General features: G+C 34.0%; 9 protein-coding genes and 2 long non-coding RNA genes across 18 annotated transcripts in view; 4 read left to right on the top strand and 7 right to left on the bottom strand.

Moving 5' to 3' along the window:
- The window catches only part of LOC142547148 (stachyose synthase-like), a 3,278-nt gene extending 1,790 nt beyond the window's left edge, over positions 1-1,488 (top strand). The window contains exons 2-4 of the mRNA XM_075655274.1: positions 1-136; positions 220-587; positions 672-1,488. The exon at positions 1-136 is cut by the window's left edge and continues 42 nt beyond it. Of these exons, the coding sequence (XP_075511389.1) occupies positions 1-136; positions 220-587; positions 672-1,241 (1,074 nt within the window). The 3' untranslated portion in view covers positions 1,242-1,488. The remainder of the gene's footprint in view (positions 137-219; positions 588-671) is intronic.
- On the bottom strand, positions 1,167-3,775 carry LOC142547157 (uncharacterized). Its single transcript, XR_012820601.1, has 2 exons — positions 3,457-3,775; positions 1,167-1,948 (listed from the first exon to the last, which is right to left on the bottom strand). It is a non-coding gene; the product is annotated as an uncharacterized LOC142547157 (long non-coding RNA).
- A 12,133-nt stretch (positions 3,776-15,908) lies between these two features.
- On the bottom strand, positions 15,909-21,429 carry LOC142547137 (flowering time control protein FCA-like). Of its 2 annotated transcripts, none has more exons than XM_075655254.1 (12): positions 21,169-21,429; positions 21,013-21,083; positions 20,844-20,922; positions 19,907-19,989; positions 19,746-19,803; positions 18,686-18,762; positions 18,190-18,256; positions 17,763-17,842; positions 17,623-17,684; positions 17,172-17,238; positions 16,201-16,368; positions 15,909-16,089 (listed from the first exon to the last, which is right to left on the bottom strand). In XM_075655254.1, exons 1-12 carry the CDS (start codon positions 21,362-21,364, stop codon positions 15,994-15,996), a joined length of 1,104 nt encoding a protein of 367 aa, XP_075511369.1. In that variant the 5' UTR covers positions 21,365-21,429; the 3' UTR covers positions 15,909-15,993. The 2 variants fall into 2 exon arrangements, with proteins under 2 accessions (XP_075511369.1, XP_075511378.1); XM_075655263.1 differs by having other exon boundaries at positions 19,752-19,803; positions 21,169-21,428.
- Positions 21,430-25,636: 4,207 nt separating this feature from the next.
- On the bottom strand, positions 25,637-26,277 carry LOC142547130 (ubiquitin-ribosomal protein eS31 fusion protein-like). Its single transcript, XM_075655241.1, has one exon. The coding sequence runs from the start codon at positions 26,226-26,228 to the stop codon at positions 25,758-25,760; it is 471 nt and encodes a 156-aa protein (XP_075511356.1). The 5' UTR covers positions 26,229-26,277; the 3' UTR covers positions 25,637-25,757.
- Positions 26,278-27,908: 1,631 nt separating this feature from the next.
- Positions 27,909-30,045, top strand: LOC142547123 (pectinesterase 4-like). The gene is made up of 2 exons (XM_075655229.1): positions 27,909-29,050; positions 29,155-30,045. Exons 1-2 carry the CDS (start codon positions 28,054-28,056, stop codon positions 29,856-29,858), a joined length of 1,701 nt encoding a protein of 566 aa, XP_075511344.1. The 5' UTR covers positions 27,909-28,053; the 3' UTR covers positions 29,859-30,045.
- Positions 30,046-30,970: 925 nt separating this feature from the next.
- Positions 30,971-38,338, top strand: LOC142547095 (meiosis-specific protein ASY3-like). Of its 7 annotated transcripts, none has more exons than XM_075655206.1 (11): positions 30,973-31,159; positions 31,547-31,618; positions 31,961-33,439; positions 33,612-33,690; positions 34,214-34,342; positions 34,469-34,532; positions 34,623-34,772; positions 34,847-34,905; positions 36,139-36,273; positions 37,213-37,304; positions 37,988-38,338. In XM_075655206.1, exons 3-11 carry the CDS (start codon positions 31,967-31,969, stop codon positions 38,066-38,068), a joined length of 2,262 nt encoding a protein of 753 aa, XP_075511321.1. In that variant the 5' UTR covers positions 30,973-31,159; positions 31,547-31,618; positions 31,961-31,966; the 3' UTR covers positions 38,069-38,338. The 7 variants fall into 7 exon arrangements, 4 of the variants coding, with proteins under 4 accessions (XP_075511321.1, XP_075511295.1, XP_075511304.1 ...); XM_075655180.1 differs by having other exon boundaries at positions 30,975-31,159; positions 31,961-33,451; positions 33,552-33,690; XM_075655189.1 differs by having other exon boundaries at positions 30,975-31,159; positions 31,527-31,618; positions 31,961-33,451; positions 33,552-33,690.
- A 5,036-nt stretch (positions 38,339-43,374) lies between these two features.
- On the bottom strand, positions 43,375-46,946 carry LOC142547080 (protein FRIGIDA-like). Its single transcript, XM_075655161.1, has 3 exons — positions 45,928-46,946; positions 44,385-44,560; positions 43,375-44,272 (listed from the first exon to the last, which is right to left on the bottom strand). The coding sequence occupies exons 1-3, from the start codon at positions 46,859-46,861 to the stop codon at positions 43,517-43,519; spliced, it is 1,866 nt and encodes a 621-aa protein (XP_075511276.1). The 5' UTR covers positions 46,862-46,946; the 3' UTR covers positions 43,375-43,516.
- Positions 44,949-45,920, bottom strand: LOC142547090 (uncharacterized). Its single transcript, XR_012820587.1, has 2 exons — positions 45,777-45,920; positions 44,949-45,729 (listed from the first exon to the last, which is right to left on the bottom strand). It is a non-coding gene; the product is annotated as an uncharacterized LOC142547090 (long non-coding RNA).
- A 1,271-nt stretch (positions 46,947-48,217) lies between the features above and the next one.
- LOC142547071 (uncharacterized) lies at positions 48,218-51,838 on the bottom strand. The gene is made up of 3 exons (XM_075655148.1): positions 51,687-51,838; positions 51,099-51,203; positions 48,218-48,539 (listed from the first exon to the last, which is right to left on the bottom strand). The coding sequence occupies exons 1-3, from the start codon at positions 51,753-51,755 to the stop codon at positions 48,498-48,500; spliced, it is 216 nt and encodes a 71-aa protein (XP_075511263.1). The 5' UTR covers positions 51,756-51,838; the 3' UTR covers positions 48,218-48,497.
- Positions 51,839-56,868: 5,030 nt separating this feature from the next.
- Positions 56,869-60,320, top strand: LOC142519398 (uncharacterized). The gene is made up of 2 exons (XM_075622404.1): positions 56,869-57,141; positions 59,942-60,320. Exons 1-2 carry the CDS (start codon positions 56,976-56,978, stop codon positions 60,127-60,129), a joined length of 354 nt encoding a protein of 117 aa, XP_075478519.1. The 5' UTR covers positions 56,869-56,975; the 3' UTR covers positions 60,130-60,320.
- Positions 60,321-64,765: 4,445 nt separating this feature from the next.
- Positions 64,766-67,801, bottom strand: LOC142519389 (inactive RHOMBOID-like protein 8). The gene is made up of 6 exons (XM_075622394.1): positions 67,223-67,801; positions 66,163-66,326; positions 65,885-66,048; positions 65,543-65,808; positions 65,325-65,451; positions 64,766-65,130 (listed from the first exon to the last, which is right to left on the bottom strand). The coding sequence occupies exons 1-6, from the start codon at positions 67,546-67,548 to the stop codon at positions 65,008-65,010; spliced, it is 1,170 nt and encodes a 389-aa protein (XP_075478509.1). The 5' UTR covers positions 67,549-67,801; the 3' UTR covers positions 64,766-65,007.
- Between the last annotated feature and the right edge of the window lie 2,610 nt (positions 67,802-70,411).

The raw sequence follows: 70,411 nt of genomic DNA, 5'->3' as shown, positions 1-70,411 counted from the left end.
ATTGCCAAGACTTACTATAAGGGGCTGTCCAGATCTCTTGCAAAGAACTTCAATGGGACCGGACTCATTTCAAGCATGCAGCAGTGCAATGACTTCTTTTTCCTTGGAACTGAGCAGATATCTATGGGAAGAGTTGGTAAGAAGGAAAGAAATCCGCACCTTCTTTTATATGTTACTCATTCATTAAAAGTAATTCTGCAATATAATGAATAAAAACAGGGGACGACTTCTGGTTTCAAGATCCTAATGGTGATCCAATGGGAGTTTATTGGCTACAAGGTGTCCATATGATCCACTGTGCTTATAACAGTATGTGGATGGGTCAATTCATCCAGCCAGATTGGGACATGTTTCAATCAGACCATTTGTGTGCAAAGTTCCATGCTGGGTCAAGGGCCATTTGTGGAGGCCCTGTATATGTTAGTGATTCTTTGGGTGGTCACGATTTTGATCTTCTCAATAAGTTGGTGTTCCCTGACAGCACCATTCCCAAGTGCATCTACTATGCTCTACCAACAAGAGACTGCCTCTTTAAGAACCCTCTCTTTGATGACAAAACCATTCTAAAGATCTGGAACTTTAACAAGGTGCGTTCACGCATTAGCTAATAACTACTCCATTATCCGTTATTTCAGATATTAAAACTGATACAAAAAAATTGTATCATACAGTATGGAGGTGTTATTGGTGCTTTCAACTGCCAAGGTGCTGGATGGGACCCAAAGGAACAAAGGATTAAGGGATACTCCCATTGTTACCACCCAATGTCTGGAACAGTTCACGTAAGTGATATTGAATGGGATCAAAAGACTGAAGCTGCTGACATGGGGAAAGCTGAGGAATATGCTGTCTATCTTACCGAGGCACAGAAACTATTCTTAGCAACTCCACAATCTGATGTCATTCCTATCACAATTCAGCCTTCAACATTTGAGATTTTCAGCTTCGTGCCTATCAAGAAGCTGGGAGTTGGTACTGATGCAGTCAAATTCGCACCAATTGGATTAACCAACTTGTTTAACAGCGGAGGGACGATACTTGGACTGTTGTATGATGGGATGATAGCCAAGATTGAAGTGAAGGGTGGAGGTGACTTTTTGGCATATTCCAGTGTTTCGCCTAAGAAATCATACCTGAACGGAGTTGAGGTTGGATTTGAGTGGTCAAACGGGAAGCTGGGATTGAACGTTTCTTGGAACCAAGAGTGTGGTGGCATTTCTAATGTAGCTTTTATTTTTTGAATGTGACTCTGAGATCTTGGGATGCAATAAATATATATTATCATTATTATTATGCTAATAACAAAAAAGTATCAACATCTATTTCTACACAAATGAAAGTGCTTAGTGGATTTATATGCAATAATGACCCAGCAAGGCAGACTGACGGCCGTGGGAAGGATCTTCAGTTGATTGTTATTCATGGACATCCTATCAATTTGTACTGAATCCAATTAATTAAATGCTTATTTAAGCAATGTGCTTATCATTTGTGTTTGGTTATTTATTAGTGCATTTGATTATTCCCAATGTCCTAAACTCATTATATTCCAAATAATATTTTGATTCAAGGCGCCATTACCTACTAGTTTCAACAACCCCGGATAGCGCATCAAATAAATCTTGAACTAGCGGCATACGGTCTCCTAAACAAATATGATAAATTTTGTTTCACTATCCAACTTCGGTTGTAGAATCCATTATGTTAATAAAGGTCATCAAAGCTGTACATTTTGCTTTTTGTGGACAATTACATTTTCCAATTTAGTATCAGTCTGCTTGGAGCGTGACAAGCTCCTCCGCGGAAGCTTCGTGCTGTGCGAGCTGTCCACCACCACATATGGACAAGCCTTTAATTTGTCTAGCGCTAGACAAGACACAGGAAAGATCTCGATTTTTGCGTTTCCAGCTTTCAGAATAGAATTTCATCCCTTCTCTCGTTTCCTCTCCTCCACCAAAAAAAAAAAAAAAAAGGAACAGTCATAGCTAGAGTTTTCGAGCTTTCGTTTTGCTTCATATACTCAAACCACTCAACCAATTCATGATCCGACTTTAGATTGCAGCACAGGCATCTACATCTTCGATTTGGTGCAGCACTTGTCTCTTAGGCTATTTCTTTTTGGAGAGAAAAACTCTAGCATATGCATTTTTTGTAGGAATTAGTTTTGATGAGAAGATAAAAATATTGAGATAGCATACATCATATTTTCAGGATACGGTGATGGGACACTTGATGGAGAGGGCTCATACCATTTTGTTAAAATTTAACCCGAAAAGGGTGGGGGGAGAAGAGGAGAAAAGAAAATGACAGTAACATAAGCTCGTATTGTTTATGAATCTGCACAAGGCAGTCGAACATAATGGAATTTATCATAGAATTTATCATGTACATCATCTAGGTCGATTGAGATCAAGGAATCAATGAGGAAAAAATAATACAGAATACTGTTCCCAGCGAAGTTCTTCAACAGAGTGAAAGACAAACCAACTCAAAACTAAATTGAATTTTTATTAGTGCTTCAACATGTGAGTTATTTCACTCATGAATCCTTCAATTATTGTTCTTCCGATTTTCCTAAACTACTTACCAAGCATACATGGGTTTGAGCTTATTCACTCTGTTTCTTCAATTTAAGTCAACAGAACTTGATGAAACTCCTTGAATATGATAATATTACATGTATTCCCATGTATATAATAACCAAGAGTAAATTTTTGTACATTTCATACGAATTTCTATTCTATCAGGCCAAGTTTTGGATTATGAGTTTGGATTGAGATGGGATTTAAAATTGGAATTTCAAATGCACCAACACCTGAATTAAAATGTATTGAACTTGAACGATGGATTTCAATTTTCAATTGCTTTCTTGTCACCAAACATACACAGTGGATTTGGACGAAATTTCAAATCTGTATAGCTAAATTTCATCAATCCAAATGCAAGGGTATGGATTCTGATTACATGGTTACTCTTTTTCCAATACAAATCAAGGCTAATGAAATGGAAGCAAAAGAGAAGACAGGTGTAAGGAAGGGAAATAGGAGTATGAGAAACTACGTGTTGCACAAAGGAACTCCGTGTTGCACAATATGCACTTAGAAGCCAGCAAATTCGCATCTGTACTGAAACATACCTCAGTGAGAAAGCCAGAAGGTTCCTTGGTTAAATCAGTAGTTGCTAAGCAACCAAATTTCAAAAAGCGATCAAATTATTTGAGTTAATTTGAACATTTAATGGATAAAAAACCAAACCTTTCTTCTAACTTCATCTGAAAAAAATAAATATACGTTGATAAACACGGTGAACACACCAAAGACAAACTTCGTTGACAAATTAAACGGACCAAGAAACCATATTTCTTGATACACACTACGGATATCGCTTGTCGAGAACACAATTAGATGCCACGACTAACGAGTAATCAAAGAAGCGTCTTTGATCTGCGGAACTCACCCAATTCATAAAAGCTCTAGAGCCACAAAGCCACCGCCTTGCTGCTGAGATTGACGAAAACTGACGGATCATAAGCGAGGCCGAATTCAATTGGAAAGACAGATTACGAGTTTGTGCGTGAATCTAACACCTGCACACCGAATCATCCAATCAGGGAAATTGAAAATTGAAATCCAAATCCCACATATTGGAGATATGTGTTGAATTTAATTAGATTCACGCACAAACTCGAAATATGCCTCTTCCCTGCATCTCCCATTTTTCATTCACCGCCAACGAAAACAGCCAGATTTGTCAACGTCGGCTAACAATTACCCAAACTGCAACCAACCCTAATTATATATATAGTAAATACCTTAATGCTGAAGCGAAGCGTCATCCCCAAAAACGTTGAAACGCACAAAATTTAGGTTTGACTCTTTGAATTGCATTTCAGTCCTTCAACTAGGGGTGGGTACGGTACGATATACCGTACTGAACTACGGTACCGTATACCATATCGAAAATATTGGTATGGAATTTTACCGATACCGATACCGGAAATTCGGTATACCGCACATTCGGTATACCGAATTTTCGGTATGAAAAAAATTCATACCGGTACCGTACCGACACCGAAAATTTTTTCGGTATACCGAACTTAAATTTAAAAAATAATAATAATAAAAATTATTTTCGGTATTTCGGTATATACCGAAAAAAAAATATTTCGTACCGATACCGATACCGAAAATTTCGGTACGATATCGAAATTTTCGGTATACCGATTTTTTCGGTAAGTTCGGTATTTTTTCGGTACGGTTTTTCGGTATTTCGGTATTTCGGTATTTTTTCCCACCCCTACCTTCAACTAATAATATATAGTAAATGTTATCCTCTAATTTACGAAGTCCCACCACACCACACCACACCACACCCTTGATGTGCCAGCTGACATTCTTTTATCATATGTATTTTTTTCTTTTCCTGATATTGTTATTTTTGTTAAGAGTAAAAATTTACGATAAAAAATAAAAATTTTAACTCACAAAATATATTAAATTATACACTTTATAAATTTTCTCTATTTAATTGTGTTTTTCTTCACAAATTGAGATACCTATTTATGAAATTTCTTTGGAATAATCTAAAAATAAATACATCATTACATATATTATCACACACTAATTTTTAATATTTACAACTCTTATTTTCAAAATTCATTATTTTCAACACTCTCCCTTTTCGGTTCCACATTGTAAGAAAATATCTCATCAATTTTTTTTATATTTTCGGTTCCATATTTTTCAAGTATTAATATAATTGATATAGATCTCACGATTCTCATCAGTTTGTGGTTCTTACATAACATTTTCATTATCATATATTTCTACCGGAATATCATTATCTATTTTGTGATCATCATGTTTCTCTATGTATTTTCTTTTTCGAGGATTTTTATCCTTGAAACCAATTGACATTCCACGCTTCAATCATTTTATGACATCACGGGTGTCTTCAATTTGTTTCTTTGGAATTTCAATTCGAATATGGGCATTTACAGCATGTATATGATTTAGTTATCTATTTTGTGTCTGCAAATGCATCTGGTACTTGATTTGCTATTCTTTGCACGTGCACAATTTGATGTACATATTTTTCACATTTTTTAGTTATTGGATCCAGATGTAACAATGATGATGTATAACATGTAACTTTCTTTTCGATATATTTCTTTTCTCCTCCTTCTTCATTAAAATGAAAATCAGCAAAACATGCTCTAAACATGTCGCATGTCTGAGGCTCAAGATATCGAATGATTGATGAGCTATCATAACCGATATAAATTCCAATCTTTCTTTGAGGTCTCATGTTTGTTCGTTGAGGGGGTGCAATAGACACATATATCATACATTTAAAAATTCTCAGATGAAAAATGTCTGGTTCTTTACCAAAGGCAAGCTGCAATATGGAGTATTTATGATATGCACTTGGTCTGATGCAAATTAATGCAGCAGCATGTAAAATTGCATGTCCCCATATAGAAACAGTGAGTTTTATTTTTATAATCATTAGTCTAGCAATCAGTTGTAGACGTTTAATCAATGATTCAGCCAATCCATTTTGTGTATACACAATAGCAACATGACGCTCAACAATGATTCTCATTGACATACAATAATCATTAAAAGTTCGAGAAGTACATTCACCAGCATTAAGTCTAATTTTCTTGATTGTATAATTAGGAAATTGATTCCGCAATTTTATTGTTTGAGCAAGTAATCTTGCAAATGCCACATTTCGAGTTGATAATAAACATACATGTGACCATCTATTGGAGACATCGATCAATACCATAAAATATCTAAATGGTCTACATGGTTGATGAATTGGCCCACAAATATAACCTTGAATATGTTCAAGAAACATAAGTGATTCAGTTTGGATTTTAGCTAGTGATGATCTTATAATAAGTTTTCTAAGAGAACATGCTTTACAATGAAACTTATTATTTTGAAAGATTTTTTGGTCTTTCAGCGGATGATTATGTGTATTTTCTATAATTTTTTGCATCATTTTTGAACCATGATATCCTAATCGATCATGCCAATTGATTAATATTGAAGAATTATCAACTACCATGTTTAATTCAATTGAACGTATATGTGTATAATGCAATTCAGTAATGAGCATTGATAGTTTTTCAACTACACATTTCTTTCCTAATTTATATGTGGTAAGACACATATTTATCATTTCTTTCATTTATTGTCTGAGTATCATACCCATTGGAATATATGTCATTAAAACTCAATAAATTTCTTTTCGATTGTGGTGAATACGAAACATCATTTATCAGAAATTTTGTACCTTAGGTAACAAAAAATGTGTTTTACCACAACCTTTAATCAAGTCTACATGACTTGATATTGTATTCACCATTGTTTTTGTTAGTTTTAGTTCCAAGAAATATCTTTTATTTCGGATAATAGTGTGCATTATACCACTATCAGGTAGGCAAACTTACATGGGATTAGTTCCTTGTTTAGCTATGTTCATAGCAGTTTTCATATTTGAATTTCAAAAAAAATATGCAACGAAAAAAAATTACTGACAATACATATATAATTTATTGAAAATTATAAGGCATATCATAACTATACAATAAAACATTAGCATATTAGCACATGAAAAATAAAATATTTTACATTTCAATTCCACCAATATATTGATCATTTTCAGAGAAATCATTCAAAAAATCTGCAGCATCAATATGAGTTGAATCACTCAAACTGTCACTGTGTTCAGTGAAGTTGGTCTCTTTTTCTTTTTCCTTTATTGATTCTTTATAGAGCTTACAAAGGTGCTCGGGGGCTCGACAAATACGAGACCATGTCCTGAAGTGCCGCATCTAAAACAAGAATTTTCAAATCGTTTTGAGTGATTTTCATTAACACTCATGTTCTCATGATGCCTTTTCAGTGGTTGGTTCGTGATGCCATTTTGATATGAGTTATAAAAGTAACTATCTCGATTGTTTTCAAAACCACGGTCTCGACCACGACCACTTCCACGTCCACGACCTCGATTTCGACCTCGCCCAAAACCTTGTGTTTGACTTTGATTTGATTTCCAGGTTTAAATTCATTTTTACTTACAACATTTACTTTTGAAAATGATGTTGATTCAGTGGGTCGGGACTAATAATTTCTAATTAGCAGCTCGTTGTTTTTTTTCCGCCATAAGAAGATATGCGATAGGTTCAGAATATCTCGTAAACCCACACACTCTATATTGTTGTTGTTGTTGTTGTAATTTCAATGGATTACAATTGAATGAACTCGTCACACTTTCAAGAATATCGAGTTTGGACTAAATTGAATATGCACGATATCACAACTATCTAAGATCAAATATGATTCAATATGAAATGCGATAAACACACATCGATATAACGTGGTTCCACAATTGTCTACTCCACGGACAAGCAGCACCCGATTCAATCTTTTATCAACCACAAATCATCAAGATGGTTTATTCCAGATTACAGGACGGATCACAAGCTATACCACTTGTTTCTCACAAATAGAAAACCGAGATGGAATCTCTTGTAGAGAGTTATGAAGAACAGAAGAAGCTAAACTAAAAGAAAGGAAAATTACAAGCTTTAAAATGCATCTCAATATATGAATCCATGCACGTGGGATTATCTGTTAGCAACTCCCACAAACCGCTTCTTTCTTTCTGTTGATCCGTTAATCCGTTAACCACCCTCGTGCCACTGGACCAGCTCCACCATAAACAAGATTCCATGTGCTTGAGTCAATGCTTTGAGACAATATATCCACAATTCTCCACCTTGTCTCACGATTGATCCGAGTGCTACCTGCCATTTTTGTGTCCTTACTTTAAGGACCTTCCAACTCTTCAACATTGATTAATTCTAAGCAATGCTGAAGCTTCTCTGTTGTGATTGGTTTTGTTAACATGTCTGCTGCATTGTCATCAGTCTTTACCTTTTCTAGCTCGACTTCTCCCTTTCCAACTATTTCTCTCACAAATGCAATTTCACATCCACATGTTTAGTTCTCTCATGAAACACTTGGTTCTTTGTTAAGTGAATTGCACTTTGACTATCACATAGCAGTCTTAAATGTTGCATCCTGAACTTCCAGTTCAGCAACTAGTCCACGCAACCACAGAGCCTCTTTAACTCCTTCTGTAATGGCAATATATTCGGCCTCTGTGGTTGACAGTGCCACCACTAGTTGGAGGCTTTCTTTCCAGCTGATTGCTGTCCCGAACATTGTAAAAACATATCCGGTTGTAGACTTCCTGGTGTCAATGCACCCTGCATAATCGGAATCCACAAAACCACTCAACGTTTCTGTTATTTCATTTACTCCACCATAGGCCAAACTATACTTCATTGTACCCATGAGGTATCTCATCGCCCATTTGAGGGCTTCCCAATGCATTTTCCCTGGATTGGCCATGAATATGCTCACCATACTTACAGCATATGCTAAATCAGGCCTTGTACATATCATTGCATACATTACTGATCATACAGCACTTGCATAAGGCACCTCTTTCATGTAGTTCCTTTCTTCACTTGTTTCTGGTTTCTGTGATGTTGTGAGTTTGAAGTGTTGTGCTAAGTGTGTTAGCACACATTTTGCGTCTAACATTCTGAAATTACTCAATACTTTCTCAATATATGATCGTTGGGACAAGTAAATCAATCTACTCTCCCTGTCCCTCCTTATTTTCATACCAAGCATCATCCTTGCTAGACCAAGGTCCTTCATGTCAAACTCTGTTTTAAACTGAGTTTTGAGCTTGATAATTTCTTCTCTCCTTTTGCAGGCTATCAATATATAATCCACGTATAACATTAGATATATCATCTCGCCTGTTTCACCGTGTTTGAAATACACACATTGATCATATTTGCTTCTTCTGAAATCAGCTTTCAACATGAAGTCATCAAACTTTCTATTTCATTGCCTTGGAGACTGTTTTAACCCATACAATGATTTCTTGAGTTTACACACTTTGTCCTCACTTCCTGCCACAGCAAAGCCTTCGGGTTGAAGCATGTAAATGTCTTCTTCTAGCTCTCCATGTAGGAAAGCTGTCCTAACATCCATTTGTTCCAATTCCATGTCCCATCTTGCTGTAATGGCCAATAGGATTCGAATTGATCTGTGTTTTACTACTGGAGAGAATACTTCATGAAAATCAATTCCTTCTCTATGTGTGACACCTTTGGCTACTAGTCTTGTCTTTAGCCTTGGTGGTTCAACTCCAGGTATACCATCCTTCCTTTTGAACACCCATTTTGATGCAACCAGCTTCTGTCCATGTGGTTTTTCCACTAAAATCCAGGTCTCATTGACTTGAAGTGACTTAACCTCTTCTTTCATAGCTTTTAACCATTCGTTCTTATTCTTACATCACATAGCTTCCTTGTAAGATTGTGGTTCTTCAATATCCAGACCTTGAGCTGTAATTAAAGCATATGAGATCATATCAGCATAGTCGTACCTTTCTGGTGGTTTGCTTGTTCTTTTCTCCCTATTTCTCACCAAATTATACCCTTCTTCTTCTATCTGCTAGGCTTCTTGTTCTATAACTAGTGAATTTTGATCAGCCTTACCAGTCACCCCTTCAATATCCAGCCTCATTCCCATACTTACTGGTTCAGCATCTAGAGTAGGTACATCTACTGTTTGGTTACTGATATTTGACATATCTCCTTTGTTGAACACAACATCCCTACTTATAATCATCCTTTTAAATCCGTTTTCCAAGCACCAAAGTTTATATTCTTTGACTCCATTTGGGTATCCAATGAATATGCATTTTAAAGCTCTTGGTGCAAGCTTATCTTGTCTCAAATGTGCACATGCAATACATCCAAAGATTATCAAGTGCTTGTAGGTTGCTGGTTTACCTGTCCATAGCTCCTGAGGTGTCTTAAGTCCTATGGCAGAGGAAGGGCATCTATTGATGAGATAACACGTTGTACATGCAGCTTCTGCCCAGAATGTCTTTGGTAGGTTAGCTGTTACCAGCATGCACCTTACCCTTTCGAGTATGGTTCTATTCATTCTTTCCGGAAGGCCATTCTGCTGTGGGGTACTTCTCAATGTCTTGTGTCTCATGATTCCTTCTTTTGCACAAAACATGTTGAACTCATCAGACAAGAATTCAAGTCCATTATCTGTACTAAGACATTTCACCTTCCTTCATGTCTGATTTTTTACCAGTACTTTCCATTCCTTGAATGATTTGAAGGCTTCATCTTTACCTTTCAGAATATATATCCATACTTTTCTGGAATAATCATCTATGATGCTCATGAAATACTTAGCTCCACCTAGTGAAGCTGTTCTTGAAGGTCCCTAGAGATCCGAATAGATGTATTCTAAGGTAGCTTTGGTTCTGTAACTGGATGTATTGAACTTGACTCTACAAGATTTTCCATACACACATTCCTCACAGAATCCCAGACTTTCTATTTTATCCTCACCAAAGGCTCCTTGTTTGCACAGTTCCAATAATCCATGTTCACTTACATTGCCTAATCTTTTATGCCACATCTGAGTTTTATTGTTTTCACCATTTGCTACTACAGCTGTTGAACCAATGATTGTGCTTCCAATGAATGATTATAGCCCATTGTTTCTGATTCCTTTCATCATTACTAGGGCACCTTTAGAAACCTTTAGGACTCCATTTTCTGCTTTGAACATGTATCCGATTTTGTCCAGTGTTCCAAGAGATATTAAGTTTCTCTTTAATTCTGGAACGTATCTTACCTCTTGTAGTACTCTCTCAGTTCCATCATACATCTTGATTCGTACAGATCCAATTCCAAGTACCTTGCATGCTTTATTATTTCCAAGGAGTACTGAACCTTATTCTATTTGGTTTAATATTTCAAACCAATCTCGATTGGGTGTCATATGGTATGAGCACCCTGAATCTAATATCCAATCCTTAGATGGGTCCTTATCAGTCACTGTTAGTACCTCAGATAATTCATATCCATCCTGAACAATGGCTGCATCCCCTGATTCAGTTGTTTTTCCATGGAATCTCTTCTTTCTTTCAGGGCATTCAATCTTGAAATGACCTTCTTTATGACAGAAGAAGCATCTCCTTCTTGACTTGGATCTTGTCTTGAACCTATTTTTACTGAATTCACTCCTCTCTGGTCTTCCACGGACCATCAGTCCTTCACCTGACTCTTCTTCTTTGATCTCAGATTCTTCTTTAGCTCTTTAGAGACCAGTGCCGTTTGCACTTCCTCCAGGGACAAGGATTCTCTGCCAAAGATCAGTGTATCTGCAATATTCTCATATTCTTTGGGAAGAGATCTCAACAGCAACAAACCTTGATCTTCGTCTTCAACTTTATCTCGATATTTTCGAGATCAAGAATGACTTTATTAAAGTCATCAATATGATCCTCCAAGGTCTTCCCATGCAGCATCTTGAATGTGTAGAGCCTTTGCTTCAGGTAGAGTCGATTTGCCAACGATTTTGTCATGTAGATATGTTCAAGTTTCGTCCAGATTGCAGCTGCCGATTTTTCCTTAGAGACTTCCCTTAGAACTTTGTCTCCAAGATTCAAGATCAATGCACTATGTACTTTATTCAAAATATCTTTCCTTTCTTTATCGGTTAAAGAAGAAGATAGTGCCTTCTCTCCCAAAAGAGCCTCATCAAGACCTTGATGAACCAGTAGTGCATGCATCTTGAGACGCCACAAACCAAAGTCATTTTTTCCGGTGAATTTCTCGACTTCATACCTTGCAGCCGCCATGCTCCTTCAGAACCTAGAGCTCTGATACCACTTGTTGTAATTTCAATGGATTACAATTGAATGAACTCGTCACACTTTCAAGAATATCGAGTTTGGATTAAATTGAATATGCACGATATCACAACTATCTAAGATCAAATATGATTCAATATGAAATGCGATAAACACACATCGATATAACGTGGTTCGACAATTGTCTACACCACGGACAAGCAGCACCCGATTCAATCTTTTATTAACCACAAATCATCAAGATGGTTTATTCCAGATTACAGGACAGATCACAAGCTATACCACTTGTTTCTCGCAAATAGAAAAACGAGAGGGAATCTCTTGTAGAGAGTTATGAAGAATAGAAGAAGCTAAATTAAAAGAAAGGAAAATTACAAGCTTTAAAATGCATCTCAATATATGAGTCCATGCACGTGGGATTATCTGTTAGCAACTCCCACCAACCGCTTCTTTCTTTCTATTGATCCGTTAATCCGTTAACCACCCTCGTGCCACTGGACCAGCTCCACCATAAACAAGATTCCATGTGCTTGAGTCAATGCTTTGAGACAATATATCCACAGTTGTAGAGTTATATTTGATGCGTGAATAGTGAAAAATATTTTTTCGAACATTTTCGATTTCGTAACCTCATGTCTACAAAATTTTATTTGCGAGATTATTCGATACATTGCCCAGTTGTAATCACTGATTTTCTTAAAAACTTGAAATTTAACATATTTCATTCATCACGGGCGGTCGAAAGTATAATTTCCCTTATATGTACAAAAATTTCCTTTAATCCTTTCTATAAAGCCATTGTATTTTTTTAAATGAAATATTCACATTTTAATCATTCATCAAGATACCGACGCAAAAATATAACAGCTTTTGCTTTTTCTTATGATGATGAGATATCATTTTATTTAATAATCTCATTTGGACCCAATTAACTCAATATGTCGTGATTATAATAACCAAAATAATTATGCAAAATAATCTTGAAAGAATCATCATCTTCTTCTTCGAAAATTTTGATGAAGAAAATTTTTAGGGTGGAAGAGTAAATTTGGAGTAATTGAATGTTTTTATAAAAACATATTTATAGTGTAAAAACTAGCCGTTTATGACCGTTACAAAATCTTAAAAAAATATATGTATATATAAATTTTATGGTAATAATATGATGTATATAATGTTAATCATGTTTAAATAATTATGTATATCACATCACATTATTATAACGAAGTGTCAGAGACTCCTTTTATATAATAATGTGACATTATACAAATATATTTATATATATATATATATATATATATATATAATTATTATATAACACAAGAAAAATATATAAACAGTGAAATAATCACGTCACGTTATTATAATGATGTGTCATTGACTTATTTTATTTAATAACATGATATTATTCAAATATATATATACAATAAATAAACAATAACATAATAAAAATATATAAGCAGTGTAATAATATAATCACACACGTTATTATAATGAGGTGTCATTGACTGCTTTTATATAATAACATGATATTATATATTAAATATATACACAATAAAAATAAATAAACAGCAAAATAAATAATCTTACTTTTGAATATTTTTACATTTTTCTTGTGTTTTGGAGCTTTGGAAAATATAAAGATCCTTCTAATATCGTGCTGATAATGCGTTAAAAATAAAAACTTTATGATAAAAAATAAAAATATCAAACTCACAAAATATATTAAACTACACACTTTATAAAATTTTCTCCACTCAATTGTGTTTTTCTTCACAAATTGAAAGACTTATTTATAGAAATTTTTGAAAATAATCTAAAAATAAATACATCATTACATACATCATCACACACTAATTTTCAATATTTACAAACTCTTATTTTTGTTTTAAAAAAAATAATTTCAACTCTTATTTTTAACAATTTCTTTTTTTTTTTTACCATTTAAAACCTTAATTTTCGTTAAACATATCTATCAGCTAAAATTATGATGAAATTGGGAATACTCGATAAAAAATGTAGATAGGAGCAAATAAATGTATCCATACATATAAATGTTGTGGTCCTAAAACGTATTATGAAGAATATTCCAATTTTATCACAACTTGTAACTTTTGGTTGCCACCGCCATCATTTGGATCAAAATATGCTGCCGAGAAATGGACACGAATGACGGGTTTTTTTTAAAAAATAATATATTTTTAAAACTTATTTATTAAAATATAACAGATTCTAAAACATTATGAAAATATGACAATCCGGAGTTTGAAGTTCCGGATTTATTGTCCCGGTCAGAATCCGGGACAAACTGACACGGATTCTAAGAATCCGATTTTAATTTTTTTTTAAAAAAGGAAATCGGCGACGGTTTAAAAAACCGTCGCGGATGTTTAACCAAAACCGTCGCTATCCGCGACGGTTTTTTAAACCGTCGCTATTTGCGACGGTTTAACCAAAAACCGTCGCTACGGCACGGATTTTCTACGATTCTAACCAGAACGCGTCACATATTCATTTGCATGCGTGACACAATTTCATGCCTATAAATTGCACCGAGTATTTGGCGAATTCATCCCATCCTTCAGCTCAACTTTTCGGTTTCGGCGTTCTTCTTGAGCAGTTTTTTTTTTCTTCGGTCCGTGTCTTTTTTTTTTGTTATAAAAATTCAGTGATTCTCTTTCCCTTATAAATTGTGTCGATCGTGTGCTTAACGGAATTCTTAATTTGATTTGATAGTTTTCTGTCGCATAACAGAATTTGAGGGAATTGCGCCGAGTCTCAGTAATTCGAAATTTGATTTTTGAGAATTGTGTTGAGTATGATAATTTGGGAGAATTGCGCCGAGTCTAATTCGAATCTCTGTTTTTTCTTTCTATATTGAATTGTTTTTTGTATATTATTTCTGATAATGTTTGTAATATGAATAACTACAAATATTTTGATTATACTAATACTCCAAATATTAATCTCAATATAAACGATTAGTTAAATAATTAATATCATAATATATTTATATTCTATGTTGAATTAAAAATTTGTTTAAACACGGATGCAAAAATTAGTACACAATTAATACTATTATTATCTAAATTTAATTACTATAAATAAATATATTTAAATTAATGTCATTAGTATAAATAATGTAATTGTTTAAATTTACCGTAACTTAACAATGAAATGTTTAAAAATGTTAAAAAAATTGTAAATTCTTTTCTAGCTATAAATAATTATTTTCATATTTTAAGAGGAACATGAAAATCTTAATTTGTTTAATTCCAACAATGTTAAAAAAAGTTACCGCAACTTCTAAATCCCAAAACAATTAAGATTCCCAAACAATAATAAATTCTTTGATTCAATAGTATGAAATATTGTTTGGGAAATAACGTTATTTTATTATTGTTTAGGAAAGAACATTTCTTAATTTTTTTTAAAATTTTGGGAATTAACGACGGTTTTTGGTTGAACCGTCGCAAATAGCAACGGTTAAAAAAAGTTACCGCAACTTCTAAATCCCAAAACAATTAAGATTCCCAAACAATAATAAATTTTTTGATTCAATAGTATGAAATATTGTTTGGGAAATAAAGTTATTTTATTATTGTTTAGGAAAGAACATTTCTTAAATTTTTTTTTAAATTTTGAAAATTAGCGACGTTTGCCGCGACGTTTTAATAAACCGTCGCGGATAGCGACCGTTTTGGTTAAACTGTCGCCGATTTCTTTTTTTAAAAAAAAAATTAAAAAAGATTCTGTTTGTCCCGGATTCTGATCAGGACAGTGAATCTGGAACTTAAAACTCCGGATTGTCATATTTTCATAATGTTTTAGAATTTGTTATATTTTAATAAATAAGTTTTAAAAATATATTATTTTTAAAAAAAACCCGACGAATGACATCCAAGGCTGCAAGCCACTAGTCAGATATTAAAAAAAAACATTTTTTGTGAAATAAAAACATATAACTTCTGAGCCTGTATTTTACGTTCTCTTTAAAAAAAATTACTAAAATCTCAAATATTGAAATTTCTTCTTTCTTATTAAAAAAAAAAAAACGAACATATAAAATATATTAACTGGTGTATCAAAACAGATACAAGACTTCTTCACAGGAAAGGGGGCAATACATGATTTTTGTTCGCAAGAAACAACCAGTCTCAACAATTCCATCCACATATCACAAGCTGTGTCGAGAAATTGTGTGCTCTGCTACACCAATTGAGCTTCGTGCATCTCCGGTAGTTGCTGCTGTTCCTTGTTGTCAATTTCTTGTTCATAAAGTTCATACTCCTCAGGCATCTCCCACTGTTTGTCATATTATTATCCATCCACCATAAATGTCCAACTTATAAATCTAGTCCAACTCTAATTCCAATGAATATACAAACATAGAAAGAAAAATAAAGGAATCCTTACTCTGCTTTCACATGTCACGCAATTATAGTAGTACAATTCTCCATCGGGAGAGATGTGCTCGCTCCACTCGCATTCTATAGGGTGTGGGTGTTCCACCATGGCAATCGCTGCCGATGCACTACTGGTGCTCGGCGGTGTCGTCGTCGTCTTGCATCCTCCATATGAAGACTGCGAATATATCCAACTGGTGTTACTAACCAAGGAAGAACACAACACCAGCAGAATAATGAGACAACAATTCGAGGGTACCCAACAAATATCGCTTTGTTATAAGGATGCACTACTATATATGGCTCTCAAAATTGGAATCAATTGATAATTACTGCAATCAATACCATCATTTAAATATTAAAATTAAATATATTGAAGGAAGTTGCCATATAATCAGAGGGTGACATTCAGATACTCAGGAACGTAGCAAGTTATTAAACAGTAAAAATAGGATACTGAAATAGGCCGATGGCCAACAATATGAAGATGTAACCTTGGGCATCACTGCTATTTCTCTGCATGTCTAGTAAATTTAACACGAGCTATTATAAAGTGCGATGTGTAGTCTAAAGCCTAGCATGGATTATAATAATCCAAGAATGTAACAAAACCAACGTTAACTGGAGAAAAGGGCATGTCAGCAAAAACTTTTCACCCAGCCAGAAAGTGGGCTAGAACTAAAAGGAGGGGACATCTGGAATCTGGATAAGCAGAAGCACACAAAGCCCAAGATATTCAGACAAGACATTGTTATCACACAGCAAAGGTGCCCCAGCAACTAATCGGAACTTGCAAACTATGTTGTACAACTCCAAAGCTTTATAATGTTTCAGGGAAGTCTTCTTACGGCTGCTAAAGTTCTAGGGAAAAAGTGCTAGATGAAAATTGAAGCTTATCAAACAAATGACACCACCACCAAATTTCAAGTTGTAAGATATGGTGAAACGGGCAATGAAACAAAGGTGGCCAAGGTTACTCACCTTGCTCCGTTGCGTTTCATTTGGCATCATATTCCCGCTAGAGGGGTAGTTCGGATATGAAGTGGGCCTGGAGGAAAATCAAATCAAGACATGGTGTTGATGAACAATATAGAAACTGACAAAAAGTCACCCATGCAGACCAAGACGAAGGACACAACTGATTTATGGTCAAGGACCGAACACAAATAATGGTTCCTTAAGCAAACACACAAAACACGAATATAAATGGAAAAAACTTTGAAAGAAATCATTGTTTCCACTAAAATGCTCGATTTGATCAGAAGAACCAAAGCTGTTTCAGGAATATTCCGTAAGCAACGGCATGCGCATGCGGCTAGACAATCTCTTCTAATCATGAAACTTTGCCAAAGAAACAGTTCAAACCATACAACATTTGCAGGTATCGATTAAACAAAATACAAATAGAAAATATTCTCTTATAACATGATACCTAGAATCTACCCTTGGCTTCTTGGGATCTGCAAATCGAACAACCAATGGTTGATCACACCCCTGAATCAAAACGAGCATCTTAGGTAAATTAATTTTAAGGTGAGATAGGAAAATACACAAATAAGCATAAAAGCTTACTCTCATCACATATGATCCATGTAAAGCCTCAATTGCTGCAATTGCCATATCTCGACAAGAATATTGGATGAATGCACATCCTTGAACACCATACAAAGTATTGAGGAAAAACGTGAATCATCCAATTACATACAAGGGTTTTGCAAAACATTCAAGAGGCAAGTAAGAACATGTGAAAAGGTAGGGGGACAAAATAATTTATAATCTATTGATAAAATATTTGTGGATGAAAACAATGGACTTGATGAATTGATTTTAAATAATAGATTTCAAATGACTAGTTTTTCAAGTCAATGGATTCGAAAACTATCCAAATGATTTAATGACTAAAGATTTGAAATTCAAAATCCACCAAATCTTTCCAATCCAAACACCCCCAAAATAACTTAGCTGTGGAAGAGACCAAGAGAAATCACAAAGTACACACCGCGGTTTTGCTTGAATTCATCCCGGATAATATAAATATCTTCAATAATACCAAATGGAGAAAATATCTGGCAATAGAAGCATTCATTCACTCAGAATATGAAGAGGAAAAAATCATTTGCTAAAATTCTCTCTTTATTGCAATTGGTACAAACAGCTTAGTTTTCATGAACACAGTAACGTTATAGAATTTGAAAATGCAGAATGCCAATTGCACGTCATGGTAAAAAAAGTGCCTGTCCATAGTCCGCAAAAGTGAATAAAAAAGAAATTTAAAGTTGCCACATGATATGTTCAAGTTCAAAAACAAGTGATGCAAAACGGAGTTCTTATAGAGCAACATCACAAGGAACAACATGTTTTATTGATGGTAGCAAAAGGTACAAAGTAAAAATGTAAGTGAATTCAAATGCATTACAACGGAGACAAGCTAACAGATACCATAGAAGACTGGAGAGATAACACCTATCACTGACAAACTTTAACAAGGTACATACTTCTTCAATTTCCCATTTCTGAGCCTGTTTGTTCAAGTAGTTGACATACAACTTAAGGACATGCGCAGAAAAGTTGCCTACAAATGAAAGAGACATCAGATCAGAAAGAATCTATGCAAAAAATGTAGTCTAGGGGTAAATTTCTATCTTAGTCAAAAGCAAACAATTGTAAATAATCTAGGCATGAGAAAACAAACAAAATGCACTAGAGAAATTTCGATTTATAACATGATGAGCAGGAAACTTAAACTGTTCATAAAGTACACTGTTTATAAAGGGTTTGGTGATAAAATCCTAAAATGTGAAGAAGACACATATTCTCATTCTAATTGGATATGTGACTAAAAATGACATTTAATAAATTAACTTGCTAAATTTTAATGACATTCAGTGTAATGGTAAAATAGAACATCACTAGGCCAATGTCAGACAGACGCGGGTGACCCCCACCTCTGTTACAGTAACATTCAACGTGATTTGTAAGAAAACATATTAACAAAATTTATGAATAACAAATGAACAACAATGAGGTGGATCATATAAACGGACATTAAATATACCCCATATGTGAACAAATAATCTATTAGGATTAAGTTAAAGCAGCTAAGGAAGAGTCGGTGATAAATTGAAACAAAAAAGAACTAAAATTTGTAAGGACTAAAACACTGCAGTACTCATCACACAGTTCTATAGTCCCTGAAGCCATCAGGGTTTATAGTTATTGCAGGTAAAACTAACACAGCCCACAATTTCAGCATGATTCTATGGACGACAACAATTTCGATAAGAGTTAGACTATAAGCACATGACAAAATTCGAGAAAAATATCTCCACTCTATGTTCAAACCTCTAGCATTGTACCAGATAATCGTAGCATTAAGGTGAGTGAATGGGAAACGACTTACAGATTTTCCTAATAAATAAAATTTCTAAACAAATATCTTGAGGAAGTAAGGTGTAGGGACTTGTAGTAGCTTAAATCCTTGAGTAACATAGAGAGAGAGAGAGAGAAATTGGAAGAAATCCAAAATAAACAAAATAGTGATTGAAGCTAGAATACAAGCACCAATGCGATCTCGTTCACCATCTGCATATTTAACTGTTATAGGAGTCATCCCCTGGAAGAAAATGAGATAATAATCATATCAGACGATACAAGACTGAAAATTGCATTTAAGAAAATACACTCTTCATAGATCTCAGCAATATTTGATAACTAACCCTGCCGAAAGTAAATTGACCGTGTAAAGCCCAAATAGCTTGCTCAGCCTGCTCTATTGTTGCATACTTCACAAAGCAGCATTCTAGAACGAGCAACAAAAATCAAGAATTTTTTTTATCTTCTATATTGAAATCAGAATAAGAATCGAGCTTCCAGGAATAGCAACATCTGGAAAGGTGAACATAATCAATTGAGCAAAAACAGCAATGAAAGTCGATCACATAATCTGCGTAACATGCAGTTTTATGGTCTTTTTTTATAAGAAAATTCTTAAAACAAAGGAAGACCAAATGCATGCCATTTTAAATTGAATCTTGGAGCAATGATACACGCCCCATAAGCATAGTTAATACTAAAGGTACAAGACTCACAAACAAACATAGGTGCCTTGGAGAGTGGACATTAATTACAATGTTCTAAATTCTAGATGTCCAAACATTTATGTCGCTAGCATCCAATATGAACTTCAAAAAATTATACGATGGCAATAAAACAACTGCCATTAGTATATAAGCAGGCATATGCTTCACCGAAGAACTGTGACTCAGCCTGTGCCTAGGTTTCAGTATTGCACCTCAGGTTTGCACCACACCTTAACCTAGGTACACCGAGGTTTCTAATATTTATGTCTCCAAACTTGGAGAAATCTAGCAAAACCACTACTAACTCATATTCCAACCCCTTAACATAGAGCAATAGGGCAATTAATTCATAATATCAAGAACTGAGGCTATTATTACAAGGACGATACCAATCAAAACCGACTATAATCACATCCAAAAAAAAACCACGCCAAAATTGCAGCAAAAATACGACATTTAACTAGGATTCATGATAGTTTCAACTATAAGCAATGTGAGTTTCAAATCACATATAAATCTTCAAAATAAAAGTTGGCGCAAAACAATATCATTTAAGGGTACCGTTACTTCATACCCTGCTGTAAACCGGTCACCTTATCCTTGAGAAGAACAATCTCAACGATATGTCCATGTTCACCGAAAACGGCGTCAATCTGAAGTTAAAAGACACAAAAAGTACTCTTGAATTTGGCATTCACATTCCTCGTGTAGTGCAGCGTAATTCAGTTAGTTTAGCCACGTACTTCTTGTTCAGTTGTTGTTCTCGGAATTCCCGACACATATAGCTTCACGAAACCGCCGTAATCAACACCATCTGTCGAAAATTTCGCTGTGAGAAATCGTGACCAGACTGGATAAATATTAATCAGAAAAAAAAAATTTTGAAAACACGCGATTACTGATGCGAGAAAATTGTCTCTTTTGACACGATTGAGGCGGAACGTGACTGAAACTGGTGTTAGTGTGGCAGCCAGGTAACTGATTCTGCTCGCCTTTGAAAGTTTGCTCGTGGGGGAGTTGATGCAGCTGACCAGCGTCTGAAGTAAACGGCGGCGGCGGAGTGAAGTTATCGACGCGGCGTTGGAGTTCATCCATGGCACCACTTTTTTTTCTTTTCTTTTCTTTTAATAAAAACAGATGTTAATTTACTGGGGTGTCTATATTCGTCAACCAAAAGTAATGTGTTATTTAATTTTTTTTAAAATTCTATAAAAATATAGAGTTATTCAAAATGTGATTTTAATGACTCAGTAAAAATCTATCAAGTATAATAATATCTCTGAGACGATCTCACGATAAGTAATAATATTTCATCTTCAATTCTTCGTATTGTCCGTTTCTCACACATACGTAATTTTTTTATTTTTTTAGACATAAGACCATCCACAATAGCAAATATATTTGCTCCAAATATTTGAGGACCCGTGATTCACGTCATCAATTAAATATTTAATTTCTCAAATATCTCACGTTTAATAATCAAATATCACATCAACCAATTATTTACGGTCTCACCGTCACTTTAACTAATATTTTATTTTCATTTAAACAAAATAACTTACAATTTTATTAAAAAAATATTTCAACATTTTAATTAATTTCATCTATTATTTTGTATATTTTTGAATAACTAATTTGTAAAAAAAGAAATTAATAAGTTTATAACGATAGAGACATCCTGCAGCTAAAGAGACATATACATGTCAAAACGGGCTGACGGGGCGGGCCAGCCCGCAACCCACCGCAACCCACCATTAGACGGGGCGGGGCGGGCCTCTAAATGGCCAACCCAGCCCAACCCACATTGGGCCGCGGGCTAGGCGGGCCAACCCGCTTATTATTTTTTTTAAAAAAAAATACTAAACAGTATTAAAATAAACATAGAAGAAAAATATATCTCAGTTAAATATTTTCATAAAAAACTTAAAAACATTGAAATAAGACATTGAAAGCATACAACAATCAACATAATACATAAAAAAAATAAAGTGTTTATTCTAATTCACACAAGATTTCATCGTACACATGTACTAAAAATTAACTCATGTAATATTATGTTTTCAATGATACAGATAATTGCTTTATTTACTATATTATTTTGATAATTCTGGATTAGTTCGAGTTAAACATTAAAAAAAGGGAGGGGACTGAAGAGTATAACATCTTCAAAAAAAAATAGAAGCATATAGATTTTACCAGAGTGATTGAAGTTAGGCACATGAGAAAAAATAAGGAAGAAATAGGAATTTTTATATAAAAGGCCCGCCAAATTAGGTAGAATTTTATATTTTTAAGTTTTATATATAAAACTTAAAAATATAAAATTCTACCTAATTTGGCGGGCCAGCCCGCAACCCAAACGGGCTCAACCCATTTGGTCCGCAACCCAAACGTGCTCAACCCGTTTGGCCCACCTCCAAACGGGCTCAACCCGTTTGGCCCACCTCCAAACGGGCTGCTATTTTATCAACCCAACCCGCTCAGTTTTATGGCGGGGCGGGTCGACCCGAAGGACCTGACCCAATTTGACAAGCCTAAAGAGACATTCCATGTACATTTCATTTTAATAATTTAATGTAATTTAAAAATATGAAAAAAAGGGAAGGAGAAAAAAAACAAAAAACGAAACAACCTGATCTCGCGGCAGGCCTTCTCACATGTGCACCTCAAGCCAGCATGAGGAAACAAAAATAAATAAATAAATAATCGGATACAAATTTGTAATCGATTATTCATTTGGCACACAAATCAAGAAGCTTCACGGTGAATATTAGGAATTGGAAGATATTTAGATGACATAATAATTATAATACCCACCACCGTGCGTGCCCTAAATGAGAGTATCGAGAATGAAGTTGGGGTCATGGGCGTAGCTTCAATAGGTGCTAGAGTGATTTTAGTCCAGCCTAGGCTCGTGCTTGATGTGCATGTATAGCTGTTTATTTTAGGAATTTTAATTATTGAGCTTAATTTTTATACATGGATTTATATGAATTTTAAATAATCTAGCATTTGGACTTTTATATATATGTTGTTATCTTAATTTATATAAATACTCAATCTATTCTATGCTTTGTATGTGTTTGTGTTGATCTAATTATAAGTATGATTAGGTAAATATCTTGAACAAACTAAAATATATAAATATTAAATAATAGAAAATTAAGTGATAGTTATTGAAGTAAAAAATCCAATAGCTAAATTATTTAAATGAACAATGTCGTATATACTTTCAATTTTTTTACTTACTCTACAAATTTATTTAAAAAGTTCATTGTTACATATGATATTTATCATGTATCTATTAAATTCTTTAAAATATTTTTTTTGAATAAAAAAGTTACTGAGTTTTCCATACCAAAAGATATGTGAATATCCTCAGGGAACTACCACACATGGGACACGATGTGTTACCTTTAGCCTTCGTTTAATTATTAATATTAGTACACCGATGCACACATTGCGTGCTTGTATAATATTTTTTACAATTCATTTGATTTATATTTAAATGAGGGTCAAAATATAATTATAAGAAATAATGAGGGACTACACTATAATTTTGATATATAAATTAAAAAATAAATTGAAAATTAAAAGAATGACCTCACCAAGAATTGAACCTTTAACCTAAATCCCAAAAAACAATGACTCTATCCGCTGAACTACATATAACTTACAATAAAATTTTAACATTTTATTAATATATATAATTATTAAAACAGATCATGACACCAAAGTTAGTTACTCTAAGTGTCTCAGATTTAATAAAATAGTATAGATAGTATAGAAATTGAGATTTAATTGGATTGTGAATTGTGGCCATTTATCTTATTTTCTAAGATATAATTTGTAATGGATCAACCAATTTTATAATAGTTTAAAATTATATTTAATTTAATACGTTTTCATTATATAAAATAATACGATAAATAAATTTAAAGTACCAATAAGTTGTAACATCACAATTAATAAATAATTTGGAAAATCTTGTTTAACGGCTCGTTATTATTCACTACAATTTTGTTACAGAAAATATTTATACCAAAATTCTATTTTCCAAATGTCATGAATGCTTGGTCAAAGCTCTTTCAAATATTTTTAAAAATAATATAATTTCGTATATCACTGTACGGAATTTTGATTAAATTTGACAATAGAAACGAAAATGTACAAGTTTCTTTAATAAACAAATAGAATAAAAACTTGGTGAAATAAATGTTTTTTTTTTTTGGTCGAGGGAGAGTTAAATAATGAATTGGATTCAAGGAAAAGTTGTATTTTAGGTAATCTTGTGATGTAATTTCATTCGTATAAGTAATAAACGAAAAATCACGTGAAGAAACCATATTATAAACTTCTAGATGGCTAATTGGAAATATGCATATAAACTGATAGACAATATATTCTGAAAATTGTTTAGGTTTTTTTTTAGACGGTCTCATGAATCTTTATCTGTGAGAGGAATCAACCCTACAGATATTCACAACAGAAAGTAATACTCTTAACATAAAAAATAATATTTTTCAATAGATGATCCAAATAAGAGATATGTCTAACAAAATACGACCCGTGAAAACGTCTCCCACAAATTTTTATCCTGAGGCAAGTTTAAAAAGGTGAATGCAATGAAAAAATAAACATATAGTCTAAAATTTTCTCAGGGTGACCATTGTGCCCACCGAAATTATTAAATCAGAAATTGCCAATTTGATACATATTTTAGGAGTTTCCCTATCTCATCCTTGTTTTTTGTGCCCCAAAATTGTCTTAGTTTAGATGAAAAGGTTCGAAATAATGGATTTTATTTTCTATTCTATAAATGTCTTGAGTAATTTTAATTGTAATTATCTTGAATTTCAAATATTACAGTAGAGATGCAGGATGAGCATGCGATGATTTATATGGCCCATGATAAATAATTATAGGGATCCTCCTCAAATAGGGGAACTCCTCAGAAATCAGGACCAAATTAGATACTAACCCGATAAAAGAAGTGGGTGGTGCTCAAATATTACAAGAGCCACTGTCCCAGTACATGAACAAGGAGACAGCACAGAAAACACAGCAACACCTCACCTCCGCCGATCAGGTGGAGAGGAGCATAGGCCAACCGCTCAGGAAAAATTCCACATGAATTCACGTGGGATCCAATGGCCGATTGGTCCACAATCGATTCCATGAATGCACAACTATTCAAAGTAGACATATTCTTGTAACAAAAGAAACAAATTCAAGCAGAGCTAAAAAGAATACAAGTCTAAACTCGATAAAACTGAAATCCTTCACCTAAATATAGAGTTCTATGCGAGTCCAGATCGTTGCATGATTAAACGGAAGCCAAAAAAACCAAAAAAAATCATAAGTATATCAAACAACAACAGTAGACCTCACTTTTGGATTAAGAACAATGGAAAAGCGATATTGTGGATAGTATCATCAACAAAAATTCGAATGATATAGAAATCAAGCGCTTCCTAGCATACGATTCTCAATCGCCGCCAGCCTTATTGTACACGTAAGTGAGTCCACACTTACCACAATAGTGCCTGTCAAAATGATTCGCCATAAAAGTACCGGCACCGCACTCTGCGTTGGGGCACTCCTTCCTCAGCCTCTGCACCTTTCCCGAGTCATCCACCTTATAGAACTGGAGAACGGCGAGCTTGACCTTCTTCTTCTTGTGCTTGATCTTCTTCGGCTTGGTGTATGTCTTCTTCTTACGCTTCTTAGCACCGCCACGCAGGCGGAGGACGAGGTGGAGGGTGGACTCCTTCTGGATGTTGTAGTCGGCAAGTGTGCGGCCGTCCTCGAGCTGCTTCCCGGCGAAGATGAGGCGTTGCTGGTCCGGCGGAATGCCCTCCTTGTCCTGGATCTTCGACTTGACGTTGTCGATGGTGTCCGAGGATTCCACCTCGAGGGTTATGGTTTTCCCCGTTAGGGTTTTCACGAAGATCTGCATCTTGCCTACGGTTCTGAGGCGATGGAAATCAGAGGATTTGGGTAGGATTTGGCGGCTTTATTTCAACGGGGCTAGGGCTTCTGCTAAATGGTTGGGCTTAGTAAGAAATCAAATCTGGGCCTAATAAGGTAAGGAAAGCCCACTTAAATTTTTTTCTTTTTTTTAACCATAAAAATATTTATCTTTCACAAAAAAGGAAATATTCAAATATAGACATCCACAATTTTTTATTCATACGTAGATTTCAAGAAATGAAATTCCTATCCATCGGAGCTACAAGAATTATATATTATGATTTTTGGAAGTTAGAAAATTAATAATGAATAAATAAGTTGTTTTTATTATTCACTAGCCAACGTCGTCAAAATAAAAATTTGTATAATAATATTATATCCAGATTAATGCTTGTAACCAATAAAATATAAATAACTGAAATTCAAAATTGCAAAAATAATTTCTTTTAAAAAAATTTAATGCACTCGTTTTCGATTAATAACTATTCATACCAGAAAAAAACAATCATGAAGTCGATAATGTTTAACCAGTGGCCAGAAGTTCGATTATCCTTATCAACAAATTTCTCGGACGATCCTATTACATATGGTTTTTCCGGTATATTTTATCTGACTAGCGTGATTTTCAAACTATAAGATTAGCTCAAGAGTCTGTCAATGCCACTTAAGGATGACAATTGTGTGTTTCATAAATAAAAAAAAATCATAATAGCGAAACAACGAAGAAAAGGTAGATTCAGTTTCGGGGTTGTTGATTTTCCGATCAAGATACTCGGATATTCCATTGATGTTCTGCTTTTTATTACCGAGAACAAATCAGCGAATTATTTCAAACATATAGAAAAGGTCTAATCTTTTTTTTTTAAAAAATATATATTTTCTTCAAATTAAATTCGATCCCGAGCCATTTGATCACTATATCGTATTGAACAAACATTTCTTTATTAATTTTTCAAATCATCGCTACAAAACAAACGCATAATTATTCTCAATGTAAATATAATTATACCAGGTGCACAAGCAAGACGAAGCAAACATGCACCAAGTCTCTCATTTTTTCTTTTAAGAATATTAAAGAGAAAAAAAATTAAATTAAATTCTTAATTAAATGTTATGTGCACTATTTACGTAAGTTTTCATGAACCATGCATGCATATATACATTACAAGTTTCCATAGTATAAAGAGTAATAAACAAATTAAAAGTGATTGCTATTATTCTCTACACACAGACATATATATACACTAATCGTTTAGCTCGGATAATCAGATGATAAACGATGTATAATATATATCAAATCAGGTAGTATCGTCTACCATATATGCATAAAACAAAACAAAATCTCTACATGTTGCATGCATGGAATTTGGAAATCTGAGGATTGAAATGAATAAATGAAAACCAATGAGAATTCTAAGTCGTGTGTTGGAGCAAAAAATGTGCGTTACCTTGGATTATAGACGAGGTCCCAATTAATTCCATCAATTCTAACAACCATTTTGACCTGTTTTGAGACCGTACGTTAATACTCACACATTTGCACACACTCTAATTATCCACTCCCCATTGCTCTATAAAAACCCCAAAATTCGTCGAGAATATTTCATCAATCGTTTCATTAATTTGATTTCTGAAGAATAAGACATCGATAAAGGGATTATATACAGGTTATATATATATATATATATATATATATATCGGGCAAGCTACGCTTTGCTTGCTCGTTAGTTTCGTAAAAACATAGTTATTCGAGGAGAAAAAGAAAAAACTGATAGATAGATAGATATAGAATCGATAATAAGGAAAAAAAGATGGGGGCTGGGAAGAAAGTAGGGATCTCAGTGGTATCCCTGATCCTAGTTGTGGGGGCGGTCATCGGCGTCGTGGCGGTGGTGCGAAGCAGCCAAAACTCAGCCAACAATGAAATCGAGAAGGCGCCATCTGCCTCCATGAAGGCCGTAGAATCCATCTGCGCTCCCACGAGTTACAAGGATGCTTGCACCCGCACCCTGGAGCCCGTCGCCAGGAACGAGACCGCCACCCCGAAGGACTACATCATGGCAGCCATCCTGGCCACTCTGGATGAAGTCAAGAAATCCTTCGATGTCACTAGCAAAACCGTTGTGAACAACGAAACTGACCCGTACAACCACATGGCCGTCGAGGATTGCAAGGAGTTGCTAGATCAGGCCATTGACACTCTACAGGCGTCTTATTCCATGGTGGGGGATAATGACATGCATACCCTCCAGGATCGTGCGGACGAGCTAAGGAGCTGGATGACCTCCGTCTACGCCCTCCAGTCCACATGCAAGGACCAAATCGAGAAGCCCGAGTACAAATCAGCCATCGAGAATGGCATGATCAACGCCACTCAGCTCACCGACAATGCCATCAACATAGTTGCTGAGCTCTCCGAAGTTTTGAAGTCCTTCAATCTTCCGATCAATCTCAAGCCCAATGCTCGTCGATTGATGGGATTGAACAGTTATCCAAGCTGGTTTGGCACGGCAGACCGTAGGTTGTTGAGAGCACAACGGGGCGGCCATATCAGGCCAAACGTAGTTGTTGCCAAAGACGGCAGCGGACAATTCAGGACCATTGCTAGTGCCATCAATGCATACCCCAAGAACTTTAAGGGCAGATTCATCATCTACGTGAAGGCTGGTATCTATGACGAATTCATTATTATTGATAAGAGCAAGCCCAACATCTTCATCTATGGAGATGGCCCCGGAAAGACCATTGTCACTGGGAAAAGAAACTTCGGAATCATGAAGATAGGCACAATGAACACTGCCACATTCTGTAAGTTTAAAGCACATGCACTTTCCATCAGAGAGCATCAATGCACTCCCTGTTTGTTATCTATCAACAATTATTAATGTTCTCTTCTCTCTGTATATATTCAGCTAACAACGCACCTGGATTCATTGCCCGAAGAATGACGTTCCGAAACACCGCTGGTCCCGATGGGCACCAGGCCGTGGCTCTTCGTATAAATGGTGACATGTCAGCCATATTCGACTGCCACATCGAAGGATACCAAGATACCCTGTACTATCACACTTCCCGTCAATTCTACCGCGACTGCGTCATCTCTGGCACGATTGACTTCATCTTCGGAATGGGAGATGCTGTGATCCAAAACAGCTTGATAGTGGTGAGGAAACCAAATGCCAATCAATTCAACACCGTCACCGCCGATGGGAAAGAGGTTGCCAGAGGTAGCAACGGGTTGGTCCTCCAGAACTGCAGGATTGTTCCAGAGAAGGAACTATTCCCCATCAGGTTCCAAATCTCCACATACTTAGGCCGTCCATGGAAGGCACAAGCTTTGACCGTGGTGATGCAGAGTGAACTGGGAGACCTGATCCGTCCCGAAGGATGGATGCCTTGGAGCACAACCGACCCCAATTACTTCTTTCACAACACTTGCCAATACTACGAGTTCGCGAACCGAGGCCCTGGCTCTAACACCGCCAGAAGGAGCCATTTGTTCAAGCATTTCAAGGTCCTGAGCCCGCAGGAGGCTGCCAGGTACACCGTGGCCGCGTTTCTTCAGGGTGCACAGTGGCTAAAACAGGCTCATATCCCTCACCAACTCGGCCTGTAATGATCCAGCAACGTCAAATTGGATCTATGAAACATTGGCTTTGTATTGTTCTTAGGATAACATCTGTCATAAAATCCTCTCTCTCTCTCTCAAAATTCCATGATGTAACAACATATATAATTAATTTGATAATTTCTTAAATATATATATCTAATCTTGTAGTGGTAAAAATAACAATTAGTTCGAAGTGCATGATTTTTGATTCGAAAGACGCTCTTGTTATTGATGAGAATTAAGAATACCGTCAAGAAGACTTTCATTATGGCATTCGAACTTTTTGTGCAATTTTTCTTCATCTCTTCCTTCTCATACAAAAACATCCAAAACCAGTAATTTATTTTATTATTCTATGGTTTTATAAAATTATATTAAATTATTTCTACATTTGTGTCTGGCACGGTGGTTAGTTATTATGAATCATAATCTATAATGTTAATAAAACAACATACCCTATCAGTTAATTAACTTAAAAATCATAATTTAAAATTACCCAAATTTAAAATCATGATTTTATTTTGATATTTAAAAACTAAAAATATAAATTAGATTTATTTTCTAATAAAAGAAAAACTTGTGTGATACGGTCTCATGGGTCGTAATTTGTGATACGAATATCTTATTTGGGTCATCAATGAAAAAATATTATTTTTTATGCTAAGAGTATTACTTTTTATGTGAATATCGGTAGAGTTGACTCGTCTCATAAATAAATATTCGTGAGATCGTCTCATGAGAGACTTATTCAAAATTTTTTTATTAGAGTGTCAATGCTATGTTGAGAGTTCTCTTCTCGAATTTGTTAATTATCAAATTACAAAATAAAAAATATCGACTCGTATATTTTATTTGAAGTAAATGTAAAAACTTGTGTGAGACGGTCTCACGGATCGTATTTGTGAGACATATCTCTTATTTGGATCATCTATGAAAAAATATTACTTTTTATACTAAAAGTATTACCTTTATTGTGAATATATCAGTAGGGTTGATCCGTCACAGAGATAAAGATCCGTGAGATCGTCTCTCACAGTAAGAGTAAGTAAGATAAACATTACAATTTTTTCCAAAATGACACGTGGGGTTGTACAAAACAAAAACAGAGAGATGTGCCTCCCACCAGATTCGGTCGTATATATATAACAGCATCACGAATTCAGCTTCTTCCATTCCCGCTCAAAACCCCCCAAATTCAGATCCAGACGCGATATTTGAACGAGCTTCCGAGGGGTACTCTCCCGAATCCTGCATCAGAATAGTGGAATGTGAAGCAGATTTATGCGGCGTATTCTCATCTCCTCATTGTAAGTTTGTAAATCTATCGACGTCTCGTCATCTCTGATGGATCATAATCGTCGTTTATCATATTTTCATATTTCCACCCTGAAATCTGAGTACTGGGAGAGAATCGTGGATCCGGATGAAATTTTCAAAGCCGCCTTGTACTTGAATGTTTCGGCGATCGGTTTTTGTGTTTTTCTGTCGAAATCAACTTTGTGGAATACACGCACTTGGGTTTGAACATGCATCGAATTCACGTTTTTTAGCTGTAATATTTCTATGTAAGAGGCATCGAGTTTATCTTTTTTTTTAGGTTTTCAGCTTCTTAAATATATCGTATTTAGGATCTTATTTATGTTATTCCCATTTATACTATGAAATATTTGTCAGCTGATTCACAGATTTGCTAGATTTTACGTCGGATCCTGCTAATTTCACGAAGTGTCAAAAAGGAAAGAGACAGACTGCCTAATTTGTAAGAGGTATGAATTAGCTCATCCTGTTTATCCAACACACTAATATTTTCTTGTCCCTCATCATTCATATTTCAAGCTGGTGGTGTATAAGTTGTAGACTGGTAGAACCTTGAGTAGGCTGACGTAAATGGGCAACTCTATTTTGTTCTCTTAGAGGAAAGTGCTTTATGTTTACCTCTCAAGAATGTTGAATTCAGTTATTGTTATAATTGGTCATTTTTGCCAGAATATTATGTTTTACAAACTTGAAATACGCATGTTCTTCAGCCTTTTCACCAGTTTATGTGATTTATAGAGTTCAGGAAAATGGTATACCTGATTAAGTTTCAAAGTATCTAACTATTGTAGGACTAAATGAGCGAGTGCCGTAGTTTTGGCAGCAATTACCATTGCTGCAGTCAATCCAGGAAGATCTCAGTCGGAGTTCTGGTTGATTCTCCCAATGACATGAAAGCAAAAGGTGTCACCCAAGCAGTGAAGCAAATACCAGAAACCGCAACTTCTGGCAAAGAGAATTTAGCTGAAGATCGGGCACAGCATACTCCTTCCACAGAAAAATTTGTGAAAGATTTACAGAATAGTGCATCCCCTTGGGTTTCTACTAAATCATTCAACACAAAGTTATCCTCTTCTGTGGCAGTTCATGATGCTAAACTGACTCAGAATTTCCCAGTTGCCACGAAAACACTTTCCAGATCAAAGCGATCAAAGAAAGCATCTGTAGATCATCCTGTGCAACTTCTTGGCAGCAAGAAATCTGGCTTAGGACCATACAAAGACAGACTGAATAGTTTTGGTAAAGCTTCTTCTGCTTTGGAGGCCGGTAAGGTGAGCAATTCGGAGAATGTAGAGAATCTTTCATCAAAATCAGGATTTCTGCCTGAAAAAGATCTTGCAGAGGATAAGAACAGGAAAACAGAACCCGAGGGTAGTGAAACTTTGAGAATGAAGCTCTGGGAGGTTATGGGAAATGTTTCTTCACCGGACAAGCAGAGTCCCAGTCTCCAACCTATCAAAATTGGTGCTAAAGATTTCAATCCAGAACTTGAGGAAGATGGTAAAGAGAATCCTAATGAAAAGACAAATCCACATTCGGACACAATTGAAAGTGATTCTGAAAGGGCCGATCATATTATCAGAAAACCATTGACTCATTCTTTGACCAGAAAGAAAGCTTCCACTAGAAAGCAGCATATCAAAATTGAAGCTACTAAAATTACTAGCCATAAAAAACAATGCCAGAAAAAGAGTACAGTATCAGTTAGAGGAGATTCGTTTAGAAGACCATGTGAAACTGTCGATACTGGTTTTTTGCCTTGTAATTCTCTAAGAAACAAGGGCGAGGAAGAGAATTTTGAAAATCCAGAGGAGAGACGTCAATCAAGCAACAAGAGCAAGTCAATACTATCTCTTCATACATCTATGTTGCAGGGTAATAAAGCTGAAAATGGTCACAATTCCAATGACAGGAGGAGGGATATACTTAGGGAGATAGAAAGTGGTACCAAGATGAGGAACTCCTTTGAATCTCCAAACAATGTTATGACTGAACAGCCAAGTGCTGTTGGACCGCTGAGGGTTACACCAAAATATAAGATTCAACAAGAAGACATAATGAATTCTTTGTTGAAAAACAAGAAACACCACACACATAAACCTCAGAGTCGTACCTTTGAGATAAACTCGCCTGTTTCTCCTGGATGTTCACCATTAGGTCTTCAGGAAAAAGATCATGATCTAAGTAATGCAGAGAAAAACGTTGATGCAAAAAGAATTGCCAAGATCTTACTGAATTCTAAGTCAACTGGAAGCAAATCAAATGGGCAGGTGGAATTATTTGTATCCTTGATGCTTTGGTCATAATAATAACTAAGTTGCAATCATCTTTTTATTCTGTATCAAATTGTGCATACCTTTTGCTCTTCCTTAGTGAATTAAGAACGGCTGTGGAGAGTTGAATGACTATCCTCCTCTGAAACCAACCTTTGTGATGGAACAGGATGGAGAGCACAGTATATCTGGATCATCTAATGCTGCTACAGATTCTGAGAACTCCGAAGATGATTTTCATAGTAAAGGTTACAGACTTCTAACATAAATGTCTGCTTCTTCCTGATGTTTCAATCAGTTGCTTTACCCTCTATGGTCCAAAATAAAATAAGTGATTATGCTCGCAACACACACACACACACATATAATGTGCCCTGACATAACAGTTCAACAATTTTCACATTATTCTCCTTGATTAATTTTGATTTAAGTATTTTTAGTGTTGGGAATTTTGTTGAAGAGTTGTGGATCTGCATAAAGAATTTTATTACGCTCTGCTAAATGATAGACCTTTTCTTACCATCCTAAATTGTGGTTAACATGGTCGTGGTACTAAATTTATGAATACTCTGAGAGCAGCAGCATCCGTCACACACACAAATGAGTATTCCTTTAGTTCACAGGTTTCTGCTCTTTGCAGTTTCAACAAGCATGTCTTCTCATTTGCAGCAGTACTTATTATTTAGGTCATTTGACTTGGTGACAAGCTGCTACAGAATCATTAAATCTTCTGTTAAGTAAGTCAAGCTACATTATGCTGTGGATGTGCAGGCTGCAGGAAATTAGAGCCATTATCTTCTGAGATTGGTATTACTAAACATTGTTTACGAAGCAGAAGGCTGGGCAACAAGAAAGGTGTTGGCGTGACTGAATGTAGCCCTATTTCAGAATCATTAAAAGGTCTACCCATGCTAATGAAATTGCCTTCTCCATCTTCCTATCATAGTTTGCTTATTTATTTCTTGAAAATTTCTTTTTCGCTTATCAAATGCATAATAGTCTTTTTGCCTCTGCATAATGAAACAGGAAAAGAAGAAAGTGGAAAGCACCAAATGTGCATGGAACACGATCACGAGGACGGATTTGCCAGGTATAAGTAGTATTTGTTGAATTAGATTGAAAAAAAGTATGGGAAATGCTGCCAACATCTTATATTTATAATTGGTTGATTAAAATTCAGTGCCGTGGCTCTACTTACTATGGCTTTAGATCGTGTCCAAACCAAAATGAAGTCAATGATTGACAAAAGATCTGCTGAAATTTTGATGGAGGCTGCTGATGGAATATATTTGCAGTTAGAGCATGCTGAATCTCAGATGAAAAAAGATGTGTAAGCTCGTAGAAAATGACTGATTTTCTTATTCCAAAAATTAACTTCCCGAGCTTTAATCTTGTAAATTTCAGGGAAAAGCTGATTAACCATAGTAAATTAAAAAGGAGACGTCTAGATGCTAGATATCAAGGTATGTGTTTCTAGAATCTCAGCTTGACAACTTATTGTTCTAATCTTGTCGGACAAAACCATACAATTTCTGACATCTTACGAGCTTAGCGTAAGGCATACCCAGCAATGAACAGGGAAATCCAGACTCAATCCTCGAAGCACTTCTATGTAAAGTCATTTCTGTTGCCTATGCGTACATTCTAGCTCTTCTATCCGAGTTCACAAGCTTGGTCACAAGTTACTCCCATCATCCATAGAATTTTCTATTTCTACCCTTAATTTTCTTCTTTTTTATTATTTGATGGAAGAGCTTTGTCTCTAAAAAAAATGGGAGAATGAGATTCTTAGCATTTGTTTTTCAATAAAATTTACTGATAAATAAACGAAATGCATTGGCTTTTTTCGGAAGAAAGTTTTATGTGAACATGTTTATTTTCAAATAGTATTAGGATAGTGAAGAGAGAGTGACATAATACAAGATCTGCGTTATTTGCCTGCCTACATCTATGAGACAGATATCCAAGTGATAGTAACTATTACTAATCATGTTTACTTCATAATATAATCTACACATTTGTGTAATTGAGATAATATCTAGTGAATCAATACGATATAATTTTTTGAATTAAATCACAATCAAAACATATTACAGACTTAACTTAATATCTATAATATAAAATATAAATTCATAAACATAACAGAATTGTTAGCTAACACTGTAGATTTTAAATTCCCTGATTTCACCTACAGAACATCGAAGAGATTCTATCAGCTTTGCATGGCCTAGGTGTGTGTTTTCATCTGCGTTTTGCAGAAAACAATGAAATTTATTTGCAAGTATCAAAATATTATAATCGATTTTTGTGTGATGTAAATGTTTGTTAACATGCAATTGTGCAGATCCTCGTCAAATCAGGTTTTAGAGGAACGTGATTTACTCAATAAACTATAATGGATTTCCTCATACTTAATGAAGCCTCTTAACCTTACTGCTCACTCCTAGAAATCACTTCCTCCTGGCTAGTATTTTTTTGAAAATTTAAAATGCTTTTCAGTCTGCAGTTTAACTAAATTGCACAAGAAATCTTAAATGCAGTTTGAGGCTGTTAGCATATTTAATTTAATATTGGTTCATGCAGCAACTATGTGGCAACTGAATGACTATAGGTCATTGATAAATTTAGAAATTGATGGGTAATTTTTTTATGTTTTTCTAGTTTTGAAGCTGAATTGAGTTTCATATGTGATGCAGAGCAACATGAACAGTTGGTTGCCATACGCAAAAGATTTGAATCAGAGGTTGATCACCACCTTCAAGGCCATGGACACTTAATTGAAGATCTGGAAGAGTTTGGGACTCAACTTGAAGGAAATATGAAAAGACACAGTATGAATTCTAAATTTCAACAATCATTTTGAGTAATTATTAGTCATGTATATAAGGCACCTTAAATTTTGTAGTTCATTTTTCAGTTCGAAACGCACCGATGCTTGGTTGGTGCATTTTATTTATTCTTTGCTCCGCAGCTGTTGTCTTTCCTACGTTAAAATTTGAATTACCTTAAGCGTAACAGCTCCTAACAGAAACCAAATGGTCCGGTAATTTTATCTCGATCTTCCTATGGTTCCAATCAAATCAATAATTTCTTATACAATGAAGTGCACAATTTAATAACAACGCAAATTTGAAGCATGTTAGATGCATTTAATATAATGTGAACTCACAACATTTTGCTTCTTAGCTGCTTGATGCAAGATTGTAACATTGGGCCATTGGCATAAACTTTGATCTGTCTAAGTTTATGGTTGATCTATGTGACCTTGATCATATGCTCTTAAATTGTCTATTTGATTATTGAATCTAGATCCAATCACTTGTCTTTATCTCTTACTTGTCCCCATGGTAATGCTCAAACAGAAAATGCAAAACTATGTGACCTTGATCATATGCTCTTAAATTTTCAATTTGATTATCGAATCTCCGGTCTCCCTGTGCCTTCACTGGAGGAACATATCAAAGAGTCTAAGATGTAGAAATAGTTTTGCATTGGCTGCGATTTCTGTCTGAGCATTACCATAGGGACAAGTAAGAGATAAAGAAAAGTGATTGGACCTAACTAATTTGGTTTAGTACATAATTTGAGATGCTTCTATAGCTACAGCTTCAGCTTCTATGCAACAATCAATGAGAGATTGTTTTTATCGTTTAACAGCTTCTTCGCTTACAAAATTTGTATAGTGATTCTTTTGTGGTGGCTGACCCCAATTAGTTTGGAATAAATGCTTATATAATGATTCTGATTAATATATTTTTGGTAATCTGTAGAAGCATCAAACGAGAAGTTTCTCAACCTAACTGAGCAAGCAATTAATGGTCAGCTTGATGACGCTGAAAGAAAAATCTTGGCAGCTCATGAAGTGAGTTTATTTTTATTCAACTCTTTCTAACAAGGTTTACAAAATTTTATGTTTTTTGATTCAGAATATTACATTGGACATTGTGAAACTTCACATCTCAATTGATATGGCTTATTACAAGTCATGGGAATGAGTTCATTTGGTTGTGTTTGGATTGAGTGATTTGGTTGGAGTGATTTGATATACAGAAAGGATTAGGACCCTAAATTTTAAATGACGGCAACATTAGGAATATCTGAAATTCAATGCAAACAGTAGAGTAGTGGTTTTGATTATCTGTTCATTTGTAGCTGCCAAAAATAAAGCTAGAATTACAGGAACCTCCTCTTCATTTGTATCTGCCGAATATCAAGCTAGAATTTTGGGAACATCCTCCACGTTTAACCTCTGATTGCCACTCCGCAGAAGAAAAGGAGAAAATTGTCTATCTGGACTGTGCTGTGTTATTGTTGTTGCTCATTAATTGTCAAGTATTGTTGATTAAATTTCAGGAACAGCTTAGTACTATGTTTTGGTGCATCCTATTATAGCAATCCACTTCGGCCTAGAATGTGTAGAAGAGATTTTACAGTTCAATACTTGCTGCCCATGTTCTTAGATCATCCCAAGTCTTCCGTTTTTTTTCTTCTTCCGAGCAACTTTGAACTTGAAGTACAATACTTGAAATGGTTTTTATTTTGCAGTTGGCTAGGGAGAAGATGCTTCAATTGAAACTTGTGGTAGCCAAGTGCGTAAAACATGGGGCTTTCGGAGAAATTTTGTAGCTGATGAACAGATTTTACTAATATAGGCAGGATACTAAAAATTTGATTAGAGCTACATGTGCTAGAAGTTCACAAGGACTGAGGATGAGACCCTGTACGTATTCAATGAAGTTTTTGAAACATTACTATTGTTTTTACAATTTAAAACTATATTTCTAAGAAGTATCTATGTTATGTAAGAACCAGTTGTATGGTGATTGGAATTTGAGGATGAATGTTTCAGCAATTTGAGGAGCCTCAAGAATCGAGAGAACAAAAAAATTATTTGGGTTCTTGGAAATAGAAGTAATTATGTTGAATAAATATTTCAAAAGGAGAAAAAATTTAAAGAACTTTATTCAATCAATCAATCAATCAATCTATTTAGTAATCCAATACATTTGGCAATTTAACCACATTCTTGGACTTTAGATGTCAAATTTTGATTTGATATGGTAAACTTTCTTTAGTTAGCTATTTTGTTGGGCAATTTAATAATCAAATACAATTTGGCTACTCCCCCAGAGGTACCCGACAAAATTTGGTATCGTCCTGCTTTGCCAGAAAAATTTAAATTGAAAACAAAATGATTGCGTGGAAAGTACTATTTTGTCTCGTCGACTTGCCTTGCCTGCCTCCAAAAGTTTATTAGTCATTCCAACTAAATTCTATTTTGAAATTGGAAGGGCATGAAAATGTAAATTAATCTGATGCTTTTAAGATTTTCGAAATATTTATATGGACAACTTCATTTGTACAATTTATTTACTTATTCTATGTAGACTAAATTTAACTCTATTTTTACTTTTTAAAATAATATGGGGAATTAATAAAACTAAAATTTTAAGAAAAAATAAATATAAGTATTTAAAATTTAAAAATATAAAATTTATCCAACGGGATTGTAGATTCTTGTTGTCAATTCATGGGAGGAAAAATAAGGTTTTTTTCCCGCGGAAGGCATCCTTTTCTTTGGCGTCTATTTTCATTATTTATACATTGGGTGCTCAAAGACTGGCTTTTTTTTTTTAATATTATTATTCTAAAAATAATTCATTAAAATAGTGTGAAAGGAAAAAGTTTATAAGAATATTGCAATCCGTGACTTATTTGTCAGGATTCTAACTTTTTTTAATTTTTTTAAAAAAAGAAAGAAAAAGGAAGTGGGGCACGGATTCAAAGAATCTGTGATTGAATCTGTGACAGAACGTCACGGATTCTAAGAATTCGTGTCCAATCCATGTCTTTCCCTTTAAATAGAAATGCTTTTCTCATTGAAATAGCGTGTATTCCTTCCATTTTATCTGTCGAAAATATTTGTTCCTCATATTCATTTTTGCAACTTATTTACTTCTTCCGATTCATATGCGCAAAATTCATCTTTTCTACTTCGACCTTGTATTATTAATATTATTTGTTGATTTTATCATACATTTCATTTGAAGAGATATCAAAAGGTAATGTTTAATTTCGTTGATAATATTATAATTATATATTAAGAAGTAATATTTTCTTTTGTGTAATTTTTTGATAATACTTGTCATTTATTTCAGAAATTAGCATCGTCCGTTGATATTATTACAAGTTTCGTATAATTATGTCTGAGAAGGTAATTTAAGTAATTTTTTTAATATTTTGTTTGTATTATTTATATTATATTAATGTAATTATAATTTTGTTCACTAACATTATATGATTAAGTATAATTTAGTTAAATAGTATATTTTTAATATTAATCGCGATATTAAAAAATAGTAAAAATATTAAAATAATAATAAATACGATTTTGTGATTTTTGAAAATATTTCAAGGTTAGTATTTTTAATATAATTAATTTAATTTAATATAAAAATGAGTTAATATTATTGTAGTTAATACTAATGAAATTATAAAGTATTTTGTTATTTTTTAAAAAAAATTTATATATGAAATAGTGTTTAGTTACTCTATAGCTTTGATCATTATAATATAATATATATAATATTATAAATATGTTTATATTAATGCAAAGTAATATAAGAAATTAATAATTCTAATTAAAATATTTTTATCCAACTATATATTTTGAAATAACTTACTTAAAAGTTTAATATAAATAAATTATATTAATTTTTATTGTCAAATTAATTTGTGTAATTATATACAAAAAAAATTTGAAAAATATGCAATAAAATTGTACCGAGTATTTGGCGAATTCATCAGCCTTTCAGCTCAAGTTTTCGGCATTCTTCTTGCGCAGCTCTTTTTTTTTTCACCCCGTGGTATTTTTTGTTAGTTTTAAAGAATCCGTGATTCTCCTCCCTTGATAAATTGCGTCGATCGTGTGATTATCAGAATTCCTAATTTGATTTGATAGTTTTCTGTCGAATATCAGAATTTTAGAGAATTGCGTCGAGTCTCTGTAATTCAGAATTTGATTTGGGAGAATTGTGCTGAGTATCAGAATTTGGGAGAATTGATTTAGCAACAACTTCAAATTAAAATAAAAAAATAGAAAAACATGCAACAATACGACGTAAGTAATCGTGCATCTCGAAATAAATAGTTAATGGTGATGTTAACGATGCCCCCCAGTGCCACACAATGGTCTTCTAATTACTCTACGTCAACGACCTAACATCTCTTCAGCATCTCCATGCGTACGTGTTTGGGCTGCAGATGTACTGGTATCGACAATGTTACCACCAACCTCATACTCTTCTGTCTCATAATATTTTTGGTATGGTATGGATGACGTGTTAAATGTAGGGCGACTCTCATTCATACTCGGTCGAAAGTCAATTTGTAAGGTGAAATGTGTGTGTCTCTCGACGCCATCTCTCAACTGTGGCTGTAAGCAAATGATTATCATAGTTTTTAATAGGACCACACTGAATGACACAATAGAAACTCATGCGTGCTAGACATAGACGGACACGGAGGTGAATCCCAGCATTATAAAATCTCCAAATACATTTGTCAAACCGACGTGGAAGAATTAGTGCATCCAGGTTTCCAGCATTGATATTATTTGATATGTGTTTACCCCGCAAATACAACACATTATCAGTATTTCCAGCCATCTTGCAAACAAAAAATCATTATATGACAAATATTATAATTTTTATCAACAAAATGTAACTAATTAAATTTACTAAAGTAAAATTTAAAGTAATTTTATTTTCGTATATGTTTTAAATTTAAAATAATTTTATTTTAGTATAATAAAAATTTTTAAGTAATTTTATCTAAGTATATTTTTAAAATTTTAAAGTAATTTTATTTAAGATTTCATCTTTCATACCAACTTACTTTAGCAACATAAATGTAAAATAATGGGTGAGACGGATTCTTAGAATCCATCTTTGAATCCGTGCCCCATTTCTTTTTTTTAAAAAAAAAATTAAAAAAAGTTAAAATCTGGACAAATAAGTCACCAATTGCAATATTCTTATAAACATTTTCCTATCACACTATTTTAATGAATTGTTTTTAAAATAATAATATTTTTAAAAAAAGCCCGCTCAAAGACCATTTACAGAGAGCTTGAACTATTCATTTTTTTATATAAATAAATATATTGCATGGAAAAACTATAGTTTATGAATTACATTTAATATAAAATATTTTTTATACAATTATATTTTTTCTTAAAAAAACAAGTGAATAGTGATAATAATACAATAAAAAAACATGAAATGTAAGAAGGATGGATTTTGATGTTCATGGTATAAAGATATTTTACTATTGGTAAACATATTTTTAAAATATTTACGTTTGTTGATATCATGTTTTAAAATATTTTTAAGACAGATCATTGAAGATCTGTTGAGTGAATCCATACTTTCTGGGGATTTCATGTCCGGCGACGTTTCTGTAATTCAACTAGATGAGGGTGGAAACCCGGTTGTCAGGAACCAAAAAATCCAGTTGTCTGATACAACCCCCATATTATAGTGTACTGAAAATTGAGTTGATTTTGTACAGCTTGTATAAATTATTCATGTAATCAACAATCAGGGTTGTGCATAGAATATGCCCTGTATTCATTCTTTGAAGCATGTTCAATTATATATTTGGCTCTACACAAAAAGGAGTATTGAATGAAGGAATGATGTATTGCTGCAAGGAGTTCAAATAAGTGAGAGTTGAAATTTTTTTGTATTTATATATTAAGTCGGTTTGAAACTCGAAAAATGGCTTCAATTATAATTTTAATTTGTTGTATACCAATCCAAGATTTGAATTCCATCGAGTTAAATATCAAACTATGATTTCACTTTTGCAAACTTGTTTTTTTCTACAATATTTTCACGATGTTAAGAGCAATGATTATTGATAAATATATCAATTAAAGATGTATTTCGTTCGAAAAGACGTTAAAAGTGTGGATATATGTTGGCAAAATGTTTATTTTATAAGAGTTGAATAAAGTCACTTGCAGAACATTAAAAATGAGGTTCCATGTATCAAAATCTTTTTTTGAGGTTCCACATTTTTTTTGTTCATCTTTACGTGTGTTTTCCTTTATAGCATTCATGTTAACTTCAATTCAAATGAAGAACTAGATAGGGTAAAACGGGCTAGAGGGGCGAATTGACCCGCAACCCGTCATTAGGCTGGAGAGGGTGGAGCGACTTGCTTTTTGGTGGGTTGATAATTTTTGGTGGGTTGAGAAATTATCAACCCAACCCATTTAATAGGTGGCGAGGTGGACCAACTCGACTAACCTTGATAATTTTATGTGTAATTTGACAGTTGAGAATGTCACTCAACTCATCTATTTTATATAGTGAGAGAGGTCGATTCGACGAGCCTACGAGCCTAACCCATTCCGACATATCTATGGAGAACCTTCTTTTATTTCCATGAAAGAAAATAAAACTAATAGTTTCTAACTACCAAATTAATGTTTTAGATTTTTTATTGTTGTCCTAATATATAAAATGAACGTATCCAACTGTTATTGGAAAATAAACTAGATTTGAAAAACACTACTCCACTGCTGAATTAATTCACCATGCATTTGATTTGTTATTTAAATTGATTTTCTTGTTCTTCATGTATTGCCCCATTGATGCTGTCTTTAACATATCACTTGTAATTGAATGTTTGTAAAATATTATTTGAGTTTCTTTGAGTTGGTGCACAAAACGTAAGCCTAGCTAAGGTACCAAAACCTTAAAAAAAAAACTAAAATTAATAAAGTCAAATCCTAACAATTCATGTAGTTTTCAAACTGATGTCAATCAATATTCGATAGTGTCTGAAGTGAAAATTTAATAAGACATAAGCCATGCACAAAAAGAAGTGACAGGAGATATGTGCAGTTGTAAGCTAGAATCATAAAAAGAAGAAATAAAAGAAACATTTAAATCAGTATTAGATATATGAAATCCAGAGAACATCCTACTAAACCAAAAACAATATGGTTTTTCAGAAACATCAGCAAGCATCAAGAATGATGCAGGGTTGCCCGGAGAGATCAACTCAGTATAAATACGAGGAACTTTGGGCAGGGGTCAAGGTAGGGGCAGGCACAGTATTAATAGCAGCACCAACACTGCGAGAAATGCTTCCCAAATAAGACCCACTTTCCACAACTGAATCAGCAAACTGGTAGAGATCAGAGGCAGTACTTCGAGTTCCAGGACCAACATTTGGGTTTCCTGCAAAGCCTTGGGCAGATGTTGATGACCGGTACGAACTAGTGAGGCCGAGTGACGTAGGTTGGGAGGCATATTTTTCGATCAAGGCTGCATCCACATGCCATGAGTGTGGCTGAGTACCGTGATTTATTACTTGCCCGTGAACTCCAGCATATGAACCTGTTGAAAGGACAACACCACGGTTTGCTGATATGTCGGCAGGTGGAAGCATGTTTTCCGGTATTAAGCCAGCACCAGGTCCACCATACACCACAGATGGGGTAGCGGAATAATTATAGATGTGACTAGGAAGAGCATCAACATGATCTGGAGCATTATGTTTTGGGCCATGGCCAGTAAAACGCGCTCGTTTTGCTTCTTGAATTTTCAACTTTCTAGATGTATCAGTTTCGGATGTTTTCCTCTTATTCCCTTTTTCTACTTGCTTCCTATCAAAATTTGCAATATCTTTTTCTAAACCTGAAATCTTTTGAAGAATTTGCCATCCAGGAAGAAACTTTGAAGGGTCAATCTCGTATCTTTCCAAACACTCTACAATAGATCGGAGAGGGGCTAATTGCTTCTTGTTTGCTTCAAGCTGCGTAAGGTAAAAATAAAGATCATAAATGAAAAACATTGAAACTACACAAGTAAAAAAAGATCCCCCGGTAGGTTTCAGAGTTGATTCAACATTAAATCATATGTAATACCATTGCAGCAGCTGAGCCCATCGCTGCTTTTCTTATTCTTTTTCCGGTTTCTTTTGATTCTCTTAGAAAAGATATTAGAATTGTTTGAGGCTTAAACCTCTCAACAAGCCCAAAGGTATACACCAAATCAACGGCATTCAGTTCCTTTTTATTGTTTATGAACCATTCCACCATCTCTGCACAGATAACAAATACAAATAGGAACTAGTATTAGCCATATCAATTGAGATAAGGTTTTGCATTAACTATTGCGGAAGAATATCAATTGAGATTAGGTTTAGCATTAACTACTGCGGAAGAACAAACAAACACATAACTATAGAAGAAAGCAAAACGGTAAAAATAATAGGCAGGGCTGATGCACAATTCTCGAGGAAAGTAATTAAAGATAAGGACTCCAAAGTTGAAGCAAATAGGTAGAAATGCGTTTTCCATTATGACTGCCAAATGAGAAGGAAACATATAAGATCCCTTGTGCATAGGAACTTGAGTAGAAGCCGATTCCAAGATCAGAATACCAAACCCGAGAAGACGACAAACTAATAATCCAATTCAAATGGCAATTTTTGTTTTTTTTCCATTCCAAGTTTGAGCGACATAATGAACAGTGGAATGGACTTTGCAATGACTTTCCGTATCTCACTCACACAACTAGACATGGTTCTTAATTGTACACATATCTCTTTCAATCTAAACTTTTCGCTTCTATACTCGTCAAGTTCTGCACTTGGGCCTTTTTCCTTTTTCACTGCTGACTGCCCAGGAGGGCAAAAACTCGGGATACACACAAAGACAACATAAGGTATAATTATGAGGTGATAATATCATTTTAGAAGGTATAATTGTCCTCAACTTGTCCGAGGCAACTTTTATGAAGATCTTGGTTTAAGATATGACATGCATATTCTCCAAATATTTATGTCTTATACAGCAGACGTATCTTTCCATATCAATAAATTTCCTTCGTAGCATGACCAGATGCTTTTTTCTAATATATTGATGGAACTAATATATAATTGTTTTCAGTAATATGTCTCTAATCCTAGCTGGTAGCTCTTCCTTCAGTAAACCACTAATCCACTTCTCCACAATTTCACTCCGATACTTGATAACATGAATCCTGGTATCCTAATCCAATATGAAAAATGTCTAAATCCCTCAACATCTGCATCCTTGTTAACAGTTGAGTCAGCACATTTTTAATAAATCTGATGCTACATATGTCTCCCCACAACTCTCTATACATAATCAATCTACAAGTCTGAGAAAATAGCATGTAAACAACTTTCTCCAAGTATTTTGCACTAGAATAATCAACTTTATTTGCATGTAAAGAGAACCCAAGCTCAATCGCCTTGACATGCAATATATGGTATCAACAAGAAAAAATACGTCGACACACAAATCATACACAAAAGGATGATACAAATCGGCAATTCAAAATACAGTAATACGAAAATGTGGAACAAAGCTAAGTCGCAGAGTCTATATTTCATATACCAAATGTCAAGTGCTCTAAATTTACAAGGAAATAAAGCACCACCTGGAACTTTATTCATCAGCTCACGAGACTTCTGGAGTACACCCAATATCTCCTTGACATTCCCGGCCACCACCAAATCTCGAATATCATCCCTCTTAAATTTATTCAATATCCCAAAACAGGAAAGAAACAACAAAAGTCCACGTGCATCGATCTCACTAGCCTTAACCACGCCTCCTTCCAACAACAATCTCTTCCGCCATGCCACTGCCACATTCTCTGCCTCCTCCTTTACCCCCTTATCAATCGTCAGTGCCCCATCAACATCATCCATCCCCATCATTAACAAAAAGCACTCCAATATTAAAACTGACGCTTCGCGCGCCGGGATCATGGGAGAATTCTTGGTATACGCCTTACTCCCCTGCAAAAAGAATCTACCCAAGCACTCCAAAACTAACTTTGAAGGGTTCGGCGCCAGTTTCAGCGCCTTGGGTACTTCTTCACGGAGCTTATCAATATTAGAGAGGTTACCAATTAAATACTTCTTAACATCCCGGCTACACATCGTTTTGCATAGCTTCTCGAGTTCGGATAAAGGGGTCTTATCCTCCTCCTGCTGTTTGTTCTGCAATTCTTCTTCCTGTGTCGAATTAGGCAACTCTCCAATTGGGACGGGTAGAGTTGAAACATTATTAGTCTCCGATGACAGTTTCGACAAGATCGCAGTTCTGATGGATTCGAGGTGGTTCTGGAGGTCTTCGTAGCATTGGTTGAAAGCGTTGATGGCGGAGCATAAGCCTTTCAGTTCGGTGAGCGAATTGATGAAGTTAACTGGCGATTGCTCTTCCAGGGGAGATTGTAATTCTTGGGGTTGGAGAAGGGTGTGGCTTAGTGGGTATACAATTTCTTCCTCTGCAAGCGCGGATGATGGTAAGGTCTCCGCCATTAGCGGCGGCGCCGGCGACCCACAGGCGAACGTGTCCGTTTCCATCCGGGAATCGTTGAAGCCGTATCGAAGCAGATAGTGAATTTTATGTTCCAAGGATTGAAAAAGGCCCTAATTTTTCATTTGCACTCCGATAGAAAAATTAATTAAATATTATTTTGTACTAATTCAAAATAAATTCTTTTTCTTTCCTTTTTCAAAATCAAAATCGAATTTTCACCATTTTTTCCTCCCAAAAAATATAATCTCTTTAACTAGTCTACCACCAACCAAAAAAGAATCATCCCAAATTTCTCTCAAATTCCAAAAATCTTTTATTTTAGGGCAAAAACTTGTGTGAGACGATCTCACGTGTCGTATTTTGTGATACAGATATCTTATTTGAGTCATCCATGAAAAAATATTACTTTTTACGCCAAGAGTATTACTTTTTATTGTGAACATCGGTAGGGTTAACTCGTCTCACATATAAAGATTCGTGAGACCGTTTCACAACAAACCTAGTCTTATTTTAGACCCCAACTGTATGGTTTCTTTTATTTTTTGGATCACATAATCTATATGATTTTTTTTAGTACATACAAGAGAGATGATCGATCATGAGTTGCCAACTATTCTGCCTTCTGTGAGACCACAGGGACTAAGCCTCGGTCTCACCTAATCTATATTATTTCTACTTTTCATGTTTTATCGCAATTTTCCAAGTGACTACACATCAACATTTTGCTTTATATTCATTGTTATCCCAAAGGTATTGTACCATTGATTGATAAATAGCATAACAAATTTGCATCGGAAAGCAAACTCATGAAAAATAATAGTTTTGATATTTAATTTATTGATTTTGCATATTATTTAAATTTATTTATTATACTAAATTTACAAATTTTAATAATAATAATATATTTTTCTTTAAATATATAATTTATTTTTAATTAATTTAATGAAAATTTAAATGTATAATTCATATTTATTAAGCTTGTTTAGGCTCGATAAAAGCTTGAATAAGCTCGTGAGCCATGCATATATTCGTTAAATAAAGCTCGAGCTCGACTCGATTATAAACGAGTCAAGCTCAAACATTCAAAAGTTCGGCTCGGCTCGATTACATCCCTACTCATGAATGACCTTGCTATCGAATATCATTGCATTCTTGAATCAATTTGGTCTGGTTTAATATGAATGAATCATAATCATTTTAATCTGGTCCATTCAAATCCAATACCAAAACTAGTTCATGACCAATTATAAACTATAATATATAGCAATTACACTATATGTTAGACGCCTACGAACATCTCTCAAAAATTTAATGTTTTCCGTGAGATTTTCGCGCATACATCCCACAGGCATTGCGTCTCAAGGATATCCCACATCTTAAGAAATATTGCAAATCTCACATGGTAGAAAGATATTTCATCACCATCAAACATTACACTTCATTTCAAACCATAAATACACAAAACATATATGTAATGCAAAACAAGTGACAATTGTGCATCACAGATGACTATCCGTGAGTGTTCTTGCTGGAATATTTTTCAACTTGCCGTCACTAAATACAAAAATGAACAAATATATACGGCGAGACAAAAAAAAATATAAAATCTTTTACTATGGAGTCATAGTGGGGGTTCCGTTCGGATGCATGATTTTGCAAATGCTCAACATTACCACCAATCTAGTAACCTTTGTTTCCTCGAATTCGAGCTCTCATGTCAACCTGGAATAGAGGTATAAATATTGAGTGAAAATTTAAAACTATAAATACACTTCGGCGCGATCGAACAACAAAATTTACAGCACAAAGAACACATAAGCCGGCCTGTCAGTTTTATTAAGTTTTGCCTATTTTGAAAAAGCATGATGACTCTCAAGTACCTGGAACTGCTAAAACGAGTTGTATCCTTTCTACCAAGATATAGAATGAGTCAACTTAGGTTGAAGAATTGCAGAAAGGAGCAGATCAAGATAAGTTGACTCTGAGAGTTATACATCAACCAGTTCTAGATGAATAACATTTATCATGATAATTCATTACAATGTACCTCTAGTTTCAAAAGTCCTGATTATGTCCCTAAAGATTTACACGGACCAATTTTGTCCCTCTTTTATTAACGTTTTTCCAATTACATCCTTGCCGTCAACTCCATCGTTTGTGGCTAACAAAATCACCATGTGCGATGCACATGAGTTCAGTTCAAATTAAAAGCCCATTTGTTTGTTGTCTTAGCCCTAATTCCCAAATCTCATAATCCCTTTGACCCAATTTTCTCTCCAAGCCGCCGACTTTTCTCCTGTCGCGGGGTGTGACGGCGCAGGGAGCACGCATCGACCTCAGTCGACCACTGTAAGTGCATTATTTATTGTTATGGCTTTGTCAATAGAGCATTTTCTCTCCATGCTGATTTTAAATAAATTATAAAATTGTGTTTGTTTTCTTCTCCAAGTGCACGTCAAATGCGATATAAAGTCGAGTGAATTCTTTGATTTAACAAAGAAATATGCACAAATTTGATATCTAGTTTCCAATTAAACTTATTTTTATGATTGATGAACATTTGATTGTCAATCCTTGACCACGATAAGCGCATTGACTCTTTATTTATTATTTATTTGTGAATGAATGAAATAAGCTTCTGTTATTTAGAGTGACACTGTGCAATTTTTGGGCACAAACTAGCTTTTAACTTGGAGTACCAGACTCACGTGCAACGCACGTGGTGATTCCATTAGCCACAAACGAAGGAGTTGATGACAACGATGAAATTGGGATAAATGTTAGTAGAAGGACAAAATTGGCCCGTGTAAATCTTTAAAACATAATCGGAACTCTATTGAAACTAAAGGGACATTTTAATGAATTATTCCACACTTATCTTATATTGGATGAAAGTTATGAATATGATCCATTTTTGCCAAAATAATGATTTTAGGAAATGGGTGAAACCAAAGATTTCCACTCAAGTAGAGCGCTACCTTCAACATCTGGCAGCTACAGAAGGATTTCACCATTACTACTCCAGATTAGCATCATTTTGAGACTCTTACGATCGCTATATCATTTTCTAACATTTTCGAGGCACCAACAAATAGACACTAATTGAATAGAGGGGTCTGGTGACAATACGTTTCAAATTCTTAATACAAATCCACTAAAATTATTTGAGAAACTTATAAAGTCCATGGATTTCAAATCCCTCAACTTCAATACTAAAGTACTTTTAGAATTAGAGCTAAAACAAGGAATTTCAAATCCTCAATTATTGAAATAATTTAATATGCATCTCCCATATAAAATGCTTCAATCAAAACACAACCTCAAAAAGTAATTGAAATTTGACACTCACAATCCCATAAACGGCCCCACACTGTAGGCGAACTACTGAGAGTTTAGGAAATCAAAATTTTCATACAAAAACTTAATCCAAATATTCATTTTCTCACCATCTCCCAGAAAGTTCTCTTTTTATTGCCCTCTGTCATCCAAACTGATATTTCAGATTAGTCTTTAACTACTCATTGACATGCATCCAGTAACATGTAATGAGAAGAAAAGACACACAAAATAAACTCTATACAACAATTTATCCCAGATGATCATTCATAGCTGTAAATAACAGAGGAAATAACCCTTTCCAGAGCATTATTATAGCCAAACACACTTTCTTAAAACCAACTTCTACTTACACTAAATCAGTACAACAGAACCATACATTGGGTTTGTGTTTGCTTTTCTGATTTAATATATAAAATTATGCATATTATAAAAAAAAAAACATTTTGTTAAAATGGAAAATGGGTGAGCGACCATGTTAAAATAGGCAGCCTTAAGATTCCCTGTTAAACTTTTGAGCAAGAGAAGTAGGAAGCAGAAATTACTTGCTCTATGAGCAAGCTCCACAAAGTTTTAAATAATTAATGATTGACGTCATGCAACTTCCACGTAGAGATTAACCAAGCCGGGGTTGCAAAGAAACATGAAAAATAGACAAGCCACTCATAAACACAAACCACACTCTAAACTTTGTTACCACATAGTTCAACTGTGATGGCAAATCAAAGATAAACTAAACTACATATTCAAATTATAGAATGGTAAATTGATAGAAACCACTCTTACCAAAAGGTTGAGCTTGTGGCAGGCATTTAAACATGACTGATAATATAACAATCACACAACATAATTATTAATCAGGCACAGAACTTTAAAGCCTTCCCATTCAAACACGAGACCATGTCAATTTCATAACAAAAAATCGAAGGGGAGAAGAACACATGCCTGTCCTCTCTTGCAGTTGAAATATGTTTCCCTCAGTCCCACACACTCACTAGATATTTTCGGGCTTTTCTCTTTTGCACATTCTCTGTAATCCCGGTTCTCCACCTACAATAACTCATTCTTTCATCCATTAAAATTTTAGCTCCAAGAACTAAACCAACCAATAAAATGAAAATATTTAAAATTCGAAGAACTATTTCAATAAATAAATAATTTCCATCCCAAAAACAATATCCCTATCAGCAAAAATTCGTCCGCCACTGCCACCAAGTTTGTAGCAAAACAATCAGGACAACAACCCGGGGACAAATTAAGGGATATGATCGATTATTATTCTAAAACTCTCTGTTTTGGCTCCCTAGAATCAGTAAATCCCTTCCTTAGCTACTGTCATAGACAGTTCAGGGTCCAGCTCCGACAATAATACACAAATATGATTTAAACCTAAATCAAGTAAATATGTCAATGGAACAAACAAGTACCCGAATCTTGGAACACCACAATTGTCACTTGTAATCACATTTGAGGATCTTTTCAGCAAAAGTTCGACAAAATAAGTCAACCCAAAAATTAGTCGCGCTTGTATACCTTAACGCAGTCGGATTCACTGAGGCATTTCACGAGTTCCATGGCCAGACCTTTACAGGACTTCGCCATTTCTGTTAACCTTTTTTTCCCTGTATATCAAACCTCTCCCCTCCTCAGGGTTTATTGCCAGCTAGTTTTATGAGGTTTGGGCCATCATTTTGATTTTGGGCTGATTTGTTGGGCCTTTGAATTTGGAGGCCTGGTACTTTTGTGATCTTTGTGTGTATTTACCAAGGTTCTAAAAACGTTGTGTGACGAATTGTACGATGAACTTTCACGCTTTACAAGCTTAAGCGAACTTAGTGTAATATTAAACACAAAAAATGCTGCTTAATATGGTTAACGAAAGAGTTGACTGCTTTTTTCATGATTTTTCCGGGTTTTAACGCATAATCTTCGTTTTTTCATGCTTTTTAGAATACTGATATTTAATAACTATTTTATTTTATAAAAAAAATCCACACTTCTATAATTTAGTCGATATCTCACTCTTTCATATGTCAACCCAACTTTACGGTGGATAATAATGACACAACTAGAAAGCATTTTATATTTGTGTCTTGTTAATATATGACTTACATTTCGATTGTGTATACTTTAGCATGTAGTCATCTGGGAGTTGAGGTAGTGGTGCAAACGAGTCAAGCTACTTGTGAGTAACTTGGTCAAAACGAGCTTGAATCGAGTTCGAGTAACTCAAATTTTTAATCGAGCTTGTTTACATGTGTCTACGCGAGCTACTCAATCACACACACATGTATTATTATATATTTATTTACTTATTTTATATAAATAAATCATTTATTTAATATTAAAATAAAGTCTAAATCGAGCTTTTCGAGCAACTCGATACACTCGAGCTCCAGTAACTCGATACACTCGAGCATGAAAATAAATATTTGATCGAGTCGAACTCGAGTATACTAAATTTTTTTCAAGCCGAGCTCGAGTAATATGATACTCAAGTTCGACTCGATTCGATTGCATCCACAGTACAGTGATGACATCCAACATCACAAACTTGAACATTAGAGTGACTTCACTGTAACACTCTGGTATATATTATATTCTCTATTCTCATATCTTTGAATGATCGATCCTCGAAGGATGAGTAATTTTAATAATAATTTAGTGACATCAATTGAAAAATAAAAACAGATGTCTAATAAATATTTATTTATTTATTTATTTCGTCTTTCGTTTCAATTTTATGTTAATTGCAAAAGACAATTCTCAGCTCATTACCAGTTATTTAATGAGAGGAGATTGGCTGTCTAAGTTGTAACCTTTTTAAAATCCTAGACCAGTACTTGATTAAACTCAAGTGGACCAAAAAAATTAAACTTCTTTTCGTAAATATTATATCCAATATGAAAACTACTTGATATAAATCTGATACTCAAACAACTTAATCAAATTTAAAGTACGTAGAACACTTGAATTTTAACTAATTTTGGAGGATGCATGTGTGCCGATATTGACATCTTTATTTGAAATAATCACTTTGTCTGACTGATCTTAGGTTGCGCTTGGATTGATGGATTTGAAATCTATAGATTTCGATTATATTTGTATTGTTAACAATGAAATAATAGATAAAACCTTAAATCCATAACTTACTTATTTAGACAAAGTAAATGGATTTCAATTGCCTCTATTATTGGATGGACTTGAAATCCATAATAATTAACATGAAACATTATATAAACACGGAAGATTGAAATTGGAGTTTATGGTTTTCTTTCTCTAAAAACCACAAAAAATTTTTTGAATATATTTAAAATTCATCAGTATAAACACAACTTTATGTTGTTGAACTTGGATTGGTGAGTTTCAAATTTATTTTTTTTGTTTAGATAAGTAAGTAAGAACATAAACTTCTAATCCATCCTTACATGTTTATATAGTATTTCATGTTAGTATGGATGAATGTCAACTTGAGCCAATAATTATGTCATTTGATATTCATTATAATTTTATTGCTAATGTGTAAATAAATAAATCGTGGATTTAAGATTTAGTATATCATTTCATTGTAAATAATAAAACTGATTGAAATCAATTGATTTCAAATTCATCTCGATAAATATACTCTAATATATATTGCGAGTGATCATGAGTTTGTAATATACATATATTACAGGGAACGGAATTTATAGTTTGTGAGTTATATAGGTTTTTGTGACTACCAATTTTCTTACTAATTGTCATGCTTAGCTAGGTCATGGCCACCAACAAACTAAAATCTATTAAATGGATCTTACTCATTACCATTTCTTACTTATTTTTATATAAGAAAAAAAAAAAACTGGCAGTAGTTTTTAAATGTATTCTTCGACTCGTGAGATGAGACGATAAAATAATATATATGAATGACAAAGTGATTTATAACTCTAATTATTTGTAAAACATGAGTCAACTGTTAGATAAAACGAATGTACGTAATCAACTAATATTTCATCATTTAAATCTGACAGTGACTCGAGTAAATATGTCACATACCCTTATAATTTTATTTACATATTTTCGAACAATATAATACAGGATCGATACTAACAGCAGAGCTCTGTAGGTTGATTCAAAGTCGTTCCTATTTGGAGGCAGACGAGTCATTCGATTCGGGCCCATTTTTATTGGGGTCAATAATTTTGGAGGAAAAAAAAAATTATTGTATAGTAGTGTAAATTGTCACAATGTAAATTTATTATCGCTGGGTTTTGTCCGTCACATCACAAAAATTTATTTTTCATGTGTCCAATATTAATTTTTTTTATTATTCCCGGGCCTCTTAAATTTATTTATAAAATTATTATTCCTTGGTCTTTTGATAATTATTTTCTAATATAATTTTTTTTACCAAATATTTAAAAAAATCTTTTTTTTATTCTCTAAATTTATTATACAGTAGTATTATAGGACCAATATAAAAAACATATTTTTCTGACTCATAGGGTTTGGCTGATATTAATCATCATGAATTATTTTCGAAGTTCGTTACTAAGAAAAGCAAAATCCTCGATTGATGTAGTGAATTTTTTCAAGAAAATACATGAATATTTCTCAAATACTCACATTGCTTTAAAATCTTGTTGACTATCCTTGTTAAAGTTATAAGTGCAAAATAAAATTTATCAAAGTTAAAACTCATTAAAACTTTTCTGATCAACCATGTCACAAGAACATAATGAATGGTTTTGGCTATGATATCAATTGAGAAATAAATTACTAAGCAATTTTTACAGCGCATTTTTTAGTTTTTATATTGTCTTTTATTTATTATTTAATCTGAAAAATTTTCACGATTCTAAAAAAATATGAGCACGTACATATCATGATTTAAGATAAAAAAATACAAACACGTATTGTAATTTAAAGGTCTCTTTGTAAGTTATACTCAGACCCAAAAATTATTAACATCGACTTTGAGTTGATTATGTTCTTACAGCCCTTGATTTTGTTTAATACTTCGAAGTTTGATCTAGACGAGACGTTTACTGCTCAGGACTCTTATCATGTATTCATGTTTCCTTTCCAACAACTTTGTACAAGTGAAACTATAAATATTGGAGTATGAAATAATCATTTATTATTCATAATCCAATAATTATATATATATATATATATATATATACTATTGGCTCAATCAATGTAAAGATTTTATATTGTAAATTTGGATTCAATTTGGACCTTTATTTCTCCATGTAACTGTCCCATGGTTTAAAAAAGGCGATTAATATATAATTTTTCTAAATATAGAAGTCAAATTTCTACTACAGTCAAACCGCCCAAAAATGTGAAAACCCACCTAAATTATGACACGTAAACACCGATTTGACATCCTAATAATATAAATTAAATTAGATTAATTGTTTATATACGTAGAATAAGTGAGGAATTGATAAATAATCATCTTTATCTCATGTTTGGTGTTTTTTTAAAAAGCACATGATAATATCATGGACCCTTGATAAATAATTTTTAGAAGGATAAAATGTTCATTCTATTAGGTGTGATAATTTTAATTTAATGATAAAATACACTACAAATGACTTAATTGACCTCAATTTATAAATGATTTTTATAAATCTATGCTAGTAGATAAAATCAAATAAATATTTATATTTATTTTTATATATTATATAATATGATAATTATATAAATGAATTCGAGATAATTATATACATAATTTTTATAAATATCAATAAAATTATTAGTATCACTCGATTAACCTTAAAAATTGATATTTGACTTGACTCACAAAATCAATGGCTCAATTATCATATATTCATATTATATAATATATAAAATTAGATAAAAATAAATAAATCATGCAAGCAATATCGGCGCATGAGCAGATAAAAAATATGAACTCAAGCAACAACTTTGAAATTATAAAATTTATTATGATAATGTTAATTTTGTCATTACAATCTAATATATAAATTTAATCACTCTTATTAAAATAATACCAAACATTAAATACAATATCCTACATCTTATTTATCCTTAACTTATCTTTATATTATATATCACATGTTTATCCTATCATGTTTACCAAACTATGTCTAAATGAACAAAAAACTTTGAAGCCAATGTACATATAATCAACAAAAATGTTTTCACCTGGAAGATAATACACGAGTCAAAATTTAAATCTCGAAGTGACTCAACTTCAAGCGTTTATTTACAAATGTTTCGACGAACCGTGTTAAAAAAACTATTCTAACCCGATTTCTTCTATCTTATACGGAAAATAATCAATGGATTAGGATGGATCTTGCCAAAATAAGTTAGACTCATCCCAGACCAAAAAATGAGATTTTTGTCGAATCCGAGTTTATCGGATTAGCGATTTATGATACTATGTAACTTATACGATCAAAAAGCCCATACAATATGCATGAGGTTAGCGCAAGAGAGTCTTTCTCCAATGATTTACAATACATTAGATTAATTTTCTCGTTGTATCTTAGAATTTAACGAATACATGTGTGGGTCCTGGTGGAAAACAAGTGTGGATTAAAAATCACTCGTGTAACACGTGTCAAAATTTAAATATTTTATCATACAAATAAATAAATTGGGGAAAAAAGGCCACCGCATAATGTGACGGGTGGGTCACATTAAAAAAACCCTCGAAGTGGCGTAACGGCTAAAAGCATCACTTTAGTACAAACTCAGGAAATCCCCCCAAACATCAAATAACTGAAATACCTTTTCGTTTTTCTTCTTCTTCTCTCTCTCCCCCACACACTCCAGTGTGTGCCAGTGCGTTTGTTGATTCCCTGCATGCAGTCAGGTCTGGCGGGGTTGAAGGTGGTGCTGAGTCGTATTGGCGGCGGGAATCGGCGGAGGAAGGTGAAGATTAGGGTGATGGAGTGGTGGCGGAAAGCGGTGTTCCCGATCAAGAGGGCTTGGTCGGCGGTGTTCTCTCGTGTCAAGGAACGTGAAAAAGGTAACCTCAATGTCTTCTCGCTTCTTCTCCCCCCTTTCAACGTTTTCGTCGGAATGGAATGATTTTCAGCTTCAAGTATCGGTTTAGTAGATATAATTTTATTCGTGATCGACTTCAAATTAATACTATGATTTTAATTTTTCCGTTTTCTGGTTGATTGAGGTTTTTTTTCCGTGGTTAAAATGTGTTATATTCGTTTATTGAATTGGAGAAATTGTGTTATTTTACTCGAGTAATAATTGGTCTTATCATATTTCAAATTTGGATCCTTTTAAAAAATTAATAATTCAAAATTTTGGACCAGTTAGTACTCTTCAATTAATAAAACAAATTAATATTAATTTCAAAAAGTCATACGATAATTAATAATTTTATGACTTAAATAATTATTAAATCAAATAATTTAATACGATCTATTATATTTCAACATTTAATTAGTACTAAGAATGTGTCATATATCGTTTGCAGATTTGAGTCTAAGTTATCTATGTTGATAATATCTGGATTTGTTAGAATTTCACCTAAGATGGAATTGGAAACCCGTGAGCTTATTGCTATTTGTTCATATAAAAATGGCATAATTTTAGCATTTGGTTAATCTTGGTTAACCATTGAAAAATACATATTTGAGTCACTAAAGATGATTCTGGAATTCAGTTCCCCATCTTTTTCGCATTTTATATTCTTAATTATCCAAAGGTTCGACTTTTTTGGCACTCAACCTTCCACTAGATAAGTTCCACCCTAATACGCTAAAGTAGGAAGATGGAACTAGACTAATCTTTATTTTATATATTTTTGTTTTTAGAATTATGTTTTATTGATTATTTGTTTTGTGTAGAGATAACACAAAACATGACCGTCTAACGGATTAATTTTGTGAGACAGATCTTCGACTGAACCCTATCTGAAAAACATTACTTTTTAAGTAAATAAATATTTCTTTTTTTTCCATATATGGACGTGTTAACTCATCTCTCAGACATGAGACTCTCTTAAGATAAATGATGACGTGTGCTTAAAACAAATTAATATTGATTATGTAACGATCATGAGCCATTAGACTGAACCAACATGGGCCTCAGCCCATACCCATGCACCACTACTGATCATGGGTCGTTAGAATGGTTCAGCATGGCCACATGCACCGTCACTCATAGAATATCCCACCATTGGAAAGTGGTTTCTTTCGCCTTCCCAACACTTGAACCCAGGACTTCCAGGCATAATAAGTACCTAGATTCTTAAAGTGTTGGTATCAGTTGAGCTCTAGGTACTTATGCCTGGAGGTCCTGGGTTCAACTGTTAGGGAAGGCGAAAGAAACTTATTTCCAGGTGTGGGATATTCTATGAGTGACGGTGCATGGGCATGGGCCTGGACCATCCTAACGACCCATTATCAGTAGTGATGCATAGGTATAGGCCGAAGCCCATGTTGGTTCAGCCTAATGGCCCATGATCGTTACAGATTAGCTTGAGATAGAGGTGGAGCTACAGCCTCTTGTACCCGGGCTAAAGCTCCACCTAAATTTTTTTTAGGTGGAGCTACAGCCTCTTGTACCCGGGCTAAAGCTCCACCTAAATTTTTTTTAGGTGGAGCTACAGCCTAAGGTCCTGGGTCCATTTTTTTTAAAAAAAATTTATATGTAAATTTTTGTATAATTTTGGATAAATTTGATATTAGCCCGGTAGATCAATTTAAAATATTAAAGAAAGTTAGAGTTTAAAATTCTAGTCCGGGTAGTGCCAGATTCCTGGCTCCGCCACTGGCTTGAGAAGTGTTGTTATTCATATTATACAGGTACATTTAGAAGATACGAAGTAATTGAAGAATAACACACACACATATATGTATATGTGACTCTGAGCAGAGGTGGAGCTACAGGGGAGTGGGAAGAGAGGCTAAAATCTGGGTTCCGCAGTGAGGCTAAGGGAGTCAAAATACGAGTTTTATGTGGGGTATACACTCATGGCTCTTTATCGTGCACACGAGAGAGAGATACTTATATGTCCACTGTTGATGAGGTGTTATAGTAACTTTGTTTTGAAAAACCTGGGACATTGAAGTGGACCAGAACAACCGTATAATATTTATTTGTTCTATTTTTTATTTTATTTTATTTGTAAAAAAGCAGTGGATCTTACCAGAAAGGAATAATTTCAGTCAAGCCAAAGGAATCCAATTCCTATTAATCTTTTTTCCCATAGGAAAAGCATAATAAAGTGAGTGGAATTTGTTTCATTGTCTTTGATACTTTTTCACCAATTTCAAAGCATGAACAGATGTTCCCAAGCTTGGAATCTGATTTTTTTTAATGCTCTTATAGTTGCATTGATGCATACATCTTCTTAAAAAGAAGATTTGAGTTATGGTTTTGGCTAAATTGCATTGTCACACACAATGACAGCGAAGCTGATTTGAAAACCCTTAGGAAAAAGATAGGATAAAATTCATTGTGATGTTTAAAGATTGACGAAACTGATGTATCAGATGCATATAGGTAGAAATTTATTCATTTTTTATGATAAGAATCAGAAATATAAGTACCACATGCTTGCGTACAACAAAACTACTCCCTTGTGGGTTTTTTTGGGTTACTGGAACATTTAATCTGATGAGGTTTTTAGCCCTTTTGCGGCTGCACGTGACCTAATACATCACATTACTATCATTGCATGGAAGGACTTTAATTTTTTGGTCGTATAGTTTTAGAAATTTGGGACCCTGTTGGTGGTAGGCTTCTTGTTTTTTCTTGAATAAATGAATGACTCTTTTCTCCATTTTCTTTGATTTCTTCAGGTGTTGGGCTTCTGAAACTTCACGATGACATCCAAACTTGTGGATATGAGGATGTTCAGGTTATGTGGGAAATGTTGAGGACAGAATCAGAAGTAATGTCACTGCAAGCTAAGCGCAAGCACCGTTGGTTCTGGAAGAACTTTACCTCATCTTCTCCCCAAATCAAACTTGATAAAGAAATACCCTAATGTACCAGTTACAATACGAGTACCCTTCTCATATTTACCAGACCGATATAGTGGCTTACATTTTGGTGATCGAAGTGTGTATGTACTGTTGCAATTATACAGAACTCTGTGTATGCACTTCACAGTTGCATCAACCTTGAGCTTGTAAATATATATTTCTTAAAAATAAGCCATTTTTAACTTTGCAAAAATGTTGTACTGGTTAACAGAGTCTCGTGATTAGCTACTCTGTTCTCAAGAGTCGAATCACAGAGTTCGAGTAAAACTAGATGCGCGCGAATACAACGGAAAAAAAAAAGGCCGGTATCGTGTTTTGCCTTAATCAGAGGAGAAGTAGCTCAAATCTGAGAATAAGCTAATGACCATTTGTCGTGTTCGTGGTGGCAAGCAAGGCTGTGATAACGTCGCAATGGCCAATGGCAATCTTTGTATGTACGGATCTCGAGGAACACAAATGTGAGAAAATGTATTTTGGTATTGTATGTTAGTTTTTTTTATGATTTTGACCTTTCAAAATTTCAGTATTGTATACTCTGATTTTTGATAATTTAGTCAGTTTTATCTGGAATGTTAATGTGACATTATATACATCAGTGTCATATTTGCGTCACATTGAAAATAAACTAAAATAAAAAAGACCACCGACTAAAAATTTAAAACTGAAATTTGACAACATGAAATACTATAACAAACCCTTTGTGAAAAGCGTAAAAGACATAAAACTTCTTAAAAATATATTAATAAACTAATGCATCCTTCATATTTTTTTAAAAATCAAACACATTGCACACCTATTTTATAAAAACTCGGACACATTTATCGCATTTGATAAATAGTTTTATGCCTAATTTTTAAAATCACGGGGTCTAACATGTTATTAATTTTACATAAATGATGTTGATGCAAGTAGCTTTACTGAAATAACAAAGAAATAAATATACATGCTTCGAGGTCAACACAACAGCTTCTATGAGGAAGGTGGTGCAAAGGAGGCTCGAGGCAGGATCCTCTCTCGCCAGGCGGGCAAACAAAAGAAGGAAAGCACACTCGGCTCCTTTCTTTTATGATACTCTACGTCGGATTATTCTTATTTATAAATTAACGAAATCTCCTCTTAGGAGGATCCTCTCCGGTGGTGGACCAAGGCAGAGCCTTTGCCCTCGCAGTTTTCCTGGAAAAATCTCATATAGTATTTTGAGTTGATATAAAATTATTGGGTTGAGTTCTACTTGGGTATTTTTGAGTTGGCCTATAGTTTGTGAGTTCAATTCTTGGTTCAAATAAATGATACAATCTTTCGAGGGCTTTCGCTTCGTAATATAAAATAAAAATGTATGGAATGATCATCTATGCTTAATATAAAAGAGTGTCCTACAAACTCATTTCGATGTAAGAGATTTATCTCTCAAAGCTCATATCTTGTATCGTTGCTCTTGCATTTTTTTTGTTAGCTTGATCTCTCTTTAATTTTTTTTTTTTCTAATCTGTCCAAGGCTCCAAACCCTTTAAATTTGATAGTCTTTTTTATTTGATCCTTAAATTTTTGTATATATGATATCTAAAAATAATATGAATATTAGAAACAAGAATACGACCGTCCAGAAGGTTTTGTATAATTTTTGAAATTTAAACTGTCATATTTGAGTCGCTGACAATTGACATTGAGTTTATTTTTCTGAACTGGTTGACCCGCTGATTTGACTAGCTGGTTGACTCAGCTGGTCGCCTAGCTGGTATAAGTCTGGATGATAGTTTTACCTAATTATAGTTCTTGATTCGTCAATTTCTGGACAAAATGAAGACAATGGAATTAAGTTGTAAAACTTTGTCTTAGATTTTCATAGAATTAAGAATAACTCGATTTCAGATTCGAATGAGAGATATATGCTCGAAAAACATTGGTATATATAAGTTGAATTTTTCCTTCATCCTGCATAGAACTAGCGACTTCGATGCGATTTATTAGTTATAAAATCCGATTCAGACTTCTAATTGTGAAGATTATTTGTAGATCGTCGTCTTGCTTAGTAGCTCATACTGAATCGTTTCATTATGTTAACTGAGTTGAGACATATGACAAAAATACCAGAACTGGTCCTAGCACAATTACTAATCGTTTCATTCATATGTATTTTGCTACCAGTATTTCGCGTAGATAAAATCGAATACAACGAGCTAATATGAAATATTACTTGTAGTTTTTTTGCGTTGGATGTTCAACTTTCTTGGGAGCTGGTAATTTGGATCATTGATCTATGAAATACGTTTGAAACAATCGGCTCTTGAAATTTTGTTTCAGCAATGTATCACTTCAAATTTGGTATCTACAAACTACATATTCGAATAAATATGTTCAAAATACAATAAAAAGTTTTATTATCATCAAAAATTAATTAATTATTTTTTAAAATCTCACGCATTAAAGTATTTCAAGATTCACAATAAATAAGTAAAATATAACTTTTTAGCCCATTCATGATACCAATCTTATATATAAATACCCATATGATATATTTTATGGAAATTAATGAAATACTTAATTTAATATAAAACTAAAAAAAAAATCGAAGCTCAATTCTTTAAGGCATAAAATAAATTTAACCAATAAATTAAGTTTCTCCATAAATAATAAAGCAATTTATATAAATATCAATTTCATAGTATTTTAAAATTTTAAGCTGCATATAAAATTCAATCTAGTACTATATCAACTAATTTTTATAGCTGAAGAAAATAAAAGATAATTTAGGACATCGATTTTACAGGGAAAAAAAATTAAAATTTAATAAAATAAAATAAAATAATAAAATAGACTGATATTAATATTTTTTTATTAAAATTTATATAATCATTAAAAAATTAAAATTTATATAATCATCTAAAAAATTAAAATTTGGATAAAAATAAGATCGAATTTAAAAATACAATGAAAGATATTATCGAATTAAATGTGATACAATATATGTTGCCAAGGCGTAAGAAATGCCTGATACTGGCTCTGAACAAGAGTACTTATCCCAGGCATTTCGCCGTATATGTAGCCGAGAACTTAGAAGCATCCAAAGTACCGGCAACAATCCATTCTGCTTTGAAGAATTTGTCGTGATTTGGATTGGAAAGGGCTATAACTATCACGGACTTGGATCGTTGGTTGGTTGGTTGGTTGGTTGGCAGGTTGCTTTTGTCTCTATTTTCTTGGTTCAGAAGTTTTTTGTATTCCTTATTTTGCAGTTTTTTTGTGATATTTCCCTTTGCTTTAAGATTTTTGGCAAATTTCTTTTGGATGAGCTTGTGGTAGTCTACAGTCCAGATTTTATGTTTTATTTCGTGTGGGAAGCCTGGATTTCAATTTCGTGTCAAAAATTTTGATGTGAAATTGTGATTTAGAATAAGTCTGGTGGATTTTGGTCTTGTTGCTTGGAATTAGGTAGCTTTTTAGCCATTAATTTTTCCCTTGTTTTGATACAAGAAAAAACTCAGTTTTGGGGACTGTTGTGGACTGGAGAGTTGTGAATTTGGCTGTGAGGTTTAAGAGTACTTATTTACGTTTTTGCGCAAATGGATGCTCCGTGATCATCTTCATGGATATTGTGTGCTTTCTGTAGAAATTTTCTTGCTCTGTTTGCACAATGGGGTATATAAATGAAATGTTTCTAGTGTATGGATTTGTAAAAACCCATCATCATCGAGTAAATTTTCCTCAATCTTTTGTTGCATTAAAGTCTTAGAAAATTTGCCCCATAAACAATCCTTTTGCAAGCGAGTCCATTCGGTATCGAAAATTGACATTGTGCTGTGATGAATTTCGACTTGGTGAAAGCCTTATTTGGTGAATGAATGCAGGATACATCTTGTTCATTGTAGCTATGTCTCTAGAAAGCATAATATCTTCGCCTCATCGGAGGACACAGTCCCAGACTCTATTTTCTGAACCCGTGTCAAAGAAACAATACGGACGAGGTGATGAATCGGGAAGTTGTGCCACTCTTGTTCAGAGACATCGTTTCCTTCTTACTGCTTTTGCCCTCCTTGCTTTTCTATGCACAATTTATCTTTACTTTGCTGTCTCGCTTGGAGCCAACAATTCGTGTTCTGGTCTGAAAGGGGCTCAAAAGACATCTTGTCATTTGCAGCGGGCAAAAGCAACTCTGGCCAAGGGGAAACTGAGATTCTATTAGTCTATCTCAGCTTCCGTCTAGCTCATTGATATCTATATATATTTTGTATACTAAAGAACAGGAAATGCTAAGATACTATGGTTATGCATGGTTGTATTGATAAGATGGAATATTTAATCAAATAAGTGCTTGCAATTTTATCTATTGATTATTCAAACCATGGAATGTCAAATTACAATATTATTCTTCACATAATTTTTTATTCAGACGTCTTGCTAAAATATTTTAATGATCAGAATATTATTTATATACGCAATCTCAAATGGATTCTGTTTCTAATTGAGGTTGGTTTCATTTCAAATTTTTGTGAAAAATATGAAAAAGAAAACATGGAAATAATATTTTTTAAATTATTTTTATCATTGAGGTGCGATGGCTTAGGACTGACGTTGGGTAATATGATGGCTAAATGTTAACAAGATTATTATATTTGCAATTGAGTCGACTGTTGATTAATTCATTTGCTTCACACTAGGCGTGAGAAATCAAATGTGGAAAAATATATACGCAGAGGATATAGAAAAAACTAGGCCATGAAAGTTGTTTTCTCTGGTCAAGCAATCTAAATCTACAATGGGAACCGACAATGACCAAATTTGAACACCATTATACTTGTTATCACGTGTCTCATGTGCAGTGTACAAAGAAACTAAAGAAGGAATACATGCATTACATGTTTAAATGTGATGTTTATTCTATTCTATGAGCAAATGAGATAGCATAGGTCCTGGATCCTTGCTTCTGAGACATTAGCCGAAGGCAGCACCCTAAACTTGCCATTGCCAGAACAAGTCAGAGTCAACTGCTCAGAGCTTGTCATTACCTGCACAACGAGAATTCGTTAGCTACATAAATTGAATAATAACATCAGGGTTATTGTGGTTTGAATTCGTTCGTCGTCTATTTTAGATGGAATAAAATAAAATGATGAGTAGGGCAGAATTCAACTTGACATGAATTTGTAACTAAGTAACGGTGAAGAAGAGAGAGATCCATGTAGAGTTCTTGTTCCAATACCTCACAAGGCATAGTTATGTCATCACAGCTCCACCATTTCAAAGGAACACAATCGATGTAGCGACACCAGCTACAGTACTTGTTCAAATTTACCCCTTGAACAATAGCAACAGTAACTCCAGCAAGTCTGCGTCATGAAAACAGAAATAAATAATCAGATACGATGAAAGACAATTTTTTTCTTAAAGAAGAAATAGACGCTGATTACAAAAACTTACACAAGACTGAAAATGACTAGTGAAACACTCCTCAAGACTGGTTTATCAAACTTGTGTCTGTGCTGAACCTTATTCTTAGCATCATAATCGATCAAAAAGCCTTTAATATGATACACTTTCCCAAGCTCTGGCTTTAATAGAAGCATAAAACCAGTAAGAAATCCTGAGATAAATCCCCCAATGTTGGAAAAGTTGTTGACATATGGCATCAGGCCGACTATTGTGTTTAATGTCAAGATGATGGAAAACAACACGAGAGTTGCAAACTGCAATTAAATACGTGAAGATTGTTAGTACCACTAAAAAACATCGAAGCAAATCTAGTAAGGATATATAAAGGACCTTTTTGGAGTAAATCTTCCAATTTCGAATAAGTCCAGACAGCAATGCACCAAGCAATCCAAACAATGCACCAGAAGATGTAACTGATGCCCTATCTTGAATAAATAAAGCAGCTACCAAACTACCCATTAGGGCTGAAAGTATGTATATGAGTCCTGTCCTCACTGCATTGAATTAAAAGGAAGGAGGTGCATTAATCCATTATCCTTCAGAAGCACAATTAGAACTGTATTAGCTTCTGTAAAAGAGGAAAGTAAATGCATGAAGGAAAACTTTACATGGTCCAAACTCTTGCTCCAAGTGAATTCCAACAAATATTACACTAGAAAGACTGATGATAATGTGGAAAACACCTCCGTGCAAGCATGAGCTCGTGAGAAGGCGCCACGGTTGATGACCTTTTACCAAATATCTCTTGTGAAGCGCCCCCATTGAATCAAGCCTACATCAGGAAGAAATATAACAGAGTATGAATTCTCTCTCAAAAAGGAAACAAATAAGGAAACTGGATTCTTTCTCAATATTACAAATAAGATGACATGAGGAACGAGACACCTACAACATTTTCATTTCCTTTTTCTTGCATTACTTTCACACGTGCAATTTAAGAGCACTTGGGCACAAAAGAGGGAATGGTGATCCTCTATCTCAGTATAAAATGGAAGGACAACAGCATATGCGAAAAATCTCACTATGACATCAAGATAGCAAAATGTATTTTGTCAATCAACTAGCCATTTATTGCTTACAGAAGATTCCATCAAAGAATTTACCAAGAACTGAAATATTTCAGTGTCATTTTCCCATTCCACACACCAAAGCAACTAACGGAAAGAAAACCCTTCATAATGTACTACAGGAGTACCACACTGTCCACTCGTCAGCCAAATAAAAGCAAAACTCCAAGAGGCCAATGATATTTAGTAACATTCAGTGAATAACTTAAAATACAGTAGCAGCAAACTCAATATAATATTGGAAAGATCAAACCACTAGAATAGGACCATATTAGTGCAAAATATTCAAAGATATCAACATGTCCAATCAACTCATTGATTCGAATCAGGTTAACACATCACATACAAGATTTATGGACCCGAACATATAAGATTTATGGACCCGACGGACGTCAGTCACAGAAACTAAAAATCAATACATTGAATCAAGAAATAAAACCCAACCCCGTATATAACAAAATTACTTAGGAGTTGAGATGAACTCGATCGGTCCGTGTCGCATTCTTACAATATATTAATCCAATAAATTCCAAATTTACCCATTACATTTGAAATGAATTAAAGATCTTCAAAATCCAACACAAGTTAGAAAAAGACTCACGCAGAAGCTGAAGGGCCAAGCAAAGGATTTTCGGCCAGCGGCTGAAAGGAGAACCTTCCAAGGGATTTGAGGGCGCACTGCGCATGGGAATTGCCCCAACAATCATTTACAAACATAGTGGCAGTAAAAGAAATCAAGTGAAGGATCACAAATATAGATATGATCCAAGTGTTCTCCTTTCTCTGAGAGAGGGGCCTGAAGAATGGAAAGGGTATTCTCTGTTCTTTGACAGATTCTTCTGCTGTGAGTTCAGCTGAGATTCTTGGTACCGAATGTGGAGTGGGCTTGATGTCTACAAGGGTTTGGAGTTTTGGGGTTTCTTCCATTGAAGGAAATATCGTTTCTTGGAATGGTGAGGATGAAACTGAAGGAGGATTTATGTGCTTAGAACTGTCGATTCTTGGTTCCAGCCGAATCCCACTGGGAAACAAATCACAAATCTCTGGTTTTTGGATCAAATGTGGTTTCTTGGAAACGAATTGGGATTTCTAGAAATGGTAAAGATTGAACTCACGGTTGGGGCGGTTGGCCGCGCGTACAGCTGAATGAGAGGGGGTGTCAGTGGTGGGTCGGCGGGAATTTGTTCTCTTGCTTTTTTTGGTTTTTGTTTTCAGTTTAGTCCATTGAAGTTACATTATTACGCAAATGACTCGTTTATTATTTTTTTTAAGACGCTGGAACCCTGGGATGAGATGGCTTGATAACAGTTTCGGCTATGTTTAATCAATTTTTTTTAAATATTCACTATTTTTTTAATTTTAATGACCAACAACGGCGACGTATCAGAACGAGGATGACAATTTTTCCCGAGGAGAAAGCCAAAACGGGCAGGTTTAGGATACATTTTCGGATATAGGTTCCAAATCAAATCGAGACTGGTACAAGGATATTATCGAGATCTTCATTACAGACACGTATAGAAAAGCTATCCAGATCCCCGAATCCATTTCTATATAAATAATAATAATACTAATAATATCTTTTCTTAACAATTAACAAATCCAAAATAGAAAAACTAATACATAACCTTCAAAATCTCGTTCGCGATCCAACTCGTCGCCCCATGACAATAATGTGGTTTCATTTTTTAAATTATTAAACCTAGAATTATTAATGTTTGTACTGTTTAAGTAATATTAGTAGTTATATATGCAAATATATTCTTGTATGAATATTGTTCAAGTAAATTTGAAAACTTTTTTGGTCAATTCAATCGGTATTTGAAGCGATGATGAAGACAATGACGAGGATGCGCGGATGAAGATGACAAAACCACTCTGTCTCATTGTCATTACTAGACTATTTGAAGCGGGATGATGATTTAATCTCCACGAGATCGAGGATTCCCCAATTAGATAGAAACGAGGATGTAAAGTTAGTACGGGACGGAGAATCCTCGATTAGAAAAAAATAGGGATTGAGGTGGGATGATGACAAGTTTTAGATTAGGGGATGGGAATGGAGATCTCTCTTAACTCGTCCCACTGTCATTCCTATATCGGAAACACATGAAACTCTTGAAATAATCATGTTTAATTATATAGTAGTTGTCTAACAAAACAATACAAATATTTTTTTCTTTTATATTGTATGTTTATAAAGAATTTACACACACATGTATATATAATTGATCTCATGGACACCCACTGTGGACACATTTATGAGTACCGTTCAAGTTATGTTTATCTATTAAATGTAATAAAACTGTAACATCAGTCAAGAGTAGTAAAGTGGTATATAAAACAAATATGAAAAAATGCATTTTTTTTTATAGTTTTTATTAATTAATTACATTAATTAGAGCAGACAATGTATTTAATCTGGTTTCAGGTATTTTTTTTCTCTAGTTCTTTTGACAGATGATTGGATATTTATGTGTGCTTTATGTAAGTGTTTTTCCTATCGATTCTTGATATTATTTTGCTTATTTGTTTTTTGATTCCTAATATGGACAAATTATTTATGGCATCATCTGTTGTTTTGATCAGATTAAAAAGTTTATAAATTATTATTCGAACTTGGGTCAATATTTTTTTTAGATGAAAAAAACCACAAAAATTTGATACATTCTTCAAAAGAAAGAATGATGAAATTAGAGCATCTCAATCAAACCCAACTACAAATAATCATTAGATTTCTAGGAGTCTGCCATGCAAAATCTTTAAGAGTTGAAATCAGTGAAAAATTTGATATTCAATCATTCGAACGTGTTCCATGATTGTGAGCGTGAATATAGGAGTACCCCATTGAAAATCGTGATAAAGTTAGAAAAGCTTATGTTAAAGTTTATCCATTTCAATGTATGCTTTCAAAGTGTGAGGGCCTATTATCCTTAACATGATTTATTAATATTCAATCATGATTAATTAATAAACATAAAAAATTGAGTTAAAAAAATCTCTTGTCTTATAAAAATTTCGGTATGATCTTTTTTAAATTAACATTCTAGAAAAATAAAATACACAAAATAAATAATATGCATTCTCAATAAACACAACTAACATAAACATGTGTTGGTCAGACACAATCACAGACCAAAAATATCATAGAACCGACAAGACTCGATAATAACATAAGACAATCCTCAAAATATTTAAAATACAACAACTCGGGTCATACTCCAATAAAAGTAAAACTCCATAATATATACTATCTTGGAAACGACAAAACGACATTGTACCTAAATACAACTGAGCTCACTCTCAAGGAGCTCTAGTACTTCTCGATGCTTCCTCTCGAGAACCTGAAGTCGAACCACATGTGTTACATGTCATGTCAACACACAAAAAACCGATCTTGGGGGTCAGAACCCTAGAACGAAACATCAAGAAATCACGAAATATGACATATAAAATACGATGATTCTATGCATGAATGCAATGCATGTACATGCACAATATATCATGATATCAGGGGTCAAATGATTAATAATCATGCATAAAATGCTCGAGCTGGTCGATGATTCAGTCGTATCTGTCGGCCGTACCTGTGGTTCACAGGGCCTGAGACGATATGTTGAAAAAAAATCTTGTTGTGATAAATCACCGTAGAATTTAGTTTGAAAATTTAAAATAATCAAACAATAGATATAAGGAAAATATAATTTACGAATTATATATTTATTTCTTAACGATTTTTTTCTTCGTGCGCCACAACATCAACATGGCTCTAACGTAATGCAGTGTCATA

Source organism: Primulina tabacum, chromosome 1, assembly GCF_025594145.1.
Source record: "Primulina tabacum isolate GXHZ01 chromosome 1, ASM2559414v2, whole genome shotgun sequence".
In the NCBI taxonomy this organism is placed as follows: domain Eukaryota; kingdom Viridiplantae; phylum Streptophyta; class Magnoliopsida; order Lamiales; family Gesneriaceae; genus Primulina; species Primulina tabacum.
The sequence above is the reverse complement of the archived record's forward strand: the minus strand, read 5'-3'. Positions and strand labels throughout refer to the sequence as shown.

What these genes read in the sequence shown, in the direction of transcription:
- LOC142519389 (XM_075622394.1), bottom strand. Translation starts at nt 67,548, where the DNA reads ATGGAAGAAACCCCAAAACTCCAAACCCTTGTAGACATCAAGCCCACT. An exon ending in GGAGCAAGAGTTTGGACCAT is followed by an intron (nt 66,049 to 66,162) that starts GTAAAGTTTTCC and finishes AATTCAATGCAG; the next exon opens with TGAGGACAGGACTCATATAC. An exon ending in GGAAGATTTACTCCAAAAAG is followed by an intron (nt 65,809 to 65,884) that starts GTCCTTTATATA and finishes ATTTAATTGCAG; the next exon opens with TTTGCAACTCTCGTGTTGTT.
- LOC142519398 (XM_075622404.1), top strand. Translation starts at nt 56,976, where the DNA reads ATGCAGTCAGGTCTGGCGGGGTTGAAGGTGGTGCTGAGTCGTATTGGC. An exon ending in TGTCAAGGAACGTGAAAAAG is followed by an intron (nt 57,142 to 59,941) that starts GTAACCTCAATG and finishes TGATTTCTTCAG; the next exon opens with GTGTTGGGCTTCTGAAACTT.
- LOC142547071 (XM_075655148.1), bottom strand. Translation starts at nt 51,755, where the DNA reads ATGGCGAAGTCCTGTAAAGGTCTGGCCATGGAACTCGTGAAATGCCTC. An exon ending in GTGAATCCGACTGCGTTAAG is followed by an intron (nt 51,204 to 51,686) that starts GTATACAAGCGC and finishes GAGTTATTGTAG; the next exon opens with GTGGAGAACCGGGATTACAG. An exon ending in TCAACTGCAAGAGAGGACAG is followed by an intron (nt 48,540 to 51,098) that starts GCATGTGTTCTT and finishes CCTCTATTCCAG; the next exon opens with GTTGACATGAGAGCTCGAAT.
- LOC142547123 (XM_075655229.1), top strand. Translation starts at nt 28,054, where the DNA reads ATGGGGGCTGGGAAGAAAGTAGGGATCTCAGTGGTATCCCTGATCCTA. An exon ending in AATGAACACTGCCACATTCT is followed by an intron (nt 29,051 to 29,154) that starts GTAAGTTTAAAG and finishes GTATATATTCAG; the next exon opens with CTAACAACGCACCTGGATTC.
- LOC142547080 (XM_075655161.1), bottom strand. Translation starts at nt 46,861, where the DNA reads ATGGAAACGGACACGTTCGCCTGTGGGTCGCCGGCGCCGCCGCTAATG. An exon ending in GCTGATGAATAAAGTTCCAG is followed by an intron (nt 44,561 to 45,927) that starts GTGGTGCTTTAT and finishes TTATCTGTGCAG; the next exon opens with AGATGGTGGAATGGTTCATA. An exon ending in TGGGCTCAGCTGCTGCAATG is followed by an intron (nt 44,273 to 44,384) that starts GTATTACATATG and finishes TACCTTACGCAG; the next exon opens with CTTGAAGCAAACAAGAAGCA.
- LOC142547095 (XM_075655196.1), top strand. Translation starts at nt 31,967, where the DNA reads ATGAGCGAGTGCCGTAGTTTTGGCAGCAATTACCATTGCTGCAGTCAA. An exon ending in AGATGATTTTCATAGTAAAG is followed by an intron (nt 33,691 to 34,213) that starts GTTACAGACTTC and finishes GTGGATGTGCAG; the next exon opens with GCTGCAGGAAATTAGAGCCA. An exon ending in TCTAGATGCTAGATATCAAG is followed by an intron (nt 34,906 to 36,138) that starts GTATGTGTTTCT and finishes TATGTGATGCAG; the next exon opens with AGCAACATGAACAGTTGGTT.
- LOC142547130 (XM_075655241.1), bottom strand. Translation starts at nt 26,228, where the DNA reads ATGCAGATCTTCGTGAAAACCCTAACGGGGAAAACCATAACCCTCGAG.
- LOC142547137 (XM_075655254.1), bottom strand. Translation starts at nt 21,364, where the DNA reads ATGGATGAACTCCAACGCCGCGTCGATAACTTCACTCCGCCGCCGCCG. An exon ending in GTCAATTTACTTTCGGCAGG is followed by an intron (nt 19,804 to 19,906) that starts GTTAGTTATCAA and finishes ATTTTCTTCCAG; the next exon opens with GGGATGACTCCTATAACAGT. An exon ending in TGAATTCAAGCAAAACCGCG is followed by an intron (nt 17,843 to 18,189) that starts GTGTGTACTTTG and finishes ATGGTGTTCAAG; the next exon opens with GATGTGCATTCATCCAATAT.